Source organism: Rutidosis leptorrhynchoides, chromosome 1 (genome assembly GCF_046630445.1).
Source record: "Rutidosis leptorrhynchoides isolate AG116_Rl617_1_P2 chromosome 1, CSIRO_AGI_Rlap_v1, whole genome shotgun sequence".
NCBI classification, from domain to species: domain Eukaryota; kingdom Viridiplantae; phylum Streptophyta; class Magnoliopsida; order Asterales; family Asteraceae; genus Rutidosis; species Rutidosis leptorrhynchoides.
This window is the reverse complement of record NC_092333.1, coordinates 1,126,358-1,198,446: the sequence shown is the minus strand read 5'-3', so window position 1 is coordinate 1,198,446 and position 72,089 is coordinate 1,126,358. Positions and strand designations below refer to the sequence as shown.

At 35.0% G+C, this 72,089-nt stretch overlaps 2 protein-coding genes across 2 annotated transcripts; one reads left to right on the top strand and one right to left on the bottom strand.

Annotated features, from left to right (window-relative positions):
- Nucleotides 1-46,414: 46,414 nt before the first annotated feature.
- Nucleotides 46,415-47,287, bottom strand: LOC139855210 (uncharacterized). The gene is made up of 2 exons (XM_071844451.1): nt 46,853-47,287; nt 46,415-46,754 (listed from the first exon to the last, which is right to left on the bottom strand). Exons 1-2 carry the CDS (start codon nt 47,199-47,201, stop codon nt 46,738-46,740), a joined length of 366 nt encoding a protein of 121 aa, XP_071700552.1. The 5' UTR covers nt 47,202-47,287; the 3' UTR covers nt 46,415-46,737.
- Nucleotides 47,288-50,485: 3,198 nt separating this feature from the next.
- LOC139886499 (uncharacterized) lies at nt 50,486-51,155 on the top strand. The gene is made up of 2 exons (XM_071870337.1): nt 50,486-50,572; nt 50,706-51,155. Exons 1-2 carry the CDS (start codon nt 50,486-50,488, stop codon nt 51,153-51,155), a joined length of 537 nt encoding a protein of 178 aa, XP_071726438.1.
- Nucleotides 51,156-72,089: the final 20,934 nt, after the last annotated feature.

Genomic DNA, 72,089 nt, shown 5'->3' with positions numbered 1-72,089 from the left:
CAAAACTGAAAATTATAAATTTAAACACGAAACTTAGGCGTAAAACGAGATACTTAAAGCTGAAACTTGAATCGGAAAAATGAAACGCAATGCTGAAAACTTTAATGTGAAACTAAAAACTAAAATTTGAAATGCAACACTAAAAATTAAAATGCAAAACTGAAAGACGAAACAGAAAACTAAAATGTAAAACTGAAAGCAGACATGTAAAATGCAAAACTGGAATATGTAAAGAGAGACTTAATGAAAACCATACCCTGACATCCATAAGACCCATCTTATAATAAGTGAGACTCACTGTATTTATTATTTAACCCTAACATACAAGTATGAATACAAAATGTACAAACTAATATTGTCATAATTGAGAACGTTACTTCTCAGCCTCGCCCTCACTATCGTGAACTAGAGAACAACATTTGAGAACGTGTGATTACTATGTTTCTAATATCGGAGTGACACTGTGAACATAGTGAGGGTGTTGAAAATTGAGTGCAACTGTGGGATTTAGTCTAAACTTGTAATGGGTCAGGAGGTACGGAGTGTACACCCATGAACTGATAGATTACTCGGACCCGAAAGTGGTTTTCCATTGTTTACTATCATTACTTGGTCTACTTGAAATTTGACTAAGTGTTTAGTTTGTTGGATAGTAGCAAAGAAGATCAAAACAAGAAATTGTCGAGTTCTGGTATCGGGTTTGAGTGATGTTTGTCGCAAAACGCTACACGACTAGAAAGTGATAAAGTGCACTGAAACGAGACAAATATGGCAGAAGTGGGTGTCAGAAGCTGTCACGTTCTGAACCACTTTTTCACGTTTTGATACAGTTTGTCGCGGAACTCGACAAAGTGTCGCGAAACACGACAATGTTCGTGGCCAGCAAGTTATTTGATTTGTTTTCTAATTTTGATTAACACTATAAATATACCTATTGAGATCTGTAACCCTATTGAGACTCTTACATTCTACTTAATCTCTAAACATATCGAGAATATATCTTCCTGATTATTCTATCTTTTCTCTTGAATTCTGGTAATTTAACCAATCAAGATCGTGCTATTACAATTTCTCTCTCAGAACATTAGTTATGTTCATTCCAAATTTCATACCTACGAATTCTGGACCATTACTTGCTGTGCTTAATGGCAAGAAGAGAAAACAAAAGCATGAAGCTCCGAAATAGAAATGGGAGTATAAATCGCAGCAAATAGGAGAGAGCATTAACTGTGGATGTCAATGATTATAGAAAGACAGAAGTACGGACTCCGAAATATAAGGAAAGATATAAAGCCCAACAACAACCCAGAAATTACAAACCGTGTATATCAATGCGTATAGCAATATAAAGACACGGGAGAACGAAAAACACTATAAACCCAAGAGAATAATAGAAGTAAATAGATTCCTTCGGCGGTCGATGAAAAAGAAGAATGACAGATATGAAAGTTAGGAGTATATCAAGAATCAGAACTGGATGGAGCATATTGATGAATGCTTTAAAGTATGAATTGAGGGAGAAAGAATAGAAAGTGTGAGTTGTGGAAATAAAGAAACGAAGGGAGTGGATTTATAGTAAAATATTCGACAGAGCAATCGAAACAGATTATTGCATTTAACCAAAGAAGATCCTAATTTCCTTAATTACGGAAGAACCAAATCTTATTAAAAGATTTTCTCTAAATCCCCTGAATTTCGAAAATCAACCTTGACTACGTCACAGGTTAAGATGAACTTGCATTTACTCATTTCACTCATTTGTGATAGCTTCACTCGTACTCTTCACATAAACAAATTGTTTTATCCATATTACTTACTGATGATAAAACTCTAATTTTCAACTCGTATACGTCATGAAAACATACTTATTGTCAGCCATGACGATCCCAATCAAATTTCGGGACGAAATTTCTTTAACGGGTAGGTACTATGACGACCCGGAAATTTTGACTTAATTTGAACCAAATTCTCATTATGATTTAATGTTTCCGACATGATAAGCAACGTATTTTGACAAGTTTTAAAACTTTTGAAAATGAGTTTTTATATAACAGTTGACCACCCTGTTTGTCCGACGATTCACGAACGTCGTAGCTTGTGATAATTATATAATTTTGTGTGTGTGTATATATATATATATATATATATATATATATATATATATATATATATATATATATATATATATATATATATATATATATATATATATATATATATATATATATACGGAAACATGCGAATAATATTTATATACGAAATGATAAAAATTTACTATTGAATGATGCAGTTTCGAATTAAAAAGTTTACGTATATAATCATTTTATTTTTATAATGTATTTTTTTAGTTTTTAAAAAGTCACGAAGTTAAATCAAAGATGTACAAGTTGTAAAGCACAACGTACAACAACGTAACATAAATAGTTGAATCAAAATTAATTCATTTACTATTCATATGAATAGTAAATGAAACGAAATTAATTAATTTACTATTTACATGAAAGCGATATGATAGAAATTATTAATTATAAGTTACATAAAATACCCCTGAAGTATTTAATAAATACGACTTTTAGAAATATTAAAATTCGTTAATTCGTTTGAATTAAACGAATTTAATAATTCACGGTGGCACAGAATGATCAGCAGACTAGTACGTACACTCTACATCGAATGTATATAGTAATTTTATAAATAAATGAACCTTTTACAACTAATTTTATAAAGCTTAAAACCAAAATAGATATATGTATTCAATTATAAAAAGTGGAATTCTTTTTATTTATACTTTTACCCGTCAATTATTAGCAACAGAGTACGAAATACCAGTCCGTGAAAACTGTCGGTAGAAATGACAAAACATGGGCGGCTTTTAAATCCCACGTTTGATTCTATATTATTATTATATTATTACTTTATTATATTATTACTTTATATTTATATTATTATATTATTATAATTATTCTATATATATCGAACGAATTCTGATTCTGGTTTCAGTTTTCATTTTACAATCCATCTATCTATCTTAATACTCCGTAATGATTTATTATTATTATTATTATTATTATTATTATTATTATTATTATTATTATTATTATTATTATTATTATTATTATTATTATTATTATTATTATTATTAAAGATTATTATTAATCTTATTATATTAATATTAGTAGTATTATTATTATACGTAAAATACTACGACAAGGTCATGAGCGAGTTATTTTCAAAAACTTGTTTTTGAGCGGGTTGAAGCTAGGGAAATTATGGGTTATAGCTATGGAGGTTATGGGTAATGTTCGTGGGTATCATGGGTGAATCAAAGGCTAACCTTTCATTTATCATTTCCGTTGTGTCTACGTACTTTCCTGCAATATTGAATCACAATATTGATACGTGAGCATTCATATCTTATCTTTTATATATTAATAGGGTATCCATGTCTAATGCTCGAGTATATATGTTTATACATGCTTGTAAGCTAAATGTCGTCGTTTGGTAGTTTTATGACGAATCACGAATTTAATACATGTACTACTGATATAAAGTATATGATATGCACGTTGTTGGAAAGCTGGCGAAAAATTAATAACTTTTCATTTAGAAATCGCGTGATTTCGATGAAAGAATTAAAAGTTATGGTCAACTGAATTATGAATGACGTTAATTGAAATTGCTTTTGAATCTACAATTAATATTTAAACAACTTGTTTATAAGATTAATAAATTGGATTTTTGAATACTACTAGTCGAGTAAATGAATTCTTATATAAGACACATCTCGTTTTGTTAAACAATTGTCAAAGTTGACTTTTTGAAGTGACTTTTGTTAACTTTGCATGTCGGTCTCGAGCATTAGGATTTGTGATACACTATGACCTGACCTAGCTTGTTAGACAGTTATTGATCAACGTATACTAATATAGGTTCGTGAATCTAGGCCAACCCTGCACTTGTTCAGTGCCGTCATGTGCATAATTGCTACGAAATACAGTATTGTGAGTTTCATATGCTCCCTTTTTAATTGCTTTTGAAATCTATATTTTTGGGCTGTGAATAAATGCACTTTATTTTAAATGCAATGGATACAAGTACATACTAAATTCTACACTGAGTTTGAACCGAAAATCCCTTAGCTTTGGTAACTAGTAACTGCCGGTTATAAGAACTGCTGGGCACGAATAGTTGTATATGGATCCATAGGGCTTGACATCCCAGTTCGTTCCAGATATAGAGACCCTAGCCTGAACTATAAAGCGGACGTATGCTATTTGAGTTTAGTACACGCTTGTTTGCGTGTATTGTACATGTTGGTTGCATGTATGTTAAAACAGGGGTACTTATTATATATACGTTAAGTTTAGTTACCAGAGTGCTCAATCTTGTAGAATATTTTGATAAACGTTTCTAGATGAAACAACTGAAATCTTATGATCCATCTTTATATACAGATTATGCGCAATATTAAAACTATGAACTCACCAACCTTTGTGTTGACACTTTTAAGCATGTTTATTCTCAGGTTCCTAGAAGTCTTCAGTTGTTTGCTTATACGTTATACAAGCTATGTGCATGGATTCATACATACTTTATTCGAGAAAACTTTGCATTCACAAAATCATCACCATGTAACTTATTTTGACTGTATTGTCAACGGATGTAGTATTGTAAACTATTGTTTACGGTGATTATCTATACGTAGAAATCATCAGATGTCGAAAACCTTGGATTTATATATTCATTTATGGTGTGCCTTTTCAAAAGAATGCAATGTTTACAAAACGTATCATATAGAGGTCAAAACCTCACTATGAAATCAATGAATAACGTATCGCGTTAATAGCGATTTTGATGGGTCGTTATAGGTATGTTGGTTCTTCTATGCTGAGTCATTTGATATTCTTGAATTGCTGGGTACACATCCTGTGCTGTTACGAAGAATACTATCTACCTTGTGCTGGTAGACTAGGCAGTATACTTGACACTCGACACAGCAATATTTGCTGTCTATATATAAATAAACTTGTAATGGCTGCACATTACATTTTAGTGCAAATAAATTCTGTTTTGTCACAATTAAATCCTTAATTACTTTAGGGACTCAACAATCTCCCCCTATTTGATGATGACAAAACCTATGACATATAGAGAAAACACTAGAGCCAGCACTAAGAGACCTAATGAAAAATAGGCAGTAAATTTATCCCTTTTTGGTTTGTTTTGTGATCTTTTGCTGAGTTATCTATATCTTATAAATTGATATGATTTTGAAGAAAAACTCATTCCATTTTCATTACAGCAGAGTATATACAAAAATTTACAAAATAGTATAATGAAAAATGAAATAGCAAAAGATACAATTAATCACTAGAAGGCTATTTGTCTTTATCTTTATCTTTTTCTTGTTCATCACCAGATAGATCTTCTTCCTTCACTTTTACGGCTGCCCAGGCTTCAGGGAATAAGTTGGTAACTCAGCAAGATCAAATACTGGAATTTGAGGGGGTAGAATGATGGGATCTCTCCTTTGTAGACCTGCACTAGTAGACTTATTCCTTTTAGGCTTTTGAGAAAGGACTTCTTCTACATTTACTGTTGGTGCATTCCCATACTTTACTGCTTTGTTGAATAGCTCTTGAAGTTCAGGCTTCAATGTATCTTTAATACCACTTTTACCCTTACCAATAAAGTACTCCAGTATCTCCATCCATTCACTGAATCCTAAGGATCTTAGTTCAGTGTAGTCTACCCTCTTATGAACATTGTTATCCCTGCTGATACTGAAGGACCTCTTAGTTCCCTTATGCACCTTGATGATCTTACCAGGGTTAGATCTTCTGGTCATCACATCAGTTTATTTACTCCTAAAGAAATGATCATATAATTCAATGGTTCTTTCAGTTTCAATAGGAGTTGCACCAGGTACCTTCTCAACAGCTTCCAGTTCATCAAATACCTTATCCTGTTCTTTAACTATGGCTTTGGCTAACTTGAGGGATGCAGCCTCTTGTTTTCTGTCAGCAACCAACTTAGATTCTTCTTCCTGAAGCCTCAGCCTCTCAGTATATTCAGCATCAGCATCCTCCCTTCTTTGCCTTTCAAGTTGGACACTCAAAAGATAGTCATTAACTGTTATGTTGCGGAATTTTGCTATTGCAATCAATTGCCTGCCCTCATCTGTATTTAGGGCATCACAATATTGCCTTAAGTCCATATCCAGCTGTAGAGCCTCATAAAAGAGAGCTTTCTCTTCATCATTATGTATCCTTTGACCACTGTTGTATATTTACACACCAACCTCAATGCCGAATTGCAAGGCATTAATGTAGAATTGCTGATCAAGTGGATGGTACAGTAATCTGATTTGGCGTATCCTTTCAGGTATAGCTGCTTGTCTTTGTTCAAGCAGTTCAGGTACAGTGATCTCCAGCCTGTAAGCCTCTCTTTTGTCTGGATTCATCTTTCTTAAATCAGGCTCCCCTTGTGCAGCTGAATCATCTTCCCAAGTAGTGTGTTTACCATTATGTTTTTGGGAAGATGTAGGATATTTGAAGATTGATTCTGCCGTGCCAGAAGGACCCACGGGTTCAAAATCAGGTTCATCCCGTGTCCTATCAAAATAAGCAAGAGTCCGGGCAAGATTTGGTGATTGAATGAAGGTTATACTCCCCCTGCCCCAGACTGTGAAGTCAGCAGCATCAACAGAATCAGTATCCTAGTTAACACCCAGCTCATCCACCTTAGCTGGGTCTTCAGCACTTGTTACACCCAGCATCACACTTCTGGCTGGGTCTTCAATCACACCACTCCTTGCTGTGTCTTCAGTACCAGCTGACTGATTAGTATCAGCTGACACAACTGCCACAGTATCTTCACCAGCTGCCTCAAATAAGGGCTCTTTCCTTAGGGGCTGATTTTCCCTAGGGGCAGATTTTACCCTTTGTTTATCGATTGGCTTGGGTTCAGCTGGTGGTTGTGTTGATACTGGTTCTTGTATGTAGTGACCCGAACTTTTCCATGTTTATATATATTAATTGAGATTGATATTTACATGATTAAATGTTTCCAACATGTTAAGCAATCAAACTTGTTAAGACTTGATTAATTGAAATAGGTTTCATATAGACAATTGACCACCCAAGTTGACCGGTGATTCACGAACGTTAAAACTTGTAAAAACTATATGATGACATATATATGCTTATATATATAGTTAACATGATATTATGATAAGTAAACACATCATTAAGTATATTAACAATGAACTACATATGTAAAAACAAGACTACTAACTTAATGATTTTGAAACGAGACATATATGTAACGATTATCGTTGTAACGACATTTAATGTATATATATCATATTAAGAGATATTCGTACATCATAATATCATGATAATATAATAATTTAAAATCTCTTTTGATATTATAAACATTGGGTTAACAACATTTAACAAGATCGTTAACCTAAAGGTTTCAAAACAACATTTACATGTAACGACTAACGATGACTTAACGACTCAGTTAAAATGTATATACATGTAGTGTTTTAATATGTATTCATACACTTTTGAAAGACTTCAAGACACTTATCAAAATACTTATACTTAACAAAAATGCTTACAATTACATCCTCGTTCAATTTCATCAACAATTCTACTCGTATGCACCCGTATTCGTACTCGTACAATACACAGCTTTTAGATGTATGTACTATTGGTATATACACTCCAATGATCAGCTCTTAGCAGCCCATGTGAGTCACCTAACACATGTAGGAACCATCATTTGGCAACTAGCATGAAATATCTCATAAAATTATAAAAATATGAGTAATCATTCATGACTTATTTACATGAAAACAAAATTACATATCCTTTATATCTAATCCATACACCAACGACCAAAAACACCTACAAACACTTTCATTCTTCAATTTCCTTCATCTAATTGATCTCTCTCAAGTTCTATCTTCAAGTTCTAAGTGTTCTTCATAAATTCCAAAAGTTCTAGTTTCAAAAAATCAAGAATACTTTCAAGTTTGCTAGCTCACTTCCAATCTTGTAAGGTGATCATCCAACCTCAAGAAATCTTTGTTTCTTACAGTAGGTTATCATTCTAATACAAGGTAATAATCATATTCAAACTTTGGTTCAATTTCTATAACTATAACAATCTTATTTCAAGTGATGATCTTACTTGAACTTGTTTTCGTGTCATGATTCTGCTTCAAGAACTTCGAGCCATCCAAAGATCCATTGAAGCTAGATCCATTTTTTTCTTTTCCAGTAGGTTTATCCAAGGAACTTAAGGTAGTAATGATGTTCATAACATCATTCGATTCATACATATAAAGCTATCTTATTCGAAGGTTTAAACTTGTAATCACTAGAACATAGTTTAGTTAATTCTAAACTTGTTCGCAAACAAAAGTTAATCCTTCTAACTTGACTTTTAAAATCAACTAAACACATGTTCTATATCTATATGATATGCTAACTTAATGATTTAAAACCTGGAAACACGAAAAACACCGTAAAACCGGATTTACGCCGTCGTAGTAACACCGCGGGCTGTTTTGGGTTAGTTAATTAAAAACTATGATAAACTTTGATTTAAAAGTTGTTATTCTGAGAAAATGATTTTTATTATGAACATGAAACTATATCCAAAAATTATGGTTAAACTCAAAGTGGAAGTATGTTTTCTAAAATGGTCATCTAGACGTCGTTCTTTCGACTGAAATGACTACCTTTACAAAAACGACTTGTAACTTATTTTTCCGACTATAAACCTATACTTTTTCTGTTTATATTCATAAAATAGAGTTCAATATGAAACCATAGCAATTTGATTCACTCAAAACGGATTTAAAATGAAGAAGTTATGGGTAAAACAAGATTGGATAATTTTTCTCATTTTAGCTACGTGAAAATTGGTAACAAATATATTCCAACCATAACTTAATCAACTTGTATTGTATATTATGTAATCTTGAGATACCATAGACACGTATACAATGTTTCGACCTATCATGTCGACACATCTATATATATTTCGGAACAACCATAGACACTCTATATGTGAATGTTGGAGTTAGCTATACAGGGTTGAGGTTGATTCCAAAATATATATAGTTTGAGTTGTGATCAATACTGAGATACGTATACACTGGGTCCTGGATTGTTTCAAGATAATATTTATCGATTTATTTATGTACATCTAACTGTGGACAACTAGTTGTAGGTTACTAACGAGGACAGCTGACTTAATAAACTTAAAACATCAAAATATATTAAAAGTGTTGTAAATATATTTTGAATATACTTTGATATATATGTATATATTGTTATAGGTTCGTGAATCAACCAGTGGCCAAGTCTTACTTCCCGACGAAGTAAAAAATCTGTGAAAGTGAGTTATAGTCCCACTTTTAAAATCTAATATTTTTGGGATGAGAATACATGCAGGTTTTATAAATGATTTACAAAATAGACACAAGTACGTGAAACTACATTCTATGGTTGAATTATCGAAATCGAATATGCCCCTTTTTATTAAGTCTGGTAATCTAATAATTAGGGAACAGACACCCTAATTGACGCGAATCCTAAAGATAGATCTATTGGGCCTAACAAACCCCATCCAAAGTACCGGATGCTTTAGTACTTCGAAATTTATATCATATCCGAAGGGTGTCCCGGAATGATGGGGATATTCTTATATATGCATCTTGTTAATGTCAGTTACCAGGTGTTCACCATATGAATGATTTTTATCTCTATGTATGGGATGTGTATTGAAATATGAAATCTTGTGGTCTATTATTATGATTTGATATATATAGGTTAAACCTATAACTCACCAACATTTTTGTTGACGTTTTAAGCATGTTTATTCTCAGGTGATTATTAAGAGCTTCCGCTGTCGCATACTTAAATAAGGACGAGATTTGGAGTCCATGCTTGTATGATATTGTGTAAAAACTGCATTCAAGAAACTTATTTTGTTGTAACATATTTGTATTGTAAACCATTATGTAATGGTCGTGTGTAAACAGGATATTTTAGATTATCATTATTTGATAATCTACGTAAAGCTTTTTAAACCTTTATTGATGAAATAAAGGTTATGGTTTGTTTTAAAATGAATGCAGTCTTTGAAAAACGTCTCATATACAGGTCAAAACCTCGCAACGAAATCAATTAATATGGAACATTTTTAATCAATAAGAACGGGACATTTCAGTTGGTATCAGAGCGTTGGTCTTAGAGAACCAGAATTTTGCATTAGTGTGTCTTATCGAGTTTGTTAGGATGCATTAGTGAGTCTGGACTTCGACCGTGTTTACTTGAAAAATGATTGCTTAACAAATTTTGTTGGAAACTATATATTTTTAACATGTGAATATTATGTGATATATTAATCTCTTAACGCGTTTGATATTATGTGATAGATGTCTACCTCTAGAACAAGTCCCATTGGCTCACCTAATAATAATGAAGAGTCAAATATAAATTGGAATGATTCGTGGACTGATTCACAAGTTCCCAAAGAGGAACCGGAAGAAGAGTCAGAACCGGAAGAAGAATCGGAACCGGAAGAAGAATCGGAACCGGAAGAAGAATCGGAACCGGTGGGGGAAATAATAAAACGGTTAAGTAAAAGAAAATCCTCAACCAACCGACCAAGGTTAATTATGGTCAATGGTGTTTCCGCCAAGGAAGCAAAATATTGGGAGGATTACCAATTCTCCGATGAATCGGATTCCGACGAGAATTCCGATGATGTTATAGAAATTACCCCAACTGAATTTAAAAAGGCAAAAGAAAATAATAAGGGAAAGGGCATAAAAATAGAGAAATCTAATTCCAACCCCGATGAACTTTATATGTATCGTCAACCCCCGAAGTCCTTAAGTTGTAACAATGACCCGGGAACCTCTAAACCACCAGGTTTTTCTAAACCAATGTGGAAAATAACGGCTCGTATTAGGGGAACATCATATATCCCTAGAAACCTGGCAAAACGAACCAAAACCGAAGAAGAAGAAACAAGCGAGTCGGAATAAGATAGTTGTATTCGTGTGGTGTAATATATGTAATATAGTGTGCTTATGCTTTATGATATATGTAAAAATTGCTTGTATTAATAAGTATATTTTTTTTATGAATCTAACTCTTGTCTATTTTACAGTATAAAAACACAAAATGGATAGACAACCCAATATTTTAAGAGACCTACCCGGAGACATGATTGATGAAATCTTGTCTAGAGTCGGTCAGAATTCTTCGGCACAACTATTTAAGGGGAGATCAGTTTGTAAGACATTCGAAGAACGTTCCAAGAATGCCTTGGTTTATAAAAGGCTTTCGTTCGAAAGATGGGGGATATCACATTGGGAAATCCATAAGTTACGATGTGTTTACTTTGACGCATATATTGCGGGGAACCCAAATGCTATTTTACGCAATGGGTTAAGAAATTATTTTGACTCAATATATCCATGGACTTCGTGATTTAGAAAAAGCGGCTAACATGCAACATAAAGAAGCATGTTATGCTTACGGATTAGTAATGTTCGCTTCTCACCAAAGTGAGAACAAGAACATCGGGCTACAACTATTAAACAAAACGTTTCCACAAGTGACGGAGTCGGTAATTGGGGTAAGAAATGAGGTTTTTAGATTGTTACGGGACTGTTGGACATTACGTAACCCTCGTCCCTTTGACGACGTTACAACATGCTGTCTTATCAACGGCCATAACAGTTATGTTCCACAAAACCAAGGATGGGAAGTAGTCCTAGTAAAACCAGAATGCATGACTTGTTTCTGGACGTATGAATTACGTGTCTTTATTGCCTTTGCTGAACGACTTGTGTACTAGCTAGAATTATCTTCACAACTATCTTGTATCAAAGTTATTGTGTGCTATATTTCATGCTTTATGTAAAATAAGCGGTATTGTAAGTTTGTAAAATATTGTATAAAAGTTTGAACGCGAAATATTATTATAATCAGTTTTTCATATAGAATTGTAGTAGTTGAATTGTATATTAGCTACTAAGTATGAACTTGACGGGTAGGTACTACCCGAAATTAAACTTATAAAACGCTAATATGAAGAAAAAGCTTTTATAAATGAGTTCATATTATGCTACGAAATACTATTAACAACTCTTAATATTCTGTATGATTAACTTGTTCCATTTGACTATTTTGAAGGAAATGGCACCGACTACTCGACACACCGTGAATATGAATGAAGAGGAATTCCGTACTTTTCTAGCTTCAAACATAGCCGCAGTACAGGCTGCCCTACATACCAACAATAACCTTGGATCTAGCAGTACAGGAAATCGTGTAGGATGCACCTACAAAGAATTCACTGCCTGCAAACCTTTGGAATTTGATGGAACCGAAGGACCGATCGGATTGAAACAGTGGACCGAGAAGGTCGAATCGGTGTTTGCCATAAGTAAGTGTACTGAAGAGGACAAAGTGAAGTACGCTACGCATACCTTCACAGGTTCTGCGTTAACATGGTGGAATACCTATCTAGAACAAGTGGGACAAGACGATGCGTACGCACTACCGTGGTCAGCATTCAAGCACTTGATGAACGAGAAGTACCGTCCCAGAACCGAGGTCAATAAGCTCAAGACAGAACTTAGAAGGTTACGAACCCAAGGATTTGATATTACCACGTACGAAAGACGATTCACAGAATTGTGCCTATTGTGTCCGGGAGCATTCGAAGATGAGGAAGAGAAGATCGACACGTTTGTGAAAGGATTACCGGAAAGAGTCCAAGAAGATATAAGTTCACACGAGCCCGCCTCCATACAACAGGCATGTAGAATGGCTCACAAACTAGTGAACCAGATTGAAGAAAGAATTAAAGAACAGACTGCTGAAGAGGCCAATGTGAAGCAAGTCAAAAGAAAGTGGGAGGAAAACGGTGATAAGAATCACCAATACAACAACAACAACAACAACAATTACAACAATAATCGCAACATCAATCGCAACTACAACAAACGGCCCAACAACAACAACAACAACAACAGCAACTACAACAATCATCCTAACAACAATAATAACCGCAACAACAACAACAACAATCAGAAGCAGCTATGCCAAAGGTGTGAAAAGTATCACTCGGGGTTCTGCACTAAATTTTGCAACAAGTGTAAAAGAAATGGTCATAGCGCGGCGAAGTGTGAGGTCTACGGACCAGGGGTTAATAGAACGAAAGGAACAAATGGTGTCGGAACGAGTAATGGCGGAGCAAGTAGTGTCGGAGCAAGTTATGCCAATGTAGTTTGTTATAAATGTGGAAAACCGGGCCACATTATAAGAAATTGCCCGAACCAGGAGAACACGAATGGACAAGGCTGCGGAAGAGTTTTCAATATTAATGTGGCAGAGGCACAGGAAGACCCGGAGCTTGTTACGGGTACGTTTCTTATTGACAATAAATCTGCTTACGTTTTATTTGATTCGGGTGCGGATAGAAGCTATATGAGTAGAGATTTTTGTGCTAAATTAAGTTGTCCATTGACGCCTTTGGATAGTAAATTTTTACTCGAATTAGCAAATGGTAAATTAATTTCAGCAGATAATATATGTCGGAATCGAGAAATTAAACTGGTTAGCGAAACATTTAAGATTGATTTGATACCAGTAGAGTTAGGGAGTTTTGATGTGATAATCGGTATGGACTGGCTGAAAGAAGTGAAAGCAGAGATCGTTTGTTACAAAAATGCAATTCGCATTATACGAGAAAAAGGAAAACCCTTAATGGTGTACGGAGAAAAGGGCAACACGAAGCTACATCTTATTAGTAATTTGAAGACACAAAAACTAATAAGAAAAGGTTGCTATGCTGTTCTAGCACACGTCGAGAAAGTACAAACTGAAGAAAAGAGCATCAATGATGTTCCCATTGCAAAAGAATTTCCCGATGTATTTCCGAAAGAATTACCGGGATTACCCCCACATCGATCCGTTGAATTTCAAATAGATCTTGTACCAGGAGCTGCACCAATAGCTCGTGCTCCTTACAGACTCGCACCCAGCGAGATGAAAGAACTGCAAAGCCAATTACAAGAACTTTTAGAGCGTGGTTTCATTCGACCAAGCGCATCACCGTGGGGAGCTCCTGTTTTGTTTGTCAAGAAGAAAGATGGTACATTCAGGTTGTGTATCGACTACCGAGAGTTGAACAAACTTACCATCAAGAACCGCTACCCACTACCGAGAATCGACGACTTATTTGATCAACTACAAGGCTCGTCTGTTTATTCAAAGATTGACTTACGTTCCGGGTATCATCAAATGCGGGTGAAAGAAGATGATATTCCAAAGACTGCTTTCAGAACACGTTACGGTCATTACGAGTTTATGGTCATGCCGTTTGGTTTAACTAATGCACCAGCTGTGTTCATGGACCTTATGAACCGAGTGTGTGGACCATACCTTGACAAGTTTGTCATTGTTTTCATTGATGACATACTTATTTACTCAAAGAATGACCAAGAACACAGTGAACATTTGAGAAAAGTGTTAGAAGTATTGAGGAAGGAAGAATTGTACGCTAAGTTTTCAAAGTGTGCATTTTGGTTGGAAGAAGTTCAATTCCTCGGTCACATAGTGAACAAAGAAGGTATTAAGGTGGATCCGGCAAAGATAGAAACTGTTGAAAAGTGGGAAACCCCGAAAACTCCGAAACACATACGCCAGTTTTTAGGACTAGCTGGTTACTACAGAAGGTTCATCCAAGACTTTTCCAGAATAGCAAAACCCTTGACTGCATTAACGCATAAAGGGAAGAAATTTGAATGGAATGATGAACAAGAGAAAGCATTTCAGTTATTGAAGAAAAAGCTAACTACGGCACCTATATTGTCATTACCTGAAGGGAATGATGATTTTGTGATTTATTGTGACGCATCAAAGCAAGGTCTCGGTTGTGTATTAATGCAACGAACGAAGGTGATTGCTTATGCGTCTAGACAATTGAAGATTCACGAACAAAATTATACGACGCATGATTTGGAATTAGGAGCGGTTGTTTTTGCATTAAACACTTGGAGGCACTACTTATATGGGGTCAAAAGTATTATATATACCGACCACAAAAGTCTTCAACACATATTTAATCAGAAACAACTGAATATGAGGCAGCGTAGGTGGATTGAATTATTGAATGATTACGACTTTGAGATTCGTTACCACCCGGGGAAGGCAAATGTGGTAGCTGATGCCTTGAGCAGGAAGGACAGAGAACCCATTCGAGTAAAATCTATGAATATAATGATTCATAATAACCTTACTACTCAAATAAAGGAGGCGCAACAAGGAGTTTTAAAAGAGGGAAATTTAAGGGATGAAATACCCAAAGGATCGGAGAAGCATCTTAATATTCGGGAAGACAGAACCCGGTATAGGGCTGAAAGGATTTGGGTACCAAAATTTGGAGATATGAGAGAAATGGTACTTAGAGAAGCTCATAAAACCAGATACTCAATACATCCTGGAACGGGGAAGATGTACAAGGATCTCAAGAAACATTTTTGGTAGCCGGGTATGAAAGCCGATGTTGCTAAATACGTAGGAGAATGTTTGACGTGTTCTAAGGTCAAAGCTGAGCATCAGAAACCATCAGGTCTACTTCAACAACCCAAAATCCCAGAATGGAAATGGGAAAACATTACCATGGATTTCATCACTAAATTGCCAAGGACTGCAAGTGGTTTTGATACTATTTGGGTAATAGTTGATCGTCTCACCAAATCAGCACACTTCCTGCCAATAAGAGAAGATGACAAGATGGAGAAGTTAGCACGACTGTATTTGAAGGAAGTCGTCTCCAGACATGGAATACCAATCTCTATTATCTCTGATAGGGATGGCAGATTTATTTCAAGATTCTGGCAGACATTACAGCAAGCATTAGGAACTCGTCTAGACATGAGTACTGCCTATCATCCACAAACTGATGGGCAGAGCGAAAGGACGATACAAACGCTTGAAGACATGCTACGAGCATGTGTTATTGATTTCGGAAACAGTTGGGATCGACATCTACCGTTAGCAGAATTTTCCTACAACAACAGCTACCATTCAAGCATTGAGATGGCGCCGTTTGAAGCACTTTATAGTAGAAAGTGCAGGTCTCCGATTTGTTGGAGTGAAGTGGGGGATAGACAGATTACGGGTCCGGAGATTATACAAGAAACTACCGAGAAGATCATCCAAATTCAACAACGGTTGAAAACCGCCCAAAGTCGACAAAAGAGCTATGCTGACATTAAAAGAAAAGATATAGAATTTGAAATTGGAGAGATGGTCATGCTTAAAGTTGCACCTTGGAAAGGCGTTGTTCGATTTGGTAAACGAGGGAAATTAAATCCAAGGTATATTGGACCATTCAAGATTATTGATCGTGTCGGACCAGTAGCTTACCGACTTGAGTTACCTCAACAACTCGCGGCTGTACATAACACTTTCCACGTCTCGAATTTGAAGAAATGTTTTGCTAAAGAAGATCTCACTATTCCGTTAGATGAAATCCAAATCAACGAAAAACTCCAATTCATCGAAGAACCCGTCGAAATAACGGATCGTGAGGTTAAAAGACTTAAGCAAAACAAGATACCAATTGTTAAGGTTCGATGGAATGCTCATAGAGGACCCGAGTTCACCTGGGAGCGTGAAGATCAGATGAAGAAGAAATACCCGCATCTATTTCCAGAAGATTCGTCAACACCTTCAACAGCTTAAAATTTCGGGACGAAATTTATTTAACGGGTAGGTACTGTAGTGACCCGAACTTTTCCATGTTTATATATATTAATTGAGATTGATATTTACATGATTAAATGTTTCCAACATGTTAAGTAATCAAACTTGTTAAGACTTGATTAATTGAAATAGGTTTCATATAGACAATTGACCACCCAAGTTGACCGGTGATTCACGAACGTTAAAACTTGTAAAAACTATATGATGACATATATATGCTTATATATATAGTTAACATGATATTATGATAAGTAAACACATCATTAAGTATATTAACAATGAACTACATATGTAAAAACAAGACTACTAACTTAATGATTTTGAAACGAGACATATATGTAACGATTATCGTTGTAACGACATTTAATGTATATATATCATATTAAGAGATATTCGTACATCATAATATCATGATAATATAATAATTTAAAATCTCTTTTGATATTATAAACATTGGGTTAACAACATTTAACAAGATCGTTAACCTAAAGGTTTCAAAACAACATTTACATGTAACGACTAACGATGACTTAACGACTCAGTTAAAATGTATATACATGTAGTGTTTTAATATGTATTCATACACTTTTGAAAGACTTCAAGACACTTATCAAAATACTTCTACTTAACAAAAATGCTTACAATTACATCCTCGTTCAATTTCATCAACAATTCTACTCGTATGCACCCGTATTCGTACTCGTACAATACACAGCTTTTAGATGTATGTACTATTGGTATATACACTCCAATGATCAGCTATTAGCAGCCCATGTGAGTCACCTAACACATGTGGGAACCATCATTTGGCAACTAGCATGAAATATCTCATAAAATTATAAAAATATGAGTAATCATTCATGACTTATTACATGAAAACAAAATTACATATCCTTTATATCTAATCCATACACCAACGACCAAAAACACCTACAAATACTTTCATTCTTAAATTTCCTTCATCTAATTGATCTCTCTCAAGTTCTATCTTCAAGTTCTAAGTGTTCTTCATAAATTCCAAAAGTTCTAGTTTCAAAAAATCAAGAATACTTTCAAGTTTGCTAGCTCACTTCCAATCTTGTAAGGTGATCATCCAACCTCAAGAAATCTTTGTTTCTTACAGTAGGTTATCATTCTAATACAAGGTAATAATCATATTCAAACTTTGGTTCAATTTCTATAACTATAACAATCTTATTTCAAGTGATGATCTTACTTGAACTTGTTTTCGTGTCATGATTCTGCTTCAAGAACTTCGAGCCATCCAAGGATCCATTGAAGCTAGATCCATTTTTCTCTTTTCCAGTAGGTTTATCCAAGGAACTTAAGGTAGTAATGATGTTCATAACATCATTCGATTCATACATATAAAGCTATCTTATTCGAAGGTTTAAACTTGTAATCACTAGAACATAGTTTAGTTAATTCTAAACTTGTTCGCAAACAAAAGTTAATCCTTCTAACTTGACTTTTAAAATTAACTAAACACATGTTCTATATCTATATGATATGCTAACTTAATGATTTAAAACCTGGAAACACGAAAAACACCGTAAAACCGGATTTACGCCGTCGTAGTAACACCGCGGGCTGTTTTGGGTTAGTTAATTAAAAACTATGATAAACTTTGATTTAAAAGTTGTTATTCTGAGAAAATGATTTTTATTATGAACATGAAACTATATCCAAAAATTATGGTTAAACTCAAAGTGGAAGTATGTTTTCTAAAATGGTCATCTAGACGTCGTTCTTTCGACTGAAATGACTACCTTTACAAAAACGACTTGTAACTTATTTTTCCGACTATAAACCTATACTTTTTCTGTTTAGATTCATAAAATAGAGTTCAATATGAAACCATATCAATTTGATTCACTCAAAACGGATTTAAAATGAAGAAGTTATGGGTAAAACAAGATTGGATAATTTTTCTCATTTTTGCTACGTGGAAATTGGTAACAAATATATTCCAACCATAACTTAATCAACTTGTATTGTATATTATGTAATCTTGAGATACCATAGACACGTATACAATGTTTCGACCTATCATGTCGACACATCTATATATATTTCGGAACAACCATAGACACTCTATATGTGAATGTTGGAGTTAGCTATACAGGGTTGAGGTTGATTCTAAAATATATATAGTTTGAGTTGTGATCAATACTGAGATACGTATACACTGGGTCGTGGATTGATTCAAGATAATATTTATCGATTTATTTATCTACATCTAACTGTGGACAACTAGTTGTAGGTTACTAACGAGGACAGCTGACTTAATAAACTTAAAACATCAAAATATATTAAAAGTGTTGTAAATATATTTTGAATATACTTTGATATATATGTATATATTGTTATAGGTTCGTGAATCAACCAGTGGCCAAGTCTTACTTCCCGACGAAGTAAAAAATCTGTGAAAGTGAGTTATAGTCCCACTTTTAAAATCTAATATTTTTGGGATGAGAATACATGCAGGTTTTATAAATGATTTACAAAATAGACACAAGTACGTGAAACTACATTCTATGGTTGAATTATCGAAATCGAATATGCCCCTTTTTATTAAGTCTGGTAATCTAAGAATTAGGGAACAGACACCCTAATTGACGCGAATCCTAAAGATAGATCTATTGGGCCTAACAAACCCCATCCAAAGTACCGGATGCTTTAGTACTTCGAAATTTATATCATATCCGAAGGGTGTCCCGGAATGATGGGGATATTCTTATATATGCATCTTGTTAATGTCGGTTACCAGGTGTTCACCATATGAATGATTTTTATCTCTATGTATGGGATGTGTATTGAAATATGAAATCTTGTGGTCTATTATTATGATTTGATATATATAGGTTAAACCTATAACTCACCAACATTTTTGTTGACGTTTTAAGCATGTTTATTCTCAGGTGATTATTAAGAGCTTCCGCTGTCGCATACTTAAATAAGGACGAGATTTGGAGTCCATGCTTGTATGATATTGTGTAAAAACTGCATTCAAGAAACTTATTTTGTTGTAACATATTTGTATTGTAAACCATTATGTAATGGTCGTGTGTAAACAGGATATTTTAGATTATCATTATTTGATAATCTACGTAAAGCTTTTTAAACCTTTATTGATGAAATAAAGGTTATGGTTTGTTTTAAAATGAATGCAGTCTTTGAAAAACGTCTCATATAGAGGTCAAAACATCGCAACGAAATCAATTAATATGGAACGTTTTTAATCAATAAGAACGGGACATTTCATTGTAGAGGCAGATACAGAGTAATAGCAAGATACTCCCCCTCAATAACATCATCATTAAGGTTGATGACTTTTGCTGGCTGTTGTGGTGCGGCTGGCTAAGCAGAAGATGCTGGTCGAGAGGATTGGCTGGTTTCTAACATAGCATCCAGCCATTTCATGAATACATCAGCTCTAACTCCTCCTGACTCAGTTGACTTCAAGTAATCTTGCATCTCTTCAGGTGTCTGATATTGCTCAAAATATACATATTTATCTTCGCAATATCTCCCTACTTTCGTAACATTTCGATACGGGTTGTGATGATTAGTGAGCGGTTTGTGGTATTTAGTCGTTTCAGGACAAAAGTGGTCTAAAAGTTCATATTTATGCTAAGGAATCAACCCTTGGGTCAAAGGAATGAACCATTGAAGTTTTGGAGTGAAAATGAAGTTCCAGGGTCAAAAGCGGCGCTCCTAAGGTCAAAAGCGGCGCTCCTATGTACTAAACGTGTATTAAATGATCAGTACCCAAAAGCGCCGCTTTTGAGGCTATAGGGCAAAGCGGTGCATCACACTTTCTTGGCGCCGCTGCCGGGGAGCGGTTAGCTAAGTTGGGTAGTTGGTTTAAACTTTTAGTTGTTCGATCCTTTTGTAAGAATTTCATTCTTACAAAAGTTACTTTTTGTTTATATTTGCTTGTATTCGGAAACCGTTTGTTTGTTTGTGGTGTGATTAAACTAGATGGCGGAGTATGATGCTTTGTGTGACTACTTGATGTCAAGAATCGCGAATTATGATCAACAATTGATGGAATACTCAAGTCACATGGATATGAATAATGGTTATTTGGGCATGAATGATGACAACGGTTATTTGGGTAACAATGGTGATTATTTGGGCATAAAGAATGAAGATTATTTGGGTATGAATGATGGTTATGGGTATATGAATGATGGTTACATGGGTATGAATGACAATGGTTATATGGATTCTTCGCAAGCAAATGTTGAGCCGGACGGTTATTGTGGTGTTTATGATGGTTGTTATCGAGATAGGGGTTATGATGATAGTTACATGAATGATTTCGCCCTCATTGATCAACCTTGTAATTATGGTCCTATTTCTAATTTTGACTTTATGAGTCAACCATTGGACTATTGTTATGAGGGGCATGATTCGACATGGGATTCTTCTCAATTTCAATTTCAAAATTAACAACAAGAGGAGATCGATCCGAATTTACTAGATTTATTCTCAAACGTTATGAGAACCCACCTTAATCGTATGGAGGCTCTAGTTCAAGAAAGAAGAGATTTGAGAGAAATGTTAGAAATTCAACACGCTTCATTTCAAAGCTTAGAGAAAACCGTGTGTCCCATGCTCCCTTTACTTGAAGATTTTGTATCCAGTACCATTTCACCACCCACCTCACCCGTAGTTTCTACTTCTCGGTCAAGAAATTGGGTCTTTTATGATGATGATGATGATGATGATGTAAGCTTTTATGCCAAGACCGACGTAGTGGAGATTGCACAAGTACCCGAATCTTTGATAACCAACGATGAATATGAGGATAGTGAAGACGATGAAGAGGATGATGTGACGCCCCGTACAAAACCATCATGTACGAATCGTCAACAACAGGTCCGTTACACGGTATAGTACTACATGCTGTTTTAAAACAAGTTTTGCATTCATGAAAAGATAACGTTTTACAAAAGATAACGTGACACAAAGGTCGTTACAAAGCCATTATTCAAAATAACATAATGGAGCATAACTGTCTTGTGTTGTATGCTGCTTACCAGGTATGCTGGTTCTTCTATGCTGAGTCACTTGATATTCTTGAATTGTTGGGTACACATCATGTGCTGTTTCGAAGAACATTATCTACCTTGTGCTGGTAGACTAGGCAACATACTTGAGACTCGACACAGCAATATTTGCTGTCTATACATAAACAAACTTGTGCTAGCTGCACATTACATTTTAGTGCAAATAAATTCTGTTTTGTCATAATTAAATCCTTAATTACTTTGGGGACTCAACAAGGTTTAACTCTAAGGACTGAGAATCTGCGGTTTGTTAGAATTGCAATCAAAAGGGTCACTTTAGCACTCAATGTAAGAATCCAGAGGTGGATAAAGCTAGGGTGAACTTTACTTTTGAGGATACGGATGACGCTTTGGTGTGTTGTGTTGAAATTTCGGTTGAAGTTTAGATCATGGATTCGGGCGCATCATTCCATGCCAATCCTAGAAAGGAGATGATGAAGAATTTTAAGGCGTATCGGGGGAAGGTGAGATTGGCGGATGACAAACGCTTAGACATAAGAGGCAATGGAGATGTGACATTGAAGACATCCAATGGTTCCAATTGGACTTTGAAAGATGTGAGGTATATTTCGGATTTGAAAAGGAAGCTTATCTCTATAGGTCAATTGGATGAAGAAGGTAATCATACTACCTTCGGTGATCGCAAGTGGCGGGTTCTAAAGGATGGTCAAGTCATGGCATCAGGACATAAAAGGGGAACTTTATACATGGTCGAGGTATTCGATGATGATGAGGTTAATGTGACGAGTAATGTAGGGGCCGATTATACTCTATGGCACCGAAGATTAGGGCATATGAGTGAGAAGGGGATGAAGTTGCTAGTTTCTAATGGGAAGATTCCGGGTTTGAAGAAGGTGGATATCGGATTTTGTGAGCCATGTACTATGGGGAAACAAAAGAAGGTATCATTCAGAAAATCGGGAATTGCACCAAAGAAGAAGAAGCTTGAACTTGTTCATTCTGATGTCTATGAACCTACAACAGTTGAGTCGCATGGTGGTTCCTGCTACTATGTCACCTTCATTGATGACTCCACTAGAAATGTATGGGTTTACTTTCTCAAAGTTAAATCTGATGTGTTTTCTACTTTTAAAGTGTGGAGAGCTGCTGTTGAAAACGAGACTAACTTGAAAGTTAAGTGCTTGAAATCTGACAATGGAGGACAGCAGCAAATAATTTAAAGACTATTGTGCGGAACATGGTATTCGTATGTTGAAAACTGTTCCAGAAACACCACAACACAATGGGGTTGCCGAATGCATGAACCGTACGCTTAATGAGCGTGCTAGGAGTATGCGGTTACGTGCGGGTCTACCCAAGATGTTTTAGGCAGATGCTGTGAATACGGCAGCTTATTTGATTAACAGGGGACCCTCAACACCGTTAGAGTTTCGAATTCCTGAGGAAGAATGGACCGGTAAAAGGGTGAGTTTGGCTCACTTAAGGGTTTTCGGTTGTAATGTGTATGTGAAAACTAAAGACATTGACAAAGACAAGCTTGAAGCTAAATCAAGAAAGTGTACTTTTATCAGGTATGGGTTGGATGACATGGGTTATAGGTGTTGGGATAATGAGGCAAGGAATGTGATTCGTAGTAGAGATGTTACTTTTGATGAAAGCTCGTTGTATGGTACCAAGGTAACGGTTAATTCTAATCATAGTCCAGTTATGCTTGATAAGTTTGTTGATGTGAATACAGGTTCTAGTGAGAGTTCGGGAAGTATTGAATTTCCGATTGACAGTGAGGATCAAGTGATGGAGATGATTCAGAAAGTGGTGATAGCTCCAAAAATGATGAGAATTGGTGGGGACGATGGTGACTTAACTTGATCACCACCACCCGTTACCCCACCATTGAGATGCTCTAGTAGAACGCCCAAGCCTACTGTTAGGTTTTCTCCATCAGCAAACTATTTGCTCTATACCGAGAATGGTGAACCCGAGAGTTATTTTGAAGCAAGACAATCTAAAGAATCTATACAGTGGGAGCTTGCTATGAAAGAAGAGATGGGGTCACTTATCAAGAATAAGACATGGTCTTTAGTGAAATTACCTCCAATGAAAAAGGCGTTGCTCAGTAAATGGGTCTTTCGGGTCAAAGATGAGTTGAACGGGATAAAGCGGTACAAAGCTCGGTTGGTAGTCAAGGGGTTTCAACAAAGGGACGGAGTTGATTATAATGAGATTTTTTCGCCGGTTGTGAAGATAACTACTATTCGCTTGGTTTTGACTATTGTTGCTGCTGATGACTTACATCTAGAACAGTTAGATGTAAAGATCGCATTTTTACATGGGGATCTTAAAGAGGTAATCTATATGGTGCAACCAAAGGGCTTCGAGGTAGTTGGTAAAGAGAGATGAGTTTGTAAATTGAAGAAGAGTCTCTATGGGTTAAAACAAGCACCACGGCAATGGTACTTGAAGTTTGATGAATTTATGACAAGGAGTGACTTTACAAGAAGTGAGTCGGATCATTGTTGTTACTTGAAGAAATTCAAGTCCTCCTATGTTATATTGTTACTTTATGTTGATGACATGTTGATTGCAGGTTCGGACATGTTAGAGATCAACAGGTTGAAGAGAAAGTTGTCTCACGCGTTCGAGATGAAAGACTTAGGGGCTACTAAACGGATACTCGGAATGAGTATTGAAAGGAATCGGGTTGAAGGTACTTTAACTTTGTCTCAAACCAAGTATATTGAGAAAGTGTTAGAGCAGTTCAACATGGGAGATTCAAAGGCAAGATCCGTGCCTTTAGGCGGTACCTTAAAGTTAACGAAAAGTCAAGCACCTACAACGGAAGTAGACAAGGAGGAAATGGCTCAAATTTCGTATGCATCGGCAGTGGGTAGTATTATGTACGCAATGATTTGTTCAAGACCCAACATAGCTTATGCAGTGGGAGTTGTGAGTCGATTTATGTCGAATTCAGGTAAAGAGCATTGGGAAGGTATAAAGTGGCTTTTGCGCTACTTGAAAGGTACTTCTAAAATGGGGTTGCAATTCACTAAAGGTGATTCCATTTTAAGAGGGTACGTTGATGCTGATTTGGGTGGTTGTGATGATTCGGGTAGAAGCACTACGGGGTATGTTTTCACGGTTGGTAAGATGACGGTCAGTTGTATGTCCAAACTTTAAAGTTGTGTTGCGCTGTCAACAACGGAGGCTGAGTATATGGCAGCTGCAGAAGCATGCAAAGAACTTGTATGGCTAAAGAATTTTATGTTTGACTTGGGACAAGTTCAACAAGATTATGTCTTGCACTGTGATAATCAAAGTGCTATTCATTTAGTGAAGAACCCGGTGTTTCATGGTCGTACGAAACACATAAAGCTAAGGTATCATAAAATTCACGAACTTATTGAAGATGATACTTTAGTTGTCAAGAAAATTCCTGGTACAGAAAATCCTGCTGATATGTGTACTAAGGTGATTACGATTGGAAAGTTGAAGCTTTGCATAGCTTCAACTGGTCTTCTTTTTACTTGATGAAAGAAAATGGCAACTAGAGAGCTCTAAGGGTTATTGGTATTAATTTCGACAAGTAGTGTTGAAGACCTTGTATCTAAAGTCTGCTCTGCTAGCGATGTTGAGTTTGCGTGTCCCATGTTTGATTGGTGGTATGAAAGGTGGTTCGACGTTCTTGGTTGAAATGGTTAGTTTTGGGGTTGACGAGATTTCTGGGTTTTGCTCTCCTTTGAGTGGGAGATTGTTGAATAGTTGCAAAGAAGATCAAAACAAGAAATTGTCGAGTTCTGGCATCAGGTTTGAGTGATGTTTGTCGCAAAACGCGACACGACTAGAAAGTGATAAAGTGAACTGAAACGAGACAAATATGGCAGAAGTGGGTGTCAGAAGCTGTCATGTTCTGAACCACTTTGTCACGTTTTGATGCAGTTTGTCGCGGAACGCGACAAATTGTCGCGAAACACGACAATGTTTGTGGCCAGCAAGTTATTTGATTTGTTTCCTAATTTTGATTTGCACTATAAATATACCTATTGAGATCTGTAACCCTATGTACGAAAAATCAATAAAAAAAAGCTCTCTAATTGCCCGTGTGAAATGTCCCGTTCTTATTGATTAAAAACGTTCCATATTAATTGATTTCGTTGCGAGGTTTTGACCTTTATATGAGACATTTTTTCAAAGACTGCATTCATTTTTAAAACAAACCATAACCTTTATTTCATAAATAAAGGTTTAAAAAGCTTTACGTAGATTATCAAATAATGATAATCTAAAATATCATGTTTACACACGACCATTAAATAATGGTTTACAATACAAATATGTTACATCGAAATCAGTTTCTTGAATGCAGTTTTTACACAATATCATACAAACATGGACTCCAAATCTTGTCCTTATTTTAGTATGCAACAGCGGAAGCTCTTAGTATTCACCTGAGAATAAACATGCTTTAGACGTCAACAAAAATGTTGGTGAGTTATAGGTTTAACCTATATATATCAAATCGTAACAATAGACCACAAGATTTCATATTTCAATACACATCCCATACATAGAGATAAAAATCATTCATATGGTGAACACCTGGTAACCGACATTAACAAGATGCATATATAAGAATATCCCCATCATTCCGGGACACCCTTCGGATATGATATAAATTTCGAAGTACTAAAGCATCCGGTACTTTGGATGGGGTTTGTTAGGCCCAATAGATCTATCTTTAGGATTCGCGTCAATTAGGGTGTCTGTTCCCTAATTCTTAGATTACCATACTTAATAAAAAGGGGCATATTCGATTTCGATAACTCAACCATAGAATGTAGTTTCACGTACTTGTGTCTATTTTGTAAATCATTTATAAAACCTGCATGTATTCTCATCCCAAAAATATTAGATTTTAAAAGTGGGACTATAACTCACTTTCACAGATTTTTACTTCGTCGGGAAGTAAGATTTGGCCACTGGTTGATTCATAAACCTATAACAATATATACATATATATCAAAGTATGTTCAAAATATATTTACAAAACTTTTAATACATTTTGATGTATTAAGTTTATTAAGTCAGCTATCCTCGTTAGTAACCTACAACTAGTTGTCCACAGTTAGATGTACAAAAATAAATCGATAAATATTATCTTGAATCAATCCACGACCCAGTGTATACGTATCTCAGTATTGATCACAACTCAAACTATATATATATTTTGGAATCAACCTCAACCCTGTATAGCTAACTCCAACATTCACATATAGAGTGTCTATGGTTGTTCCGCAATATATATATAGATGGGTCGACATGATAGGTCGAAACATTGTATACGTGTCTATGGTATCTCAAGATTATATAATATACAATATAAGTTGATTAGGTTATGGTTGGAATAGATTTATTACTAACTTTCACGTAGGTAAAATGAGTAGTTTTTATCAATCTTGTTTTACTCGCCATTTCTTCGTTTCTAATCCGTTTTGAGTGATTCCAGTGACCACGGTTTCATATTGAACTTAACTTTATGAATCTAAACAGAAAAAGTATAAGTTTATAGTCAGAAATACAAGTTACAAGTCATTTTTAAAAGAGGTAGTCATTTCCGTCGAAAGAACGACATCTTGATGACCATTTTGAAAAACATACTTTCACTTTGAGTTTAACCATGATTTTTGGATATAGTTTCATGTTCATAAGAAAAATCATTTTTCCAGAAGTATAGCTTTTAAATCAAAGTTCTTCTTAGCTTTTAATTATCCCAACCAAAACAGCCCCCGGTTTTACTACGACGGCGTATATCCAGTTTTATGGTGTTTATCGTGTTTCCGGGTTTTAAATCATTAAGTTAGCATATAATATAGATATAGAACATGTGTTTATTTGATTTTAAAAGTCTAGTTAGAAGGATTAACTTTATTTGCGAACAAGTTTAGAATTAACTAAACTATGTTCTAGTGTTTACAAGTTTATAACGTTGAATAAGACAGCTTTTTATGTATGAATCGAATGATGTTATGAACATCATTACTACCTCAAGTTCCTTGGATAAACCTATTGGAAATGAGAAAAATAGATCTAGCTTCAAAGGATCCTTGGATGGCTTGAAAGTTCTTGAAGCAGAATCATGACACGAAAACAATTTCAAGTAAGATTTCCACTCGAAATAAGATTGTTATAGTTATAGAAATTGAATTAAAGTTTGAATATGATTATTACCTTGTATTAGAAAGATAACCTACTATAAGTAACAAAGGTTTCTTGATCTTGGATAATTACTTGGAATGGATTTAGAAAACTTGGAAGTAAACTTGCAATCTTGGAAGTATTCTTGATTTTATGAAACTAGAACTTTTGGAATTTATGAAGAAAACTTAGAACTTGAAGATAGAACTTGAGAGAGATCAATTAGATGAAGAAAATTGAAGAATGAAAGTGTTTGTAGGTGTTTTTGGTCGTTGGTGTATGGATTAGATATAAAGGATATGTAATTTTGTTTTCATGTAAATAAGTCATGAATGATTACTCATATTTTTGTAATTTTATGAGATATTTCATGCTAGTTGCCAAATGATGGTTCCCACATGTGTTAGGTGAATCAAATGGGCTGCAAAGAGCTGATCATTAGAGTGTATATACCAATAGTACATACATCTAAAAGCTGTGTATTGTACGAGTACGAATACGGGTGCATACGAGTAGAATTGTTGATGAAACTGAACGAGGATGTAATTGTAAGCATTTTTTGTTAAGTAGAAGTATTTTGATAAATGTCTTGAAGTCTTTCAAAAGTGTATGAATACATATTAAAACACTACATGTATATACATTTTAACTGAGTCGTTAAGTCATCGTTAGTCGTTACATGTAAATGTTGTTTTAAAACCTTTAGGTTAACGATCTTGTTAAATGTTGTTAACCCAATGTTTATAATATCAAATGAGATTTTAAATTATTATATTATCATGATATTATAATGTACGAATATCTCTTAATATGATCTATATACATTAAATGTCGTTACAACGATAATCGTTACATATATGTCTCGCTTCAAAATCATTAAGTTAGTAGTCTTATTTTTACATATGTAGTTCATTGTTAATACACTTAATGATATATTTACTTATCATTTAACATAATTAACCAAGTGTATCAATATCTTAATATGATTCATATGTACCTAGTAAGACGTTATAACGATAATCGTTATATATATCGTTTTCGAGTTTCTTAATTTAATAGTCTCATTTTTATGTATATAACTCATTGTTAAAATACCTAATGAGATACATACTTATAATAAAATCATGTTAACTATATATATAACCATATATATGTCATCGTATAGTTTTTACAAGTTTTAACGTTCGTGAATCACCGGTCAACTTGGGTGGTCATTTGTCTATATGAAACCTATTCGAATTAATCAAGTCTTAATAAGTTTGATTGCTTAACATATTGGAAACACTTAATCATGTAAATATCAATTTCATTTAATATATATAAACATGGAAAAGTTCGGGTCACTACAGTACCTACCCGTTAAATAAATTTCGTCCCGAAATTTTAAGCTGTTGAAAGTGTTGACGAATCTTCTAGAAATAGATGCGGGTATTTCTTCTTCATCTGATCTTCACGCTCCTAGGTGAACTCGGGTCCTCTACGAGCATTCCATCGAACCTTAACAATCGATATCTTGTTTTGTTTAAGTCTCTTAACCTCACGATCCATTATTTCGACGGGTTCTTCAATGAATTGAAGTTTTTCATTGATTTGGATTTCGTCTAACGGAATAGTGAGATCTTCTTTAGCAAAAAATTTCTTCAAATTTAAGACGTGGAAAGTGTTATGTACAGCCGCGAGTTGTTGAGGTAGCTCAAGTTGGTAAGCTACTGGTCCGACACGATCTATAATCTTGAATGGTCCAATGTACCTTGGATTTAGTTTCCCCCGTTTACCAAATCGAACAACGCCTTTCCAAGGTGAAACCTTAAGAATGACCATTTCTCCAATTTCAAACTCTATATCTTTTCTTTTACTGTCCGCGTAGCTCTTTTGTCGACTCTGGGCGGTTTTCAATCTTTGTTGAATTTGGATGATTTTCTCGGTAGTTTCTTGTATTATCTCCGGACCCGTAATCTGTCTATCCCCCACTTCATTCCGACAAATCGGAGACCTGCACTTTCTACCATAAAGTGCCTCAAACGGCGCCATCTCAATACTAGAATGATAACTGTTGTTGTAGGAAAATTATGCTAACGGTAGGTGTCGATCCCAACTATTTCCGAAATCAATAACACATGCTCGTAGCATGTCTTCAAGCATTTGTATCGTCCTTTCGCTCTGCCCATCAGTTTGTGGATGATAGGCAGTACTCATGTCTAGAAGAGTTCCTAATGCTTGCTGTAATGTCTGCCAGAATCTTGAAATAAATTTGCCATCCCTATCAGAGATAATAGAGATTGGTATTCCATGTCTGGAGACGACTTCCTTCAAATACAGTCGTGCTAACTTATCCATCTTGTCATCTTCTCTTATTGGCAGGAAGTGTGCTGATTTGGTGAGACGATCAACTATTACCCAAATAGTATCAAAACCACTTGCAGTCCTTGGCAATTTAGTGATGAAATCCATGGTAATGTTTTCCCATTTCCATTCCGGGATTTCGGGTTGTTGAAGTAGACCTAATGGTTTCTGATGCTCAGCTTTGACCTTAGAACACGTCAAACATTCTCCTACGTATTTAGCAACATCGGCTTTCATACCCGGCCACCAAAAATGTTTCTTGAGATCCTTGTACATCTTCCCCGTTCCAGGATATATTGAGTATCTGGTTTTATGAGCTTCTCTAAGTACCATTTCTCTCATATCTCCAAATTTTGGTACCCAAATCCTTTCAGCCCTATACCGGGTTCCGTCTTCCCGAATATTAAGATGCTTCTCCAATCTTTTGGGTATTTCATCCTTTAAATTTCCCTCTTTTAAAGCTCCTTGTGGCGCCTCCTTTATTTGAGTAGTAAGGTTATTGTGAATCATTATATTCATAGATTTTACTCGAATGGGTTCTCTGTCCTTCCTGCTCAAGGCGTCGGCTACCACATTTGCCTTCCCCGGGTGGTAACGAATCTCAAAGTCTTAATCATTCAACAATTCAATCCACCTACGCTGCCTCATATTCAGTTGTTTCTGATTAAATATGTGTTGAAGACTTTTGTGGTCGGTATATATAATACTTTTGACCCCATATAAGTAGTGCCTCCAAGTCTTTAATGCAAAAACAACCGAGCCTAATTCCAAATCACGTGTCGTATAATTTTGTTCGTGAATCTTCAATTGTCTAGACGCATAAGCAATCACCTTCGTTCGTTGCATTAATACACAACCGAGACCTTGCTTTGATGAGTCACAATAAATCACAAAATCATCATTCCCTTCAGGCAATGACAATATAGGTGCCGTAGTTAGCTTTTTCTTCAATAACTGAAACGCTTTCTCTTGTTCATCCTTCCATTCAAATTTCTTCCCTTTATACGTTAATGCAGTCAAGGGTTTTGCTATTCTGGAAAAGTCTTGGATGAACCTTCTGTAGTAACCAGCTAGTCCTAAAAACTGGCGTATGTGTTTCGGAGTTTTCGGGGGTTTCCCACTTTTCAAAAGTTTCTATCTTTGCCAGATCCACCTTAATACCTTCTTTGTTCACTATGTGACCGAGAAATTGAACTTCTTCCAACCAAAATGCACACTTTGAAAATTTAGCTTACAATTCTTCCTTCCTCAATACTTCTAACACCTTTCTCAAATGTTCACCATGTTCTTGGTCATTCTTTGAGTAAATAAGTATGTCATCAATGAAAACAATGACAAACTTGTCAAGGTATGGTCCACACACTCGGTTCATAAGGTCCATGAACACAGCTGGTGCATTAGTTAAACCAAACGGCATGACCATAAACTCGTAATGACCGTAACATGTTCTGAAAGCAGTCTTCGGAATATCATCTTCTTTCACCCGCATTTGATGATACCCGGAACGTAAGTCAATCTTTGAATAAACAGACGAGCCTTGTAGTTGATCAAATAAGTCGTCGATTCTCGGTAGTGGGTAGCGGTTCTTGATGGTAAGTTTGTTCAACTCTCGGTAGTCGATACACAACCTGAATGTACCATCTTTCTTCTTGACAAACAAAACAGGAGCTCCCCACGGTGATGTGCTTGGTCGAATGAAACCACGCTCTAAAAGTTCTTGTAATTGGCTTTGCAGTTCTTTCATCTCACTGGGTGCGAGTCTGTAAGGGGCACGAGCTATTGGTGCAGCTCCTGGTACAAGATCTATTTGAAATTCAACGGATCGATGTGGGGGTAATCCCGGTAATTCTTTCGGAAATACATCGGGAAATTCTTTTGCGACGGGAACATCATTGATGCTCTTTTCTTCAGTTTGTACTTTCTCGACGTGTGCTAGAACAGCATAGCAACCTTTTCTTATTAGTTTTTGTGCCTTCAAATTACTAATAAGATGTAGCTTCGTGTTGCCCTTTTCTCCGTACACCATTAAGGGTTTTCCTTTTTCTCGTATAATGCGAATTGCATTTTTGTAACAAACGATCTCTGCTTTCACTTCTTTCAACCAGTCCATACCGATTATCACATCAAAACTCCCTAACTCTACTGGTATCAAGTCAATCTTAAATATTTCGCTACCCAGTTTAATTTCTCGATTCCGGCATATATTATCTGCTGAAATTAATTTACCGTTTGCTAATTCGAGTAAAAATTTACTATTCAATGGCGTCAATGGACAACTTAATTTAGCACAAAAATCTCTACTCATATAGCTTCTATCCGCACCCGAATCAAATAAAACTTAAGCAGATTTATTGTCAATAAGAAACGTACCCGTAACAAGCTCCGGGTCTTCCTGTGCCTCTGCCGCATTAATATTGAAAACTCTTCCGCGGCCTTGTCCATTCGTGTTCTCCTGGTTCGGGCAATTTCTAATAACGTGGCCCGGTTTTCCACATTTATAACAAACTACATTGGCATAACTTGCTCCGACACTACTTACTCCGTCATTACTCATTCCGACACCATTTGTTCATTTCGTTCTGTTAACCCCTGGTCCGTAGACCTCACACTTCACCGCGCTATGACCATTTCTTTTACACTTGTTGCAAAATTTGGTGCAGAACCCCGAGTGATACTTTTCACACCTTTGGCATAGCTGCTTCAATCATGTCTCCGGGTAAGTCTTCTAAAATATTGGGTTGTCTATCCATTTTGTGTTTTTATACTGTAAAATAGACAAGAGTTAGATTCATAAAAGATACTTATTAACACAAGCAATTTTTTACATATATCGTAACGCATAAGCACACTATATTACATATATTACACCACACGAATACAACTATCTTATTCCAACTCGCTCGTTTCTTCTTCTTCGGTTTTGGTTCGTTTTGCCAAGTTTCTAGGGATATATGATGTTCCCCTAATACTAGCTATCGTTTTCCACAACGGTTTAGAAAAACCTGGTGGTTTAGAGGTTCCCGGGTCATTGTTACAACTTAAGGACTTCGGGGGTTGACGATACATATAAAGTTCATCGGGGTTGGAATTAGATTTCTCTATTTTTATGCCCTTTCCCTTATTATTTTCTTTTGACTTTTTAAATTCAGTTGGGGTAATTTCTATAACATCATCGGAATTCTCGTCGGAATCCGATTCATCGGAGAATTGGTAATCCTCCCAATATTTTGCTTCCTTGGCGGAAACACCATTGACCATAATTAACCTTGGTCGGTTGGTTGAGGATTTTCTTTTACTTAACCATTTTATTATTTCCCCCACCGGTTCTATTTCCTCCTCCGGTTCCTCCTCTTCCGGTTCTGATTCTTCTTCCGGTTCTGATTCTTCTTTCGGTTCTGATTCTTCTTCCGGTTCCTCTTCGGGAACTTGTGAATCAGTCCAATATATATTCGACTCTTCATTATTATTAGGTGAGTTAATGGGATTTGTGCTAGAGGTAGACATCTATCACACAATATCAAACATGTTAAGAGATTAATATATCACATAATATATACATGTTAATAATATATAGTTTCCAACAAAAATGTTAAGCAATCATTTTTAAAGAAAACACGGTCGAAGTCCAGACTCACTAATGCATCCTAACAAACTCGATAAGACACACTAATGCAAATTTTCTGGTTCTCTAAGACCAACGCTCGGATACCAACTGAAATGTCCCGTTCTTATTGATTAAAAACGTTCCATATTAATTGATTTCGTTGCGAGGTTTTGACCTTTATATGAGACGTTTTTTCAAAGACTGCATTCATTTTTAAAACAAACCATAACCTTTATTTCATAAATAAAGGTTTAAAAAGCTTTACGTAGATTATCAAATAATGATAATCTAAAATATCCTGTTTACACACGACCATTACATAATGGTTTACAATACAAATATGTTACATCGAAATCAGTTTCTTGAATGCAGCTTTTACACAATATCATACAAACATGGACTCCAAATCTTGTCCTTATTTTAGTATGCAACAGCGGAAGCTCTTAGTATTCACCTGAGAATAAACATGCTTTAAACGTCAACAAAAATGTTGGTGAGTTATAGGTTTAACCTATATATATCAAATCGTAACAATAGACCACAAGATTTCATATTTCAATACACATCCCATACATAGAGATAAAAATCATTCATATGGTGAACACCTGGTAACCGACATTAACAAGATGCATATATAAGAATATCCCCTTCATTCCGGGACACCCTTCGGATATGATATAAATTTCGAAGTACTAAAGCATCCGGTACTTTGGATGGGGTTTGTTAGGCCCAATAGATCTATCTTTAAGATTCGCGTCAATTAGGGTGTCTGTTCCCTAATTCTTAGATTACCAGACTTAATAAAAAGGGGCATATTCGATTTCGATAATTCAACCATAGAATGTAGTTTCACGTAATTGTGTCTATTTTGTAAATCATTTATAAAACCTGCATGTATTCTCATCCCAAAAATATTAGATTTTAAAAGTGAGACTATAACTCACTTTCACAGATTTTTTCTTCGTCGGGAAGTAAGACTTGGCCACTGGTTGATTCACAAACCTATAACAATATATACATATATATCAAAGTATGTTCAAAATATATTTACAAAACTTTTAATACATTTTGATGTTTTAAGTTTATTAAGTCATCTGTCCTCATTAGTAACCTACAACTAGTTGTCCACAGTTAGATGTACAAAAATAAATCGATAAATATTATCTTGAATCAATCCACGACCCAGTGTATACGTATCTCAGTATTGATCACAACTCAAACTATATATATATTTTGGAATCAACCTCAACCCTGTATAGCTAACTCCAACATTCACATATAGAGTGTCTATGGTTGTTCCGCGATATATATATAGATGGGTCGACATGATAGGTCGAAACATTGTATATGTGTCTATGGTATCTCAAGATTACATAATATACAATATAAGTTGATTAGGTTATGGTTGGAATAGATTTATTACTAACTTTCACGTAGGTAAAATGAGTATTTTTTATCAATCTTGTTTTACTTTCCATTTCTTCGTTTCTAATCCATTTTGAGTGATTCCAGTGGCCACGGTTTCGTATTGAACTTAAATTTATGAATCTAAACAGAAAAAGTATAAGTTTAAAGTCGGAAATACAAGTTACAAGTCCTTTTTGAAAGAGGTAGTCATTTCCGTCGAAAGGACGACATCTTGATGACCATTTTGAAAAACATACTTTCACTTTGAGTTTAACCATGATTTTTGGATATAGTTTCATGTTCATAAGAAAAATCATTTTTCCAGAAGTATAGCTTTTAAATCAAAGTTCTTCTTAGCTTTTAATTATCCCAACCAAAACAGCCCCCGATTTTACTACGACGGCGTATATCCAGTTTTATGGTGTTTATCGTGTTTCCGGGTTTTAAATCATTAAGTTAGCATATCATATAGATATATAACATGTGTTTAGTTGATTTTAAAAGTCTAGTTAGAAGGATTAACTTTATTTGCGAACAAGTTTAGAATTAACTAAACTACGTTCTAGTGATTACAAGTTTATAACGTTGAATAAGACAGCTTTTTATGTATGAATCGAATGATGTTATGAACATCATTACTACCTCAAGTTCCTTGAATAAACCTACTGGAAATGAGAAAAATAGATCTAGCTTCAAAGGATCCTTGGATGGCTTGAAAGTTCTTGAAGCAGAATCATGACACGAAAACAATTTCAAGTAAGATTTCCACTTGAAATAAAGTTTGAATATGATTATTACCTTGTATTAGAAAGATAACCTACTGTAAGTAACAAAGGTTTCTTGATCTTGGATGATTACTTGGAATGGATTTAGAAAACTTGGAAGTAAACTTGCAATCTTGGAAGTATTCTTGATTTTATGAAACTAGAACTTTTGGAATTTATTAAGAACACTTAGAACTTGAAGATAGAACTTGAGAGAGATCAATTAGATGAAGAAAATTGAAGAATGAAAGTGTTTGTAGGTGTTTTTGGTCGTTGGTGTATGGATTAGATATAAATGATATGTAATTTTGTTTTCATGTAAATAAGTCATGAATGATTACTCATATTTTTGTAATTTTATGAGATATTTCATGCTAGTTGCCAAATGATGGTTCCCACATGTGTTAGGTGACTCACATGGGCTGCTAAGAGCTGATAATTGGATTGTATATACCAATAGTACATACATCTAAAAGCTGTGTATTGTACGAGTACGAATACGGGTGCATACGAGTAGAATTGTTGATGAAACTGAACGAGGATGTAATTGTAAGCATTTTTTGTTAAGTAGAAGTATTTTGATAAGTGTCTTGAATTCTTTCAAAAGTGTATGAATACATATTAAAACACTACATGTATATACATTTTAACTGAGTCGTTAAGTCATCGTTAGTCGTTACATGTAAATGTTGTTTTGAAACCTTTAGGTTAACGATCTTGTTAAATGTTGTTAACCCAATGTTTATAATATCAAATGAGATTTTAAATTATTATATTATCATGATATTATGATGTACGAATATCTCTTAATATGATCTATATACATTAAATGTCGTTATAACGATAATCGTTACATATATGTCTCGTTTCAAAATCATTAAGTTAGTAGTCTTATTTTTACATATGTAGTTCATTGTTAATACACTTAATGATATATTTACTTTTCATTTAACATAATTAACCAAGTGTATCAATATCTTAATATGATTCATATGTACCTAGTAAGACGTTATAACGATAATCGTTATATATATCTTTTTCGAGTTTCTTAATTTAATAGTCTCATTTTTATGTATATAACTCATTGTTAAAATACCTAATGAGATACATACTTATAATAAAATCATGTTAACTATATATATAACCATATATATGTCATCGTATAGTTTTTACAAGTTTTAACGTTCGTGAATCACCGGTCAACTTGGGTGGTCATTTGTCTATATGAAACCTATTCCAATTAATCAAGTCTTAATAAGTTTGATTGCTTAACATGTTGGAAACACTTAATCATGTAAATATCAATTTCATTTAATATATATAAACATGGAAAAGTTCGGGTCACTACACCGTGGACTAAAGCAATCATACCGATTGCATATAACCACGTAAATTCTTGTGTCTTTTACTTTTCTTGCATTTATTATGTCCGTTTGTCGTTTGTGGGATCACAATCTATTGATTGGTGATCGTTGTTGGGTCCATAAATTCCTAACATAGTTTTGGTCCTTAGAGGCAGCATTGAAGGCAGCACTGAATGCATCACAAGTATTCTGTGCTGGTCCTTAAGAGATAGCAATGCTGGTCGATAGAGGCAGCACTACGACATCACAAGTATTCGGTGATGGTCCTTAAGAGGCAGCAATGATGGTCCTTAAGAGGCAGCATTGCTGGTCCTTAAGAGGCAACATGAAAAAGACTTGTCAAAATTCATTGTGTTTTGCTATATCCTGGGCATCAAGGATTTGCTACTCCTTGTGTAGTAAAGATTTGTTACTCCCTTTTAGAGGCTGAAAAGACTTAGCACGAATTTTGAGATTTAGAGTGGTGTCCAAGTTTTAATAAAATATGAAAGGATTATTCGTGTAACCACTTATGCTATATTTGTGAAAAGTATAATTCTTGTTTATGGAAAAAATTATTATATTAACCAGATTGAATATTATGGGAGATATTTATGGAGAGTTAATCGGCCAATTGATTCGAATATATCTTTTTCTATAATCACGGGGCCTACAAATACATTGACGATTTATTCACGAGATACACAATACGAAACCAAAATACTCTATTGCGAAAGGGTTCTTGTTTTCTGCCAAAACCAAGAACATTGTCTTATCCTAAAGTGACATTCGTGTAACCCAGGCAATAAGGGTTGAATAGTTACTTTCAGAAAGTGATACCACGATTCGGTGATTTATCCGGTCATCGATTATTTTATCCTACACGTAAATTTTAAAACCGCCAACAGAGGGTAACCCCCTCACACTACCAACATTCGTTGTTGTAGACGTTGTTTTGACGGATCTTAGGTCGCTTATGATCGTGACTAGAGGCGGAATACACTGGAAACGACTAAAACCGAGATACGGGTCGTGTCGGGTTCGATTTGATCAAACCTAGGGTTTAATCTAGATTAGAACGAAGCCTATTCGGTGGTAATTGGTGTTAGGGATCGAATGGAACGAATACCAGTCGATTAGGGTTGTTGGAATGTGTGTAACCTCACAATGGAGGCTTCAACCCGTATATATACTGCATGCCAGACACATTCGGTCGACTGTGTAAGACAGTCGGTCGACTGAGTCACACAGTCGGTCGAGTGTGTGGACACACTCGGGCGACTGTGTATGCAGTTTAACATATTGATTGTTTAATTAATTAAGCACACACAAACACACATATAATCAATAGTCACCAATGTATGCTATTACATGACTAAATGTATTAAAACGATAAGCTATCTACGGTTGAGGATTACATGCACCAACAGTTGTCAGCTGTTATGTTTGTGTAGTAACACTTACTATTGACCAATATCATTAGAAAAAAATATATAACAATATTGTTAGCAAAAAGCACCAACAGTGATGACCGGGTCACGGACAATGTTCATCGGAAAACACATTGGTGAAAATTGAAAAAGTTGAAGAGTGAATAACGGTGTTGATTATAGTAATTGAAGCAGAGACGAACCCACAAATATAGTTGTTATTGTTAACCAGCCATACAAAAGAAATAATGAAAAAATGAACTCAACGATATCGCGAAGAAGCAACAGTCCGGAAACAACGTTCGAAAGGACATCATATAGTGGCAGAATGAGAATAAACAATAACAATGAACAATCTTCCGAAATTGAAATAGTATCATCGGGAATTACTCACTCTTGCAACTCCAATCTTATACTCCTGTAATAAATTCATAACGAGTGCAACAAGATTAATATTATGTTTACGCTCATATCACAAACTAATTTAAAGTTAAATTAAATAACCTTTTTTCGGTTTAAGATGTCCAAATCAAAACAAATTCAGACTTGATCGGTAATCAGCACGACATCTAAATGACCAACACCAAAAGGATCGATCAACCAGTCGATAATAATAATAATAATAATAATAATAATAATAATAATAATAATAATAATAATAATAATAATAACAACAACAAGAACAATATAATATAATAATAACAACAACAATATAATATAATAACAACTTGTCGGCATTGTTGAACGGTTCTCTCACGTCCTTTGAGTCATGGGATAGGGAGAGGTCATGTGCTCGATTCTTAGGGATAACATGATTTTCTTTAAATAAATTGAACACCAATAATGGTGGTATATATTGACCATATAAGAAGGTTTCATCGTATTCGTTTACGGACCTCTACCCAGAACACTACCCGAATGAATGTGTTCCCAGGTATCGTCAATCGGGTTCGAGTTTCCATCCGAACGTGTGTGTTACGTGCAAATGATGAAGGTCGTTGAAATAAATGATTTAGTAAAACTAAAAAATTGTCGTCAAAAAAAATAAAAATAAATAATAATAATAATATCATACGTCAGGTAGAGGTAGATCTAGTCAGTATTAGATGTGAATTTTTGTTTTAAATCGAATAAATTCAAAACGAATGGGACATTAGCAAAACAACGTGCAACGAATCAATCTTGTCACAAGGTTTATTATTTAGCTTACATTTAAGAAATTTATGGTTGATTAATTCTTATATCTTTAATTATGTAAAGTTGGCAAAACGTACATTAAAGTAATCCAAAAACTTTAGTTAATAAAAAACAGAATTCAAACACAGAGAATGGGGTGTGTGAGAGAGAATGTAAGGAGAGAGAGAGAGAAACAAAACTAGGTCATGGCGGAGCAAGTGAGATGCGAAATCGATACAACGGTAGACTTCAAGATCGGTTCACTAGGCTATTCGGAATCCATTTGACGTCGTTCATGTTTTTCAACTTCCCGGAAAGTTGGAAAGTGGAAGACTTATGGAAAACTTTCAAAGATTTCGGTGACATTAGGGATGTGTATCTGGTGGGAAAACGACTACGCAACGGGCATAGATTTGCCTTCGCAAGATTTGGGAATGTTCATTGTGTTGATCAACTCCTATTGGTACTGGAGAAGATCAAATTCAATGGAGCCCCAATAAGAATCTTCAAAGCAAAAGATAGGGTTGAGGTTATTAACCAAAACTTCCCCAAACTGAAATCAAAGACTGAAAACCGGCAACAGTTCCAACCCTATGGCAATGCATATAGAGATGACAGACTGTTTTGTGAAGTGGTGAGAAACCAAAAAGAAGACTTACGGGAGAAGTTAAATAAACAAAAAGATGGAGATCTTAGGGAAAAGCTTGGAAGACAAAGAAGTGTTAATGTGAAACCCAGAGAAGAAAGCGTGTTTTATACTGACGAAAGAACAATTAAAGTAAAAGAAAGGGTAAACAACCTCAACGAAAAATCTGTCATATGTGAACTAAAAGATGTTGAAACATTCTTTACTTTTGAAGATCTGTGCAGAATTGAAGGGTTACAATACTCCTCTATTAAATATTTGGGAGGAATGGAAGTGCTTGTTGTTCTCGATTCGTCTGAAACTGCTAGTAACCTTATCAGAAACGAACAACATGCAATTCACAAATGGAGCAAGTCTATACGCGTTCTTAATGAAAAGCATATGTCACCAAGAAAATTAGTTTGGGTTAACATTATGGGCGTACCAGTAACCCTATGGAACGAAACAACGTTCAAAGACATCGCTGGTTGGTGGGGAAGAATTATCTCAATGGAAAACTGTAATGTAGAAGAAGGAAATCAAAACCTACATACTGGTAGTGTCTTAGTTCATGTACGAAATAACACTCTTAACATTAATGGTTGGGTCAAGTTAGCGGATGATAATGGTGTTCACTATGTTAGTGTTAAAGAAGACTTATCCAGGGTGGTTCAATTCGAGTTTATTTCATGTGAAAAGCAGGATTATGCTAAAACGGAAAGTTCAAATTCAGACGACGAGTTTATTGATGATACTTTTGAAAATCCAGAGTATGAAGAAGAGGCACTTTTTAACCTAGACAAAGACGATGATCAGGTTCAGAAAGAAGATGAGCTGCAAAAATCCTTCAACACGCCGGTAAAAGAACAAAATTCCAGTAATAGTGATCGGAACGTTAGATCTCAGGCACGGGAGGATGAAGAATCGGTATGTGGGGACCTGGGAAATCTTTTCCATGAAAGTAATTATTGTGTTCGCACTGAGAATAACAAAAGTCCACGCATAATGGCACAAAGTCCCAATAATTCTTTTAATGAAAGATCCTGTTCCAATGCAATCCCTAATAATGATTGTGTTCCTAGAGTGGTTGAGTGTAACGTTCAAGATAACAAAGCTGATCCTAACAGCAATTTAAAAAAAGATGGGTCCACCAAAAAAGATACGGATCTCAATGAATTGGGCCATAATAAAAGTCCAGTTATACAAGACCCAATTGAGCCCAACAATCCTGAATTGACTATAAATGATGACTTTGAAGGGGTTCATGAAGAGTCAAAGAGCCCAACAATAGTCCAGGATGTTGGGTTTTAACAAGTTTCATAACACTTAAAACCTTTTAAGAACCATTCAAAGCGGAAGCATGAAAAATCATTTGGTAACTTGTTAAATCTTTAACCAATTAAAGTTTAAAACCCAATTAGGATCAAGTTGTGATATATACTTACAAACTACAAGCAAGAATAAGATGTTATACCTATTCCAAGCTAGTTGAAAGAGATGAAGATGATGATGTTGAATGGAGCTTCAAATGGATGAAACCTCAAGAGATTATACCCCAAACTTGTAACCAACACCTTGTACTTTGGTTAGGATTTAATCAACACTTGAGAACAAGCTTGCTAAAAGAAAAATGATCTCCTTAACCTCCTTGAAAGGCCACGGCAGAAACAGCAAGGAAGGGAGAAGAATGCAGTTTTTTTTTCTAGCTTATTTTTATGTGTATTGCATGTCTGTTTTGGTCAAAACCTTGGTTAACCTCTTAAGCATGTGCCTAAGGAATTGTGTTGTTTTAAAAGTGACAAAACAAGCATGGGATGACTCCTTGAAACCCCAAAATCTGCACATGCATATATTTTATAACCAAGCTTATATTTTATAAACTTGTTGTATAAAACTTTGCAATTTTATAAAACTTGTTATATATACATTGTGCATTTGTTAAGTCACATATTTTATAAACCAATCTTATAAAATATAACACAACATAATTATTTAAACCTATAAATAATTAAATACAAATTATCCAAATAATTTATTTCAAGCAATAACATTTCAGAAAACCGATTTTCTAAAGTTCAAGTGTCGCGTATTTATTCAACGATCCAGTCGTTAAGATTAAATACTTATAAAGTGTTGGTAAGTTTGTTATTGGGTATGACCCGACTTGGATCATAACATGTTAGCCACGTTAATTTAATATGTCTCTCGGGCATACGAAATACCTTCAATCTCCCACTTGCACGAGAAACATAAGAAATTAATGCAAGTGATGGATACAGCCTAACACACCGTCCATCACCCCTAATATGTTATGACTTTGTGCCATTCAATAACATCATCCCTTTCGAGTTCCCATCTCGAATATGATTAGGTGAATCTTTCATTATTTCCTTTCGTCCTAGATGTCATGTTAAATCCAAGAGATACAGAGTGATCACTCTCTTATAGATTTAACTTTTCAGGCCTTAGACATCTAACTCTCAACGAATAAGAGGGACAAATTCCATCTTGACTACATACGTCCTAGATATACACTTTGTAATATACCTGAGTTCTTCCTTATGTACTACCATGTTTCAGAATAGCGAAGGAAAGAATCAAGGCACAGTACTTGGTGAATATCCGAACCCAATATGTATCTCAGGTCAGAGGATACAATGATATTCGCCTTTACTCAAGATTACATGTGATCAACCACAAAGGCTCTATACAGTAATTCTTGAGAGCGGGTCTTCCAATATTTGTTTCCCACAAATATCTATGAACCTTGGTTGCAACCTTGCCCCACATTCAACCTATGAATGTATACCAATCCGAGTTCATAATAGTCTAAACCTCACACTTGTTCCCACAAATGTGATCGACTACGGAAATTTAGAATAATTGCTTATTCATGGATGAAATATGCAAAATAGGAACATAACACAAATAAATTAACACCATAGTTATATTAATGAGTTTGAATAATTTCGTTCCGGTACAATACATAAAATAGATCATATCCAATCACTAGAATATCGAAGCCCTAATGCACAAACATGTCCCTCATGTTTTGGCCCATGTAAAAGCTTCGTGAGTGGATCCGCAACATTTTGATCTGTGTGAACTTTGTGAATACATATCTTTCCCTTTTCAACCTCATCCCTAATGTAGTTGAATCTCTGCTCAATGTGACGAGTCTTTTGATGAGCACGAGGTTCCTTGATTTGAGCAATCGCACCCTCGTTGTCACAAAAGATCTCAAGAGGGTCCTGAATGGAAGGGACCACTCCTAAGTCGTCGATGAATTTCTTCATCCATGCAGCTTCCTGAGCTGCCAGTGAGGCGGCAATGTACTCCGACTCTATAGTGGATAACGCAACAACCTCCTGTTTCGAACTCTTCCAAGAGACTGCACCACCATTTAACATGAAGACATAACCGGATTGTGATCGAGAGTCATCTCGATCAGTTTGGAAACTCGCGTCCACGTAACCTTTTATAGCGAGTTCCTCCTCACCAGACCCATATATTAGAAACATATCCTTAGTCCTCCTAAGGTATTTCAATATGCTTTTAACAGCAATCCAATGACTATTTCCTGGGTTATTCTGGTATCTACTTGTCAAGCTTAGAGCGCATGACACATCCGGTCTAGTACATATCATTGCATACATGATAGACCCAATAGCAGATGCGTATGGGACTTTCTTCATTCTCTCTTGTTCATCTTTCGTGGCAGGACACTGAGATGAACTGAGAACGGTTCCTTTTTGAATAGGTACCAAACCTCTCTTAGAGTTTTCCATCTTGAACTTTTTCAAGATTTTATCAATGTATGTACTTTGACTTAAACCTATCAATCTCTTGGATCTATTCCTATAGATCCCTATCCCCAATATGTATTGTGCATCTCCTAGATCCTTAATGGAGAAGCAACTCTTTAGCCAAGTTTTGACTCCTTGCATTGTGGTAATATCATTCCCAAATAATAATATATCATCCACATATAGTACAAGGAACATGATAGTGCTCCCACTAGCTTTCTTATATACACAAGCTTCATCACCATTTTTAATGAAGCCAAATTTCTCGGCTTCCTCATTAAAACGATGATTCCACATTCTAGATGCTTGTTTCAATCCGTAGATTGACTTCTTTAACTTGCATACCCTTTTAGGATATTTTGGATCAACAAAACCTTCAGGCTGGACCATGTAGACATCTTCCATAAGATATCCATTTAGGAAAGCGGTTTTGACATCCATTTGCCATATTTCATAGTCGTAGTGAGCAGCAATGGCAAATAATATCCTAATAGACTTTAGCATTGCCACAGGCGAGAAAGTTTCATCATAATCAACCCCTTGAGTTTGAGTGAAACCTTTTGCAACAAGTCTAGCTTTATATGTATCCAAGTTTCCATGTATGTCGGTTTTCATTTTGAAAAGCCATTTGCAATCAACTAGCTTAGAGCTAGGAGGTTGCTCAACAAGTTCCCACACTTGGTTTTCATACATGGATTGCATCTCGGCGTTCATGGCTTCCTGCCATTTATCTTTATCAATCCTTGATAAAGCATCTTGGTAGTTTGTTGGTTCATCCAAATCAACCGTATAGCAACCATCTATGAGAAACCCATATCTCTCAGGAGGATTGCTAATCCTACCAGATCTACGAATGCCTTGTGTATTTTGATCATCCATTTGATCACTATCAACATTTTCATGTTGAGTGCTAGTGTCAACCAATTGTATATCATCTACTTGATCTTGAACCTCTTCAAGATCTATCTTCCTTTCACTATTTCCTTCCATTAGGAACTTAGTTTCAAGGAATTCTGCCTTCCGAGCAACAAATACATTCTGCTCGGATGGATCATAGAAATAGTATCCCATATCATCCTTGGGATATCCTATGAAGATACACTTCGTGGATCGAGCATTCAACTTATTAGGGACGTAACGCTTAGGATAAGCTTCACATCCCCATACCTTTAAGTATGATAGAGATGGAGGTTTACCAAACCACATCTCGTGAGGAGTTCGTTCCACTTTCTTGGTTGGGGCCATATTTAAAATACGAGCCGCGGAGCTTAGACAATAACCCCAAAATGATAGAGTCAACGAGCTTCTTGCCATCATAGATCGAACCATATCCATTAGGGTTCGGTTCCTCCTTTCGGAAACTCCATTAAGTTGCGGTGTTCCGGGTGGAGTAAGTTGTGAGATAATCCCACAACTCCTAAGATGATCTTAGAAGGCATCGCTTAGGTATTCACCTCCTCTATCGGTACGAAGTACCTTAATTGTCCTATTGAGTTGATTTTGTACTTCGTTTTGATATTCTTTGAATGCTTCAAACGTTTCGCCCTTGTGTCTTAATAAGTAGACATATCCGAAACGACTAAAGTCATCAATGAAAGTAACAAAGTATCTTTCACCATTCCTAGTCATGGGTTTAAAGGGTCCACATACATCCGAATGTATTAATCCCAATAAATCTTTAGCCCTTTCATAGGTCCCTTTGAAAGGTGCTTTAGTCATCTTGCCTTGTAAACAAGATTCACATACTTCAAACGAATCCATTTCATTTGATTTCAAAAGTCCATACTTTTGAAGTGTATGTATTCGGTTCTTGTTTATGTGACCAAGGCGACAATGCCATAAGTAGGAATTACTCAAATCCCTTTTGAGTTTCTTGGTGCTTGTATGGTACATTGAGCTACTAGATGATGTGTCATCATGAACCAATTCATAAATTCCATTTGAAGGTGAAGCCTTGAAATAGAATACATTATCTAAATAAATATGGATATCATCATTAACAAAATTAAGATTAAAACCACATTGTTTCAAACGGGAAATGGAAATAATGTTTCGACATAAATCGGGTGCATACAAAACATCTTCCAAAATAAGTTCCAAACCACTTGGAAGCTTTAACACAAAGTCTCCTTGAGCCTTCACTTGCACTTTGGCTCCATTACCCATGTAGAGACTTGATGTTCCCGTTTGCTTGCTACTTCTTTTGAACCCCTGCAATGAATTGCAAATGTGAGTTCCACATCCAGTGTCTAATACCCATGTATTAGAAGAAGTAATACTAAGCTCTATATATACCATATATATATTACCTGAGGTTTGCCCTGCATCCCTCTTGTCCTTCAACTCCTTAAGATAAACCGGACAGTTTCGTTTCCAATGACCCATCTCACCGCAACCGAAACATGGGTCTTCCTTGGGGTTTGCCTTCTCGGCTACCTTTTTCTTCTTAGCCTTGTTGATGGTTGGGGTAACCATCTTCCCCTTCCCTTTGCCTTGATGGGCGGGTCCTTTTCTCTTAGCCACCTTTGGCTTAGAGGTGTTACCTTTGGACCCACTTTGATCGATTGCTAACACGGGTAAAGCCCTTTTACCCATGCTAGTTTCCGCCGTTCTAAGCATACCGTGAAGCTCACCTATGCTCTTATCCATCCCATTCATATTGTAATTAATTACAAATTGATCAAACCTTTTTGATAGGGAGTTAAGGATAAGATCGGTGGCTAACTCGTTGGAAATGTTTAGGTTAAGACGGTTAGCACGATCGATAAGGCTTTTCATCTTAAGTACATAAGATGAAACCGATTGGGTATCGTCCATACGACAAGCATGTAGCGCCCGAACCGTTTCGAAGCGCTCGACACGCGCTTGTTGGAGGAACATCTCCTTCAATTGCGTTATCATGTCGTATGCACTATGGTGCTCGAAATCCTTTTGGAGTTCGGGTATCATAGTCCCAAGCATTAAGCATGAGACTTGAAGGGAGTCGTGGCAATACTTATCGTAAGAGGCCATTGCCTCCACATCATTCTCATCCGGTTGATCGGGAATGGGGTCCTCAAGCACATACATTTTATCCTCTTGTTTGAGGATAATCCGAAGATTGCGGAACCAATCCATAAAGTTTGTATGGTTGAGTTTGTCTTTCTCTAAGAGAGACCTTAATGATAGGTGGTTCAGGTTAAGTGGTGCGTTTGGAATGTTGTTGTTGTTATTGGCGGCCATCTACAAAATTAACAAAGTTCGTTTAAGTATTGATTTTAATTTAACATTCAATACCCTTTTAAATTTTAATTGACTTATTAAATATTAGAATCCAACGGTAAATCAAATTTCGGTTAGGTGACCTTTATCCCGTTATTTGATTTAGCTAGGTAGTCATTATATGACAATTGCAATCCTTTTGCAACTTCTAAGTTATGGGATCATGCAATCCTTTTGCATGGCATATTTATCCCATCAACGCCTATTTGTTCATCATGCTTCGGTGACCCTAAGTTCATGATTCCCAAATCAAGTCGTCCTACTTGTGTAAACGTGTAGACTTAACATACAAGTGGTTAGGTGACCTTTATCCCACATGTATGCGAAGTGTACCTTATTCATATTAGTTCGCTCATGACGGTTAGGTGACCTTTATCCCATCAAGAGTTTCCTAATACGTCTAAGTGTTTCCACAAAAGGATGGCGTTTAACTTGTTTGCCTTGTTAATAAGGGATTTTAAGTTTTCATAAATTCTAGTTTGAGAAAACTTTTGCACCATACACCAACATGCATTTAGTGTATGGTTTATTTGAAAATCCATTTTCATGTTATGTAATAAAGCCAATTTTATTACTTTGATATAAACCATTTTATATGTATGATCCTTATCATGATCTTAATAACCGTTTATTAATGTCCTTTTAGCCATTTCAATTTAACCATTTTAAATTGTCGTTTTGCATGTGATTAATAACGTCTAATTTAACCAATTAAATTTTAGTTTTGTTTGTTGTTAACTTGTGTGATTAACTTGTAGCATACAAACATACAATCCACAATCATACAAGAAATTAAAACAACCACGCATGCAAAACAAAGATGTTCACAATCTAGCCATTTGGTAGGCATTTGTTTAGCCGAAAACAAATGCCACCGGTTAAGGGGTTATAACACAAAGTTAGAGATTTCAAAATCTCCCACTCAATCTTGCATCCAAATGCTTCTTCTTGTGTTCTTCATCTTGCATCTTCATCTTTTACAAAAAATATATCCTAATACATTTTGTCTAAAAAATGAAAATACAACCTAATCTATTTTACATACCAAATATAAAATAAATTACATAACCAAATGAATATTATTACAACCAATTGAATAATTATTACATGCCTTTTGAATGAATAATAATACACACCAAATGAATCATAAATCAACCAAACACACATGCATGCAACACAACGTCAAGGCTAGGATTGTGAACATTACATACAACCAAAATTAGACCAAATGGAAGAACCTAAAAACCCATTTTGGGTCTCCTTAAATTCGGCCTAAATACCAAACCCACCCAAACCCTAAAATTTTTGCATTCTACTATCATGCATGTTCATAAAATGCAAAATATAGTGGGTTTAACATATCATCTCGAAGCATATTTCATCAACTTCGGCTCTAGATACCATTGTTGGGTTTTAACAAGTTTCATAACACTTAAAACCTTTTAAGAACCATTCAAAGCGGAAGCATGAAAAATCATTTGGTAACTTGTTAAATCTTTAACCAATTAAAGTTTAAAACCCAATTAGGATCAAGTTGTGATATATACTTACAAACTACAAGCAAGAATAAGATGTTATACCTATTCCAAGCTAGTTGAAAGAGATGAAGATGATGATGTTGAATGGAGCTTCAAATGGATGAAACCTCAAGAGATTATACCCCAAACTTGTAACCAACACCTTGTACTTTGGTTAGGATTTAATCAACACTTGAGAACAAGCTTGCTAAAAGAAAAATGATCTCCTTAACCTCCTTGAAAGGCCACGGCAGAAACAGCAAGGAAGGGAGAAGAATGCAGTTTTTTTTTCTAGCTTATTTTTATGTGTATTGCATGTCTGTTTTGGTCAAAACCTTGGTTAACCTCTTAAGCATGTGCCTAAGGAATTGTGTTGTCTTAAAAGTGACAAAACAAGCATGGGATGACTCCTTGAAACCCCAAAATCTGCACATGCATATATTTTATAACCAAGCTTATATTTTATAAACTTGTTGTATAAAACTTTGCAATTTTATAAAACTTGTTATATATACATTGTGCATTTGTTAAGTCACATATTTTATAAACCAATCTTATAAAATATAACACAACATAATTATTTAAACCTATAAATAATTAAATACAAATTATCCAAATAATTTATTTCAAGCAATAACATTTCAGAAAACCGATTTTCTAAAGTTCAAGTGTCGCGTATTTATTCAACGATCCAGTCGTTAAGATTAAATACTTATAAAGTGTTGGTAAGTTTGTTATTGGGTATGACCCGACTTGGATCATAACATGTTAGCCACGTTAATTTAATATGTCTCTCGGGCATACGAAATACCTTCACAGGATAGTCTTAATGGGTCTGATGTTAATTCGGACTGTGAGAAAAATGAACCAAAAATTGAGAAATCCAGGAAGAAAGATAACAAGCCAATAAAACTTAAAGAAAAGAAAAAACCCTTGAGAAACCTTCTACGAAATCAAAGTCAAACTGTAACACAAAAAGAGAACCAAAAGGAAAGGGACATGGCGATACTCGAAGAGATCAAAAGGAACAGAAACTAGACTGTTGTTGGTCTTCTATCCGGAGGTGGAAATCTTCCTCTAGAATGATGAACATCAAGAACACTGCGAGGAAAGTTAATCAAGATTCCAATCCAATTAGATCGAGATGCACCTCGTGTGCTCAATATGGCAGTCAACGGAGTAATTCCTCAGTCAAAGAAAGCTCGGATAGTAGAAACACTGTCTCAAAAGTCTCATCCGATGCCACATCAGGTTCTTACTTCCCAATTAATAATGATGAGCTACATGATTTTGGTTGTAAATTAGGGTTAAAGTGGCAGAAAAAACCATCTGCCCATTAATATGGCTGAATTGTCTTTCGTCTCCAATTCTTTTAATAATGAAGATAATTTCATATAACATACGTAGTTTTGGTGTCGGGATAGATAGCAAGTTTGGTCATACAAAGAATTTGATCCTAAAAGAAAAACCTTCGTTTTTAGCTCTACAAGAAACTAAACTACATCAGGTAGATAATAATTGGGTTTTTTCGTTGTGGGGTAATCCAGACTGCGAATTTATTCAACGTGAGATGGTTGGGAAATCAGGCGGGCAGTTGCTGATTTGGGATAAACAAGACTTTGAAGCTACTGATGTAATTAATGTCGAGCATGTAATTGGTATTAGGGGTAAGTGGAAGAGCAACGGTAAGTGTATTAACGTTTTGAATGTGTATGGCCCTCATGAGGATAGTAAGAAAAAGAAATTGTGGGATTCGCTGAGTAGTATATTGGATGATAATGAAGTATGGGTTTTATGTGGTGACTTCAATGAGGTCATGGATGAAACGGAATGATTCAGTTGTGAATTTGTCGAGAATAGAGCAAGATGGTTTAATGATTTCATTAGCTCTAATAACTTGATGGATATTCCTATGGGTGGTAGAACTTTTACACGTATTAGCGATGATGGAGTCAAGTATAGCAAGTTAGATCGATTCCTTGTTACTGGAAATTTTCATACCGTATGGAACAATCTGTCATCGATTGCACTGGATCGTACAAAATCAGATCACTATCCGATTATGTTAAAGGATGGTGAAAAAGATTTTGGTCCCAAACCTGTGAAAATATTCGATGCATGGATACAAGATGAAGGGGCTGAAAAAATAATTAAAGATGCATGGCTCGAAAACAATTCCAATGGGATCAGAAAAGATAGCATGTTCATGAAGAAACTTAAATATGTCAAATCTTCATTACGTGTCTGGAGTGAAGAAAAATTCGGGAAGATAGATGCTGAAATAGAAAATCACAAAAACGTTGCTGATGCACTCGAATTAAAAGCTGAGCATATACCCCTAAACGATTCTGAAGTTGCGGAATGGAAAAATCAAAGGAAGCTATGGATGGTAAAGGATAGAATCAAATCGGGTATGTTGAGGCAAAAAGCACGGGTACGTTGGGCTCTAGAAGGGGATGAAAACACGAAATTTTTTCATTCACTTTTAAGGAATAAATATAATAAAAGTAATATTCGTGGTCTAAACATCAATGGCAATTGGAACGAGGATCCAAATGATATTAAAGCATCGGTTTTTGAACATTTCAAACACATTTATGAAGAAACCGATACACTTAGACCTTCCTTGGAAGATTTAAGTTATCCCTCCATTTCTGCTATTGAGACAGAAGCTTTAGAAGTGCCCATTCTTGAAGATGAAATTCATGAAGCTATTTTAGAATGTGGTAGTTCGAAAGCCCCAAGGCCCGATGGTTTCAACATGCGGTTTTTCAAGAAATTTTGGGATATTATAAAAATAGAATTGATTGAGGCAATTAATTGGTTCTGGGATACGGGTGAAATTTCAAAAGGATGTAACGCTTCTTTCGTCACATTGGTTCCTAAAAAATTGGTTCCGGGTGGTCTTGGTGATTTTCGACCTATTAGTTTGATTGGGAGTTATTACAAGATTGTGGCCAAGATTCTCTCGAATCGTCTTCGGAAAATTCTACCCTCACTAGTTAGTTCGGAACAAAGTGCCTTTTTAAAAGGACGTTTTATTTTAGATGGGGTTTTAATTGCAAATGAGACGATTGATTATTTGAAAGCGAGCCGGAAGAAAAGTATAATTTTTAAAGTCGATTTTGAAAAGGCATTCGATAGTTTAAATTGGCAATTTTTATTCGAGGTTATGAAAAGTATGGGATTCGGGAGAAAATGGGTTAAGTGGATCGAATCATGTCTTACATCGGCCTCAATCTCGGTCTTGGTTAATGGTTCGCCTACAAATGAATTCGTCCTCGGCCGGGGTGTTCGTCAAGGTGATCCACTATCACCTTTTTTATTTATTATCGCGGCGGAAGGGTTAAATATTCTAACTAAGGCAGCAATTGAAAAACAACTATTTAAAGGGGTTGATGAAATGTTCCGTTCTTATTGATTAAAAATGTTCCATATTAATTGATTTCGTTGCGAGGTTTTGACCTCTATATGAGACGTTTTTCAAAGACTGCATTCATTTTAAAACAAACCATAACCTTTATTTCATCAATAAAGGTTTAAAAAGCTTTACGTAGATTATCAAATAATGATAATCTAAAATATCCTGTTTACACACGACCATTACATAATGGTTTACAATACAAATATGTTACAACAAAATAAGTTTCTTGAATTCAGTTTTTACACAATATCATACAAGCATGGACTCCAAATCTCGTCCTTATTTAAGTATGCGACAGCGGAAGCTCTTAATAATCACCTGAGAATAAACATGCTTAAAACGTCAACAAAAATGTTGGTGAGTTATAGGTTTAACCTATATATATCAAATCATAATAATAGACCACAAGATTTCATATTTCAATACACATCCCATACATAGAGATAAAAATCATTCATATGGTGAACACCTAGTAACCGACATTAACAAGATGCATATATAAGAATATCCCCATCATTCCGGGACACCCTTCGGATATGATATAAATTTCTAAGTACTAAAGCATCCGGTACTTTGGATGGGGTTTGTTAGGCCCAATAGATCTATCTTTAGGATTCGCGTCAATTAGGGTGTCTGTTCCCTAATTCTTAGATTACCAGACTTAATAAAAAGGGGCATATTCGATTTCGATAATTCAACCATAGAATGTAGTTTCACGTACTTGTGTCTATTTTGTAAATCATTTATAAAACCTGCATGTATTCTCATCCCAAAAATATTAGATTTTAAAAGTGGGACTATAACTCACTTTCACATATTTTTACTTTCTTCGGGAAGTAAGACTTGGCCACTGGTTGATTCACGAACCTATAACAATATATACATATATATCAAAGTATGTTCAAAATATATTTACAACACTTTTAATATATTTTGATGTTTTAAGTTTATTAAGTCAGCTGTCCTCGTTAGTAACCTACAACTAGTTGTCCACAGTTAGATGTACAGAAATAAATCGATAAATATTATCTTGAATCAATCCACGACCCAGTGTATATGTATCTCAGTATTGATCACAACTCAAACTATATATATTTTGGAATCAACCTCAACCCTGTATAGCTAACTCCAACATTCACATATAGAGTGTCTATGGTTGTTCCGAAATATATATAGATGTGTCGACATGACAGGTCGAAACATTGTATACGTGTCTATGGTATCTCAAGATTACATAATATACAATACAAGTTGATTAAGTTATGGTTGGAATAGATTTGTTACCAATTTTCACGTAGCTAAAATGAGAAAAATTATCCAATCTTGTTTTACCCATAACTTCTTCATTTTAAATCCGTTTTGAGTGAATCAAATTTCTATGGTTTCATATTAAACTCTATTTTATTAATCTAAACAGAAAAAGTATAGGTTTATAGTCGGAAAAATAAGTTACAAGTCGTTTTTGTAAAGGTAGTCATTTCAGTCGAAAGAACGACGTCTAGATGACCATTTTAGAAAACATACTTCCACTTTGAGTTTAACCATAATTTTTGGATATAGTTTCATGTTCATAATAAAAATCATTTTCTCAGAATAACAACTTTTAAATCAAAGTTTATCATAGTTTTTAATTAACTAACCCAAAACAGCCCGCGGTGTTACTACGACGGCGTAAATTCGGTTTTACGGTGTTTTTAGTGTCTCCAGGTTTTAAATCATTAAGTTAGCATATCATATAGATATAGAACATGTGTTTAGTTGATTTTAAAAGTCAAGTTAGAAGGATTAACTTTTGTTTGCGAACAAGTTTAGAATTAACTAAACTATGTTCTAGTGATTACAAGTTTAAACCTTCGAATAAGATAGATTTATATGTATGAATCGAATGATGTTATGAATATAATTACTACCTTAAGTTCCTTGGATAAACCTATTGGAAAAGAGAAAAATGGATCTAGCTTCAACGGATCCTTGGATGGCTCGAAGTTCTTGAAGCAAAATCATGACACGAAAACAAGTTCAAGTAAGATCATCACTTGAAATAAGATTGTTATAGTTATAGAAATTGAACCAAAGTTTGAATATGATTATTACCTTGTATTAGAATGATAACCTATTGTAAGAAACAAAGATTTCTTGAGGTTGGATGATCACCTTACAAGATTGGAAATGAGCTAGCAAACTTGAAAGTATTCTTGATTTTATGTAACTAGAACTTGTAGAATATATGAAGAACACTTAGAACTTGAAGATAGAACTTGAGAGAGATCAATTAGATGAAGAAAATTGAAGAATGAAAGTGTTTGTAGGTGTTTTTGGTCGTTGGTGTATGGATTAGATATAAAGGATATGTAATTTTGTTTTCATGTAAATAAGTCATGAATGATTACTCATATTTTTGTAATTTTATGAGATATTTCATGCTAGTTGCCAAATTATGGTTCCCACATGTGTTAGGTGACTCACATGGGCTGCTAAGAGCTGATCATTGGAGTGTATATACCAATAGTACATACATCTAAAAGCTGTGTATTGTACGAGTACGAATACGGGTGCATACGAGTAGAATTGTTGATGAAACTGAACGAGGATGTAATTGTAAGCATTTTTGTTAAGTAGAAGTATTTTGATAAGTGTATTGAAGTCTTTCAAAAGTGTATAAATACATATTAAAACACTACATGTATATACATTTTAACTGAGTCGTTAAGTCATCGTTAGTCGTTACATGTAAGTGTTGTTTTGAAACCTTTAGGTTAACGATCTTGTTAAATGTTGTTAACCCAATGTTTATAATATCAAATGAGATTTTAAATTATTATATTATCATGATATTATCATGTATGAATATCTCTTAATATGATATATATACATTAAATGTCTTTACAACGATAATCGTTACATATATGTCTCGTTTAAAAATCATTAAGTTAGTAGTCTTGTTTTTACATATGTAGTTCATTGTTAATATACTTAATGATATGTTTACTTATAATAGTATCATGTTAACTATATATATATCCATATATATGTCATCATATAGTTTTTACAAGTTTTAACGTTCGTGAATCACCGGACAACTTGGGTGGTCAATTGTCTATATGAAACATATTTCAATTAATCAAGTCTTAACAAGTTTGATTGTTTAACATGTTGGAAACATTTAATCATTTAAATATCAATCTCAATTAATATATATAAACATGTAAAAGTTCGGGTCACTACAGTACCTACCCGTTAAATAAATTTCGTCCCGAAATTTTAAGCAGTTGGAGGTGTTGACGTATCTTCTGGAAATAAATGCGGGTATTTCTTCTTCATCTGATCTTCACACTCCCAGGTGAACTCGGGTCCTCTACGACCATTCCATAGAACCTTAACAATTGGTATCTTGTTTTGCTTAAGTCTTTTAACCTCACGATCCATTATTTCGACGGGTTCTTCGATGAATTGAAGTTTTTCGTTGATTTGGATTTCATCTAACGGAATAGTGAGATCTTCTTTAGTAAAACATTTCTTCAAATTCGAGATGTGGAACGTGTTATGTACAGTCGCGAGTTGTTGAGGTAACTCAAGTCGGTAAGCTACTGGTCCGACACGATCTATAATCTTGAATGGTCCAATATACCTTGGATTTAATTTCCCTCGTTTACCAAATCGAACAACGCCTTTCCAAGGTGCAACTTTAAGCATGACCATCTCTCCAATTTCAAATTCTATATCTTTTCTTTTAATGTCAGCGTAGCTCTTTTGTCGACTTTGGGCGGTTTTCAACCGTTGTTGAATTTGGATGATCTTCTCGGTAGTTTCTTGTATAATCTCCGGACCCGTAATCTGTCTATCCCCCACTTCACTCCAACAAATCGGAGACCTGCACTTTCTACCATAAAGTGCTTCAAACGGCGCCATCTCAATGCTTGAATGGTAGCTGTTGTTGTAGGAAAATTCTGCTAACGTTAGATGTCGATCCCAACTGTTTCCGAAATTAATAACACATGCTCGTAGCATGTCTTCAAGCGTTTGTATCGTCCTTTCGCTCTGCCCATCAGTTTGTGGATGATAGGCAGTACTCATGTCTAGACGAGTTCCTAATGCTTGCTGTAATGTCTGCCAGAATCTTGAAATAAATCTACCATCCCTATCAGAGATAATAGAGATTGGTATTCCATGTCTGGAGACGACTTCCTTCAAATACAGTCGTGCTAACTTCTCCATCTTGTCATCTTCTCTTATTGGCAGGAAGTGTGCTGATTTGGTGAGACGATCAACTATTACCCAAATAGTATCAAAACCACTTGCAGTCCTTGGCAATTTAGTGATGAAATCCATGGTAATGTTTTCCCATTTCCATTCCGGGATTTCGGGTTGTTGAAGTAGACCTGATGGTTTCTGATGCTCAGCTTTGACCTTAGAACACGTCAAACATTCTCCTACGTATTTAGCAACATCGGCTTTCATACCCGGCCACCAAAAATGTTTCTTGAGATCCTTGTACATCTTTCCCGTTCCAGGATGTATTGAGTATCTGGTTTTATGAGCTTCTCTAAGTACCATTTCTCTCATATCTCCAAATTTTGGTACCCAAATCCTTTCAGCCCTATACCGGGTTCCGTCTTCCCGAATATTAAGATGCTTCTCCGATCCTTTGGGTATTTCATCCTTTAAATTTCCCTCTTTTAAAACTCCTTGTTGCGCCTCCTTTATTTGAGTAGTAATGTTATTATGAATCATTATATTCATAGATTTTACTCGAATGGGTTCTCTGTCCTTCCTGCTCAAGGCATCGGCTACCACATTTGTCTTCCCCGGGTGGTAACGAATCTCAAAGTCGTAATCATTCAATAATTCAATCCACCTACGCTGTCTCATATTCAGTTGTTTCTGATTAAATATGTGTTGAAGACTTTTGTGGTCGGTATATATAATACTTTTGACCCCATATAAGTAGTGCCTCCAAGTCTTTAATGCAAAAACAACCGCGCCTAATTCCAAATCATGCGTCGTATATTTTGTTCGTGAATCTTCAATTGTCTAGACGCATAAGCAATCACCTTCGTTCGTTGCATTAATACACAACCGAGACCTTGCTTTGATGCGTCACAATAAATCACAAAATCATCATTCCCTTCAGGCAATGACAATATAGGTGCCGTAGTTAGCTTTTTCTTCAATAACTGAAACGCTTTCTCTTGTTCATCATTCCATTCAAATTTCTTCCCTTTATGCGTTAATGCAGTCAAGGGTTTTGCTATTCTGGAAAAGTCTTGGATGAACTTTCTGTAGTAACCAGCTATTCCTAAAAACTGGCGTATGTGTTTCAGAGTTTTCGGGGTTTCCCACTTTTCAACAGTTTCTATCTTTGCCGGATCCACCTTAATACCTTCTTTGTTCACTATGTGACCGAGGAATTGAACTTCTTCCAACCAAAATGCACACTTTGAAAACTTAGCGTACAATTCTTCCTTCCTCAATACTTCTAACACCTTTCTCAAATGTTCACCGTGTTCTTGGTCATTCTTTGAGTAAATAAGTATGTCATCAATGAAAACAATGACAAACTTGTCAAGGTATGGTCCACACACTCGGTTCATAAGGTCCATGAACACAGCTGGTGCATTAGTTAAACCAAACGGCATGACCATAAACTCGTAATGACCGTAACGTGTTCTGAAAGCAGTCTTTGGAATATCATCCTCTTTCACCCGCATTTGATGATACCCGGAACGTAAGTCAATCTTTAAATAAACAGACGAGCCTTGTAGTTGATCAAATAAGTCGTCGATTCTCGGTAGTAGGTAGCGGTTCTTGATGGTAAGTTTGTTCAACTCTCGGTAGTCGATACACAACCTGAATGTACCATCTTTCTTCTTGACAAACAAAACAGGAGCTCCCCACGGTGATGTACTTGGTCGAATGAAACCACGCTCTAAAAGTTCTTGTAATTGGCTTTGCAGTTCTTTTATCTCGCTGGGTGCGAGTCTGTAAGGAGCACGAGCTATTGGTGCAGCTCCTGGTACAAGATCTATTTGAAATTCAACGGATCGATGTGGGGGTAATCCCGGTAATTCTTTCGGAAATACATCGGGAAATTCTTTTGCAATGGGAACATCAATGATGCTCTTTTCTTCAGTTTGTACTTTCTCGACGTGTGCTAGAACAGCATAGCAACCTTTTCTTATTAGTTTTTATGCCTTCAAATTACTAATAAGATGTAGCTTCGTGTTGCCCTTTTCTCCGTACACCATTAAGGGTTTTCCTTTTTCTCGTATAATGCGAATTGCATTTTTGTAACAAACGATCTCTGTTTTCACTTCTTTCAACCAGTCCATACCGATTATCACATCAAAACTCCCTAACTCTACTGGTATCAAATCAATCTTAAATGTTTCGCTAACCAGTTTAATTTCTCGATTCCGACATATATTATCTGCTGAAATTAATTAACCATTTGCTAATTCGAGTAAAAATTTACTATCCAAAGGCGTCAATGGACAACTTAATTTAGCACAAAAATCTCTACTCATATAGCTTCTATCCGCACCCGAATCAAATAAAACGTAAGCAGATTTATTGTCAATAAGAAACGTACCCGTAACAAGCTCCGGGTCTTCCTGTGCCTCTGCCGCATTAATATTGAAAACTCTTCCGCGGCCTTGTCCATTCGTGTTCTCCTGGTTCGGACAATTTCTAATAATGTGGCCCGGTTTTCCACATTTATAACAAACTACATTGGCATAACTTGCTCCGACACTACTTGCTCCGCCATTACTCGTTCTGACACCATTTGTTCCTTTCGTTCTATTAACCCCTGGTCCGTAGACCTCACACTTCGCCGCGCTATGACCATTTCTTTTACACTTGTTGCAAAATTTGGTGCAGAACCCCGAGTGATACTTTTCACACCTTTGGCATAGCTGCTTCTGATTGTTGTTATTGTTGTTGTTGCGGTTATTATTGTTGTTGGGATGATTGTTGTAGTTGCTGTTGTTGTTGTTGTTGTTGTTGTTGTTGTTGTTGGGCCGTTTGTTGTAGTTGCGATTGTTGGGATAATTGTTGCGATTATTATTGTAATTGCTGTTGTTATTGTATTGGTGATTCTTATCACCGTTTTCCTTCCACTTTCTTTTGACTTGCTTCACATTGGCCTCTTCAGCCGTCTGTTCTTTAATTCTTTCCTCAATCTGGTTCACTAGTTTGTGAGCCATTCTACATGCCTGTTGTATGGAGGCGGGCTCGTGTGAACTTATATCTTCTTGGATTCTTTCCGGTAATCCTTTCACAAACGCGTCGATCTTCTCTTCCTCATCTTCGAATGCTCCCGGACACAATAGGCACAATTCTGTGAATCGTCTTTCGTACGTGGTAATATCAAATCCTTGGGTTCGTAACCCTCTAAGTTCTGTCTTGAGCTTATTGACCTCGGTTCTGGGACGGTACTTCTCGTTCATCAAGTGCTTGAATGCTGACCACGGTAGTGCGTACGTATCGTCTTGTCCCACTTGCTCTAGATAGGTATTCCACCATGTTAACGCAGAACCTGTGAAGGTATGCGTAGCGTACTTCACTTTGTCCTCTTCAGTACACTTACTTATGGCAAACACTGATTCGACCTTCTCGGTCCACCGTTTCAATCCGATCGGTCCTTCGGTTCCATCAAATTCCAAAGGTTTGCAGGCAGTGAATTCTTTGTAGGTGCATCCTACACGATTTCCTGTACTGCTAGATCCAAGGTTATTGTTGGTATGTAGCACAGCCTGTACTGCGGCTATGTTTGAAGCTAGAAAAGTACGGAATTCCTCTTCATTCATATTCACGGTGTGTCGAGTAGTCGGTGCCATTTCCTTCAAAATAGTCAAATGGAACAAGTTAATCATACAGAATATTAAGAGTAGTTAATAGTATTTCGTAGCATAATATGAACTCATTTATAAAAGCTTTTTCTTCATATTAGCGTTTTATAAGTTTAAATTCGGGTAGTACCTACCCGTTAAGTTCATACTTAGTAGCTAATATACAATTCAACTACTACAATTCTATATGAAAAACTGATTATAATAATATTTCGCGTTCAAACTTTTATACAATATTTTACAAACTTACAATACTGCTTATTTTACATATAGCATGAAATATAGCACACAATAAATTTGATACAAGATGGTTGTGAAGATAATTCTAGCTAGTACACAAGTCGTTCAGCAAAGGCAATAAAGACACGTAATTCATACGCCCAGAAACAAGTCATGCATTCTGGTTTTACTAGGATTACTTCCCATCCTTGGTCTTGTGGAACATAACCGTTATGGCCGTTGATAAAACAGTGTGATGTAACGTCGTCAAAGGGACGAGGGTTACGTAATGTCCAACAGTCCCGTAACAATCTAAAAACCTCATTTCTTACCCCAATTACCGACTCCGTCACTTGTGGGAACGTTTTGTTTAATAGTTGTAGCCCGATGTTCTTGTTCTCACTTTGGTGAGAAGCGAACATTACTAATCCGTAAGCATAACATGCTTCTTTATGTTGCATGTTAGCCGCTTTTTCTAAATCACGAAGTCCAATATTCGGATATATTGAGTCAAAATAATTTCTTAACCCATTGCGTAAAATAGCATTTGGGTTCCCCGCAATATATGCATCAAAGTAAACACATCGTAACTTATGGATTTCCCAATGTGATATCCCCCATCTTTCGAACGAAAGCCTTTTATAAACCAAGGCATTCTTGGAACGTTCTTCGAATGTCTTAGAAACTGATCTCGCCTTAAATAGTTGTGCCGAAGAATTCTGACCGTCTCTAGACAAGATTTCATCAATCATGTCTCCGGGTAGGTCTCTTAAAATATTGGGTTGTCTATCCATTTTGTGTTTTTATACTGTAAAATAGACAAGAGTTAGATTCATAAAAAAAATACTTATTAATACAAGCAATTTTTACATATATCATAAAGCATAAGCACACTATATTACATATATTACACCACACGAATATAACTATCTTATTCCGACTCGCTCGTTTCTTCTTCTTCGGTTTTGGTTCGTTTTGACAAGTTTCTAGGGATATATGATGTTCCCCTAATATGAGCCGTCGTTTTCCACATTGGTTTAGAAAAACCTGGTGGTTTAGAGGTTCCCGGGTCATTGTTACAACTTAAGGACTTCGGGGGTTGACGATACATATAAAGTTCATCGGGGTTGGAATTAGATTTCTCTATTTTTATGCCCTTTTCCTTATTATTTTCTTTTGCCTTTTTAAATTCAGTTGGGGTAATTTCTATAACATCATCGGAATTCTCGTCGGAATCCGATTCATCGGAGAATTGGTAATCCTCCCAATATTTTGCTTCCTTGGCGAAAACACCATTGACCATAATTAACCTTGGTCGGTTGGTTGAGGATATTCTTTTACTTAACCGTTTTATTATTTCCCCCACCGGTTCTATTTCTTCATCCGGTTCCGATTCTTCTTCCGGTTCCGACTCTTCTTCCGGTTCCTCTTCGGGAACTTGTGAATCAGTCCACGAATCATTCCAATTTACATTTGACTCTTCATTATGATTAGGTGAGTCAATGGGACTTGTTCTAGAGGTAGACATCTATCACATAATATCAAACGCGTTAAGAGATTAATATATCACATAATATTCACATGTTAAAAATATATAGTTTCCAACAAAATTTGTTAAGCAATCATTTTTCAAGTAAACACGGTCGAAGTCCAGACTCACTAATGCATCCTAACAAACTCGATAAGACACACTAATGCAAAATTCTGGTTCTCTAAGACCAACGCTCTGATACCAACTGAAATGTCCCGTTCTTATTGATTAAAAACGTTCCATATTAATTGATTTCGTTGCGAGGTTTTGACCTCTATATGAGACGTTTTTCAAAGACTGCATTCATTTTAAAACAAACCATAACCTTTATTTCATCAATAAAGGTTTAAAAAGCTTTACGTAAATTATCAAATAATGATAATCTAAAATATCCTGTTTACACACGACCATTACATAATGGTTTACAATACAAATAAGTTACAACAAAATAAGTTTCTTGAATGCAGTTTTTACACAATATCATACAAGCATGGACTCCAAATCTCGTCCTTATTTAAGTATGCGACAGCGGAAGCTCTTAATAATCACCTGAGAATAAACATGCTTAAAACGTCAACAAAAATGTTGGTGAGTTATAGGTTTAACCTATATATATCAAATCATAATAATAGACCACAAGATTTCATATTTCAATACACATCCCATACATAGAGATAAAAATCATTCATATGGTGAACACCTGGTAACCGACATTAACAAGATGCATATATAAGAATATCCCCATCATTCCGGGACACCCTTCAGATATGATATAAATTTCGAAGTACTAAAGCATCCGGTACTTTGGATGGGGTTTGTTAGGCCCAATAGATCTATCTTTAGGATTCGCGTTAATTAGGGTGTCTGTTCCCTAATTCTTAGATTACCAGACTTAATAAAAAGGGGCATATTCGATTTCGATAATTCAATCATAGAATGTAGTTTCACGTACTTGTGTCTATTTTATAAATCATTTATAAAACCTGCATGTATTCTCATCCCAAAAATATTAGATTTTAAAAGTGGGACTATAACTCACTTTCACAGATTTTTACTTCGTCGGGAAGTAAGACTTGGCCACTGGTTGATTCACGAACCTATAACAATATATACATATATATCAAAGTATGTTCAAAATATATTTACAACACTTTTAATATATTTTGATGTTTTAAGTTTATTAAGTCAGCTGTCCTCGTTAGTAACCTACAACTAGTTGTCCACAGTTAGATGTACAGAAATAAATCGATAAATATTATCTTGAATCAATCCACGACCCAGTGTATACGTATCTCAGTATTGATCACAACTCAAACTATATATATTTTGGAATCAACCTCAACCCTGTATAGCTAACTCCAACATTCATATATAGAGTGTCTATGGTTGTTCCGAAATATATATAGATGTGTCGACATGACAGGTCGAAACATTGTATACGTGTCTATGGTATCTCAAGATTACATAATATACAATACAAGTTGATTAAGTTATGGTTGGAATAGATTTGTTACCAATTTTCACGTAGCTAAAATGAGAAAAATTATCCAATCTTGTTTTACCCATAACTTCTTCATTTTAAATCCGTTTTGAGTGAATCAAATTTCTATGATTTCATATTGAACTCTATTTTATTAATCTAAACAGAAAAAGTATAGGTTTATAGTCATAAAAATAAGTTACAAGTCGTTTTTGTAAAGGTAGTCATTTCAGTCGAAAGAACGACGTCTAGATGACCATTTTAGAAAACATACTTCCACTTTGAGTTTAACCATAATTTTTAGATATAGTTTCATGTTCATAATAAAAATCATTTTCTCAGAATAACAACTTTTAAATCAAAGTTTATCATAGTTTTTAATTAACTAACCCAAAACAGCCCGCGGTGTTACTACGACGGCGTAAATCCGGTTATACGGTGTTTTTCGTGTCTCCAGGTTTTAAATCATTAAGTTAGCATATCATATAGATATAGAACATGTGTTTAGTTGATTTTAAAAGTCAAGTTAGAAGGATTAACTTTTGTTTGCGAACAAGTTTAGAATTAACTAAACTATGTTCTAGTGATTACAAGTTTAAACCTTCGAATAAGATAGATTTATATGTATGAATTGAATGATGTTATGAATATAATTACTACCTTAAGTTCCTTGAATAAACCTACTGAAAAAGAGAAAAATGGATCTAGCTTCAACGGATCCTTGGATGGCTCGAACTTCTTGAAGCAGAATCATGACACGAAAACAAGTTCAAGTAAGATCATCACTTGAAATAAGAATGTTATAGTTATAGAAATTGAACCAAAGTTTGAATATGATTATTACCTTGTATTAGAATGATAACCTATTGTAAGAAACAAAGATTTCTTGAGGTTGGATGATCACCTTACAAGATTGGAAATGAGCTAGCAAACTTGAAAGTATTCTTGATTTTATGTAACTAGAACTTGTAGAATATATGAAGAACACTTAGAACTTGAAGATAGAACTTGAGAGAGATCAATTAGATGAAGAAAATTGAAGAATGAAAGTGTTTGTAGGTGTTTTTGGTCGTTGGTGTATGGATTAGATATAAAGGATATGTAATTTTGTTTTCATGTAAATAAGTCATGAATGATTACTCATATTTTTGTAATTTTATGAGATATTTCATGCTAGTTGCCAAATTATGGTTCCCACATGTGTTAGGTGACTCACATGGGCTGCTAAGAGCTGATCATTGGAGTGTATATACCAATAGTACATACATCTAAAAGCTGTGTATTGTACGAGTACGAATACGGGTGCATACGAGTAGAATTGTTGATGAAACTGAACGAGGATGTAATTGTAAGCATTTTTGTTAAGTAGAAGTATTTTGATAAGTGTATTGAAGTCTTTCAAAAGTGTATAAATACATATTAAAACACTACATGTATATACATTTTAACTGAGTCGTTAAGTCATCGTTAGTCGTTACATGTAAGTGTTGTTTTGAAACCTTTAGGTTAACGATCTTGTTAAATGTTGTTAACCCAATGTTTATAATATCAAATGAGATTTTAAATTATTATATTATCATGATATTATCATGTATGAATATCTCTTAATATGATATATATACATTAAATGTCTTTACAACGATAATCGTTACATATATGTCTCGTTTAAAAATCATTAAGTTAGTAGTCTTGTTTTTACATATGTAGTTCATTGTTAATATACTTAATGATATGTTTACTTATAATAGTATCATGTTAACTATATATATATCCATATATATGTCATCATATAGTTTTTACAAGTTTTAACGTTTGTGAATCACCGGACAACTTGGGTGGTCAATTGTCTATATGAAACATATTTCAATTAATCAAGTCTTAACAAGTTTGATTGCTTAACATGTTGGAAACATTTAATCATGTAAATATCAATCTCAATTAATATATATAAACATGGAAAAGTTCGGGTCACTACAGTTGAAGTGGGTGAAAATAAAGTAATTATCACACACTTGCAATATGTGGATGACACAATTTTCTTCGGAGAATGGAGTCGTTTGAATGCACTAAATTTGAGAAATTTACTTAAATGTTTTGAGCTATCTTCCGGATTAAAGGTAAATTTCCAAAAAAGTTGTATTTATGGTGTTGGTATTGATTTCTTGGAAGTTAACCGTCTTGCAAGACATATTGGTTGTAATGGATGTAAACTACCTTTTATATACCTCGGGTTACCTATTGGTTCGAAAATGACAAAGGTGAAAGATTGGAATCCTGTGATAGAAAAATTTAAAGCTCGGTTATCAAGTTGGAAAATGCGTTCGTTATCGTTTGGAGGAAGGGTAGTTCTAATTAAATCGGTTCTTAATAGTCTTCCGTTGTATTATTTTTCGTTATTTCGCGCTCTGCCTAGTGTCTTAAAAATTCTTGAGAGTGTAAGGAGAGGTTTCTTTTGGGGCGGTTCGGGTTCGGGACAAAAAATATCTTGGGTTAAATGGGAAAATGTGATAAACTCTTTCGGGAACGGGGGCCTGAATTTTGGTTCCTTAAAATAAAAAAATCTTGGTTTATTGGGCAAATGGTGGTGGAGGTTTAAAACCGAACCCAATTCCATTTGGGCCAATGTAATCCGTAGTATTTATGGGCCGTGTGGAGGTTTATTGGATGAAAATGCAAACTCCCATCCAATACCTTCAAGTACATGGCGTAATATTATTTCTGCAGGTCTCTCGTTAGAAGTTTTACAGGTTCCATTCAAAGGCTCTTTTATCAAGACAATTGGAGATGGCAACACTACACTCTTTTGGAAGGAACATTGGATCGGTAATGATAAACTGTGCAAGACATACCCGAGACTTTATCGACTGGAGCTGGATCAGAATACATGTGTTAAACAACGTGTTCGTGCAAATGAGGAAGGATTATCTTTTACGTGGAACTGGGCAAGAACTCCGTCAGGAAGAACCGAAGCTGAATTACACTCGATGCAGGAACTATTGGAGAGCTTTGATTTCAAAAACAACAAAAGTGATAATTGGAAGTGGGCCTTTGAATCAAGTGGGCTCTTCTCGGTCCGAAAACTTACTTCTTTGATCGACATCCATTTACTAGGTCAGTATGTTTCACAACCAGGAACAGTTCGTAATAACCTAGTGCCAAAAAGGTTGAAGTTTTTATTTGGAGAGCTCTCAAAAAAAGGCTACCCGTTAAAATAGAACTTGACAAAAGGGGCATTGACTTGCACTCGGTTAGATGCCTTTTATGTGACGATGACTTAGAAACGGTGGAACATGCTCTCTGTACGTGTAAACAAGTGGAAGAAATTTGGATTCGTGTTTTTAAATGGTGGAATGTTAGTCCCTACGTATATTCAAATATTGCGAATATGCTAGGGGGAAGCAATTCACCCTTAATGTCAAAAGTTGGGGAACAATTGTGGCAAGCTATTAGATGGATTAGTGCGTATCTAATTTGGAAAAATCGGAATAATATGGTATTTCAAGGAAAAAAATGGAATGCTCCGATAGCTCTAAGTGAGATACAAACTAAATCCTTCGAGTGGATTTCTAATAGATCGAGAAAGAAGGACTTGATATGGCTAACTTGGATCTCAAACCCAAGTTGCTACCTTAAGTTGTCATAGAAGTCGTTATGCTTTATAGGTTTGATTTTGTTCGTGTTCTGTTTCTAGGTTGCATGCTGTGCAACTAATTGTATTGCTTAGTTTTTTTTAGGTTTAGTGTCTCAGGCTGTTAGTCTACAATTTTGGTCTATCGGCGCTTGTATCTTCGAGTTTTTAATAAAATTGCATTTCAAAAAAAAAAAAAACTTTAGTTAATCGTTCATTACTCATTACACTGTTTTAAAACTTGACGTTTTCTTAAGTTTTAAATTAAATATACTAACTCGTTTGGTTTTAGTTTTCACAAAACAGAATTATAAATATTTTCGTGGTTTGATATTTATTTAAGTTTACTATTGCTAAATTAATGTGTTGTTTACTTTTCTCCTATGTAGACCATATTAAGTCTTATATGTGTGGGGAAAGTAAATGTGTCTTTACGGAGGTTAGCTATTGACAAGTTACCTCATCGGAGTAATCTTTCATAATAAGGATTAAAGTTCATACGATTTGTTGTCCTATCTGTAAGGCAAAGGTTGAATCTATGAGTCGTTTATTCTTCTCTTTGAGAGCATGGACGGGTATTACCATTAGTAATGTTTACTCTTGAGAGGATCTCGAAATGGGGTGACTATCAGAGTAATCTTTCATATTTCTTTTTAAATCAATAATTTTATTATTATTATTTTCAGATAAAAAATGAAAATTACAATGATTTAGGATTTTGAATTATGTATTGCAGACACAAAAACATACATTCTTCAATATTTAACATGCAGACTTTATGTCACATCTTTTCTACACACATAATTTACAGACATTTAGACAAAAACATCTTAAATATTAAATATGATCTAAATATTAAATATGATCTAAGTTTAATTCCACTTTGCAAGTGATTGTAGGTTGTGGTGCTAAGTGTGCTCTGAATCAAGGAGTGAGAAGGTTATGGTTGTACAAGGTCTAAGTTCATTTTATTTAGACAATTTTTAACAATGGCGGGCGTGTTGGCGTGTTGGTGGGTGGAGTTGAGGTGTTTGATGGGCGTGCTGGTAAACTACTGGCTAATGGGTGACGTGCTGAGTGGCGTGTTGATGGGTAGGGGTTGGGTATTTTTAATTTCTTTTTTACTTTTCTTTTACTTTTCTTGATTTTAATTTATTTTGTTTAATTAGTTATATTACTACGTATTATTTTGTAAGTATTAAAAGAAATAAATTTTTACAAAACTGAATACAATTAATATTAGTAAATACGATTACCTTATTTTTTTAAAACGTCCTAAATTACCTTATTTTTATAAAGTCTTAGAAATTAAAGATTACAATAAAATTAAAAATCCTACAAATAAAAGATTACAATAAAAAAAAACTAGTTAGTGCGTCGGAAATTTGGTGGAAGATTCCATATATGCACGGTTAAGTCTTGACAAAGTGCATTGTGCACATCTTTGTCGCGCATTTTCCTAGCTCGTGTTACACGATCACTATTTTGATTTCTAACATAAGCCGGTTGGTTTTCTGGCTCTCTTAGATACTCTTCGTCGAGTGAAGTTATAGCAAAACCGTTATCCTCTTTGATCATATTGTGCAACAAACACAAGCATATAATATGCGGGACATTTTTTTGGCTTTCCAAGTTCGTCCAGGCACACGTAATATATTGAATCTACCTTGAAGAACACCGAATGTGCGCTCGACATCCTTTTGTGCACTTTCTTGAAAACGTGTAAACTTTTTAGCTGCCTCGTCTGTTGGGGATGAAAATGCCTTAATTAGTATAGCCCAATCTGGATAAATACCATCAGGGAGATAATAACTGTGTGTGTGTGTATATGACCATTTATGGAAAATAGTGCAGCTGGAGTAGTACCATTCTTAATATAATCAAATAATGGTGATCGGTTTAACACATTTATATCGTTGTTGGAACCAGCTACACCAAAATAGGCATGTCATATCCGCATATCATACGAAGCTACAGCTTCGAGTATAATAGATGCTTTTTTTATGACCACTCGTGAATTGTTCTTGCCATGCGACATGACAATTCTTCTATTCCCAGTGCATACAATCGATGCTTCCAAGCATTTCCGAAAAACCGTGTTTTGCTTCGTGATGTTCATATATTCGTTGAATATCATGTGTAGTAGGTTTTCATCGATATTCTTGTTGGTACAAATCAGTAACACACAAACAAAAGTTGTCTAAGCAAATTAATGAGGTTTGCTCACTCATTTTTAGATATTCATCGAACATATCCCCTGCTGTACCGTATGCCAATTAGCGTAACGCCGATGTGCACTTTTGATGTATATTAAAACCTTGACGACCACTAGCGTCGCGTCTTTGTTTAAAAAAATCAAAGTGCACGGGCAAAGGATTAAGAGAGCATTCAGATATACCTTCTATGATATGCAGGAATAATTGCGAACGCATTCGAAAACGTCTCTTAAATTTGTGAGGAGGATACGTAGAGTTTCACAAAAATAGTTTTTCCATAGATTAGCTCCAGCTCCTTCACGATCTCTATGAAGATACATACGGGGTTCTCGTCGGGGTCTTGCACTTGTGCCTTCGTCAGCTTCTCAACCTAGCTCTTCGGCGTACGCACCCATAATATTTAATAACAAATCGCCGTCGTCCGAAGATTCATTGGCAAAAGTTAAATAAGCATCCATTTTTTAGTTATTTTGAAAATTGATTGAGATGAGAAAGTTTATAGATAATTGATAGAGTATATGTTTTATGGTTTGAGGAGTGTTATATATATATATATATATATATATATATATATATATATATATATATATATATATGTATATATATATATATATATGTATATATATATATATATATATGTATATATATATGTATATATATATATGTATATATATATATATATATATGTGTGTGTGTGTGTGTGTGTGTGAAATAAATATATATCTGTTGCATTATATTTATATATATATATATATATATATATATATATATATATATATATATATATATATATATATATATATATATATATATATATATATATATATATATAATATTAATATGTGTGACAACCCGAAAATTTCCGACCAAATTTAAACTTGATCTTTATATGTTTCTGACACGATAAGCAAAGTCTGTAATGTTGAAATCTCAAAAACTTTGAACCGTGTTCATGTATTCATTTACCCATCGACTGCTCTTGACGATTCACGAACAATTATGTGTAAAATGACCCGGATTTTTTCCGACTACTTGATTATACTATTTACATGATTTAATTATTCCGACTTGATAAGCAATGAATTTTAATAAGTCTTGAACCTCCGGAAAGAGTTTTACACAAGTTTTTGGTCACTCTTTTATTCCGACGATTCACGAACGTCATAACTTGATTTAATTGTTTAATTATTGTGTATATATATGGATTTATATATATTTAACTTGAAAATATGATAATTAAATATCTCATTATGTATATTAACAAAGTATTATATATATATATTTTCATACTACTAATTTAAAGAGTTTTTGAACAATATATATGTTACTATTTAAACGACGTAATTAACTTATGTTAAAATGTATTTACATATAAAGTATTACGAGTGTAAATACATCCTTACAAGTATTAAATATACTTTATAATATACCAATACATATAAAGGATAGCTATACTCTTATTTTCGTACAATTTTCTCAAGAATTCTACTCGCATTCATACGGTATTTTTACCCGTATTATACACAGCTTCTAGAAGTATTTACTATTGGTATATACCAATAGAAATCTGCAATTATTTGTGTAATATGTCATCCATGACCTAATCAATTTAATATGTCATCCATGACTTAATACATTTTAGCTTATCTTAGATATTTTCACTAAAAACCAAATTTTCAAGCCTATAAATAAGCATCATTTCTAACTCATTTTTACACATTCATTTTCTAAATTTTACTTCCAATTTTCACACACACTTGCAAGAACTCTCTCAAGTTTTGTTCTACTACTTATTTCCAGCAACTTTACATTCTAAACTTGAAGTAAAAACTCTACTTCAACTCTTGTTCAATTCATATGTCTATAGCTATCTATATAAGAGTTTAAAAATTAGAACATAGTTTAGTTAATTCTAAACTTGTTCGCAAACAAAGTTAATTCTTCTAACTTGACTTTTAAAAATAACTTAACACATGTTTTATATCTATATGATATACTAACTTAATGAGTTAAAACTTGGAAACACGAAGAACACCGTAAAACCGGACATATGCCGTCGTAGTAAAACCGGGGGCTGTTTTGGGTTGGATAATTAAAAACTATCATAATATTTGATTTAAAAGTTGTTCTTCTGGGAAAATGATATTTCATATGAACATGATACTATGTCCAAAAATCATGGTTAAACTCAAAATTGAAGTATGTTTTTCAAAATGGTCATCAAGATGTCGTTCTTTCGACGGAAATGACTACCTCTTTCAAATATGGATTATAACTTGTAACTCCGACTATAAACCACCACTTTTTCAGTTTAGTTTCACAAATTACAGTTTGTTATGAAACCATAGCAATTTGATTCACTCAAAACGGATTTATAACGAAGAAATTATGGGCAAAACAATATTGGTTAGAAATGGATA

What these genes read in the sequence shown, in the direction of transcription:
- LOC139855210 (XM_071844451.1), bottom strand. Translation starts at nt 47,201, where the DNA reads ATGAATGGGATGGATAAGAGCATAGGTGAGCTTCACGGTATGCTTAGA.
- LOC139886499 (XM_071870337.1), top strand. Translation starts at nt 50,486, where the DNA reads ATGGCAGTCAACGGAGTAATTCCTCAGTCAAAGAAAGCTCGGATAGTA. An exon ending in CTCATCCGATGCCACATCAG is followed by an intron (nt 50,573 to 50,705) that starts GTTCTTACTTCC and finishes TTAATAATGAAG; the next exon opens with ATAATTTCATATAACATACG.